The sequence below is a fragment of the Ylistrum balloti genome, unplaced genomic scaffold (genome assembly GCF_031769215.1).
Source record: "Ylistrum balloti isolate Yb309-2 unplaced genomic scaffold, AGI_CSIRO_Ybal_v1 Utg370042, whole genome shotgun sequence".
NCBI classification, from domain to species: Eukaryota; Metazoa; Mollusca; class Bivalvia; order Pectinida; family Pectinidae; genus Ylistrum; species Ylistrum balloti.
Genome location: NW_026782099.1, coordinates 2,048,588 through 2,120,676, shown reverse-complemented (window position 1 = coordinate 2,120,676; position 72,089 = coordinate 2,048,588). Strand labels below are relative to the sequence as shown.

General features: G+C 37.7%; 6 protein-coding genes and 1 pseudogene across 7 annotated transcripts in view; 3 read left to right on the top strand and 4 right to left on the bottom strand.

Annotated features, from left to right (window-relative positions):
* Nucleotides 1-8,918: 8,918 nt before the first annotated feature.
* Nucleotides 8,919-11,667, bottom strand: LOC132549053 (lysosomal proton-coupled steroid conjugate and bile acid symporter SLC46A3-like). The gene is made up of 4 exons (XM_060212952.1): nucleotides 10,506-11,667; nucleotides 10,249-10,332; nucleotides 9,969-10,125; nucleotides 8,919-9,013 (listed from the first exon to the last, which is right to left on the bottom strand). The coding sequence occupies exons 1-4, from the start codon at nucleotides 11,665-11,667 to the stop codon at nucleotides 8,959-8,961; spliced, it is 1,458 nt and encodes a 485-aa protein (XP_060068935.1). The 3' UTR covers nucleotides 8,919-8,958.
* Nucleotides 11,668-33,386: 21,719 nt separating this feature from the next.
* On the bottom strand, nucleotides 33,387-56,764 carry LOC132549054 (uncharacterized protein DDB_G0287625-like). 2 transcript variants are annotated; one of them, XM_060212953.1, is made up of 6 exons: nucleotides 56,708-56,764; nucleotides 47,002-47,041; nucleotides 41,247-41,497; nucleotides 40,150-40,745; nucleotides 38,805-38,838; nucleotides 33,387-35,179 (listed from the first exon to the last, which is right to left on the bottom strand). In XM_060212953.1, the coding sequence occupies exons 3-6, from the start codon at nucleotides 41,439-41,441 to the stop codon at nucleotides 33,485-33,487; spliced, it is 2,520 nt and encodes an 839-aa protein (XP_060068936.1). In that variant the 5' UTR covers nucleotides 41,442-41,497; nucleotides 47,002-47,041; nucleotides 56,708-56,764; the 3' UTR covers nucleotides 33,387-33,484. The 2 variants fall into 2 exon arrangements, with proteins under 2 accessions (XP_060068936.1, XP_060068937.1); XM_060212954.1 differs by lacking the exons at nucleotides 47,002-47,041; nucleotides 56,708-56,764 and adding an exon at nucleotides 43,336-43,454.
* On the top strand, nucleotides 43,413-44,837 carry LOC132549149 (craniofacial development protein 2-like). Its single transcript, XM_060213069.1, has one exon. It carries the CDS (start codon nucleotides 43,413-43,415, stop codon nucleotides 44,835-44,837), a length of 1,425 nt encoding a protein of 474 aa, XP_060069052.1.
* Nucleotides 44,881-46,270, top strand: LOC132549148 (uncharacterized). The gene is made up of 3 exons (XM_060213068.1): nucleotides 44,881-44,992; nucleotides 45,320-45,568; nucleotides 45,654-46,270. Exons 1-3 carry the CDS (start codon nucleotides 44,881-44,883, stop codon nucleotides 46,268-46,270), a joined length of 978 nt encoding a protein of 325 aa, XP_060069051.1.
* LOC132549147 (uncharacterized) lies at nucleotides 46,704-50,060 on the top strand (annotated as a pseudogene).
* Nucleotides 50,224-51,438, bottom strand: LOC132549145 (mucin-2-like). The gene has a single exon (XM_060213067.1). The coding sequence runs from the start codon at nucleotides 51,436-51,438 to the stop codon at nucleotides 50,224-50,226; it is 1,215 nt and encodes a 404-aa protein (XP_060069050.1).
* Nucleotides 56,765-68,585: 11,821 nt separating the features above from the next.
* Nucleotides 68,586-72,089, bottom strand: part of LOC132549144 (uncharacterized protein K02A2.6-like) — a 3,966-nt gene continuing 462 nt past the window's right edge. The window contains exon 1 of the mRNA XM_060213066.1: nucleotides 68,586-72,089. This exon is cut by the window's right edge and continues 462 nt beyond it. Coding sequence (XP_060069049.1) covers nucleotides 68,586-72,089 — 3,504 coding nt within the window.

The window sequence follows — 72,089 nt, the reverse complement described above, 5'->3', positions numbered from 1 at the left end:
GACTTATATCGTACTGTATATCGTACTGACGACTTGGTATATCGTACTGACGACTACTGACGACTTGGTATATCGTACTGACGACTTGGTATATCGTACTGACGACTTGGTATATCGTACTGACGACTTGGTATATCGTACTGACGACTTGGTATATCGTACTGACGACTTGGTATATCGTACTGACGACTTGGTATATCGTACTACCGACTTGGTATATCGTACTGACGACTTGGTATATCGTACTGACGACTATGTATATCGTACTGACGACTTGGTATATCGTACTGACGACTTGGTATATCGTACTGACGACTTAGTATATCGTGCTGACGACTTGGTATATCGTACTGACGTCTTGGTATATCGTACTGACGACCAAGTATATCGTACTGACGACTAAGTATATCGTACTGACGACTTGGTATATCGTACTGACGACTTGGTATATCGTACTGACGACTTGGTATATCGTACTGACGACTTGGTATATCGTACTGACGACTTGGTATATCGTACTGACGACTAAGTATATCGTACTGACGACTTGGTATATCGTACTGATGACTTGGTATATCGTACTGACGACTTGTATATCGTACTGACGACTTGGTATATCGTACTGACGACTTGGTATATCGTACTGACGACTTGGTATATCGTACTGACGACTTGGTATATCGTACTGACGACTTGGTATATCGTACTGACGACTATATCGTACTGACGACTTGTATATCGTACTGACTGAACTATATCGTACTGACGACTTGGTATATCGTACTGACGACTAAGTATATCGTACTGACGACTTGGTATATCGTACTGACGACTTGGTATATCGTACTGACGACTTGGTATATCGTACTGACGACTTGGTATATCGTACTGACGACTTGGTATATCGTACTGACGACTGGGTATATCGTACTGACGACTTGGTATATCGTACTGACGTCTTGGTATATCGTACTGACGACTTGGTATATCGTACTGACGACTTGGTATATCGTACTGACGACTTGGTATATCGTACTGACGACTTGGTATATCGTACTGACGACTAAGTATATCGTACTGACGACTTGGTATATCGTACTGACGACTTGGTATATCGTACTGACGACTAAGTATATCGTACTGACGACTTGGTATATCGTACTGACGACTTGGTATATCGTACTGACGACTGGGTATATCGTACTGACGACTTGGTATATCGTACTGACGACTTGGTATATCGTACTGACGACTTGGTATATCGTACTGACGACTTGGTATATCGTACTGACGTCTTGGTATATCGTACTGACGACTACTGACGACTTGGTATATCGTACTGATGACTTGGTATATCGTACTGACGACTAAGTATATCGTACTGACGACTTAGTATATCGTACTACTGACGACTTGGTATATCGTACTGACGACTGGGTATATCGTACTGACGACTTGGTATATCGTACTGACGACTTGGTATATCGTACTGACGACTTGGTATATCGTACTGACGACTTGGTATATCGTACTGACGACTTACTGACGACTTGGTATATCGTACTGACGACTTGGTATATCGTACTGACGACTTGGTATATCGTACTGACGACTTGGTATATCGTACTGACGACTAAGTATATCGTACTGACGACTTGGTATATCGTACTGACGACTAAGTATATCGTACTGACGACTAAGTATATCGTACTGACGACTTGGTATATCGTACTGACGACTTGGTATATCGTACTGACGACTTGGTATATCGTACTGACGACTAAGTATATCGTACTGACGACTAAGTATATCGTACTGACGACTTGGTATATCGTACTGACGACTTGGTATATCGTACTGACGACTAAGTATATCGTACTGACGACTTGGTATATCGTACTGACGACTTGGTATATCGTACTGACGACTTGGTATATCGTACTGACATCGTACTGACGGTATATCGTACTGACGACTGGGTATATCGTACTGACGACTTGGTATATCGTACTGACGACTTAGTATATCGTACTGATGACTAAGTATATCGTACTGATGACTAAGTATATCGTACTGACGACTAAGTATATCGTACTGACGACTGACGCCGACACTATCTCTGCAATCAATGGCAGACTATAAGGGGCACAGAGAACACAAGATGTGTCTATGAAACACTACGCCAACGGTTGCAACAAAATTCATAAGTTGGACATCAAAACTGTACTGTGTAAGGCATATGCTCATTGCATGTAAACCTTGTGAAACACTTATAATATCGTCATTGAGCAATAGTTAAGGCCAATATTTATTTATTTTTCAAATGTAGATCAAAGGTCATGTTAAAGGTACACGGCCAAAATAGTTGGTACCACCGGAAAGGTCTTGTTACAAGGAATACATATGCAGATATGAAAGCACTACCTCTTATAATGCAAAATTTATGACCCATGTTGAAAATTTCAAATGTAGGTCAAAGGTCAAGGTCAACACGATATACTTGGTCGTTGTTACGAGTTACCAAGTCTTCTCTATGACATAGATAAGTTAAGAAATGATTTCAGGTTTTAAAATAAAGAACCAGGGCAGTACCTGTATATAAGTTTACAGACATGTCGATGTTTCTAAACGCAATACACATATACAGACTGTAAGTCAGTAGTTGGTTACATCAACTGATGACGTCAGCATTCTTTCCCGGTATCGTTTACATGCAATACGTGTACTTATACTGTTGACATTACCTCAAGAAAATCAAAATGTTGGTTTTATAAAGACAGAAAACCATTTTGATGAGACATGGATAACATATATATTTATTTGAGTATCTACTTTTGCCTGTGTGAGCATAACATGTGATTTATAGAAATTAGAAAGACAGGCCTCACAAAGAACTGTAGACATGTTTGATGTAATTATTTTGTCAGCATAACGATGATGACGTGTTTGAAATTTGTTATCCTTGTTCTCATTTGTGAACGCGACATTTATTCCCGGATTGACGGGTGTCGTCGACGATGACGGGTGTCGTCGACGATGACGGGTGTCGTCGACGATGACGGGTGTCGTCGACGATGAAGTTTCTTTCCCTTCCAGAACATCAGGTCTTATTCTGCTAAATGTTTGTTTTCAAGAGTCTCGTGTTTTTCATCAATATTTCACCCCTTGTTTCATCGACTTGAGTCAATGTTCTTCTGACATGGCAATGTCTTCTGTGTTTTTGTGCGAAACGCTGCATTTTCTATTTTGTCGGGGTGTTGGGGTTAAGAGTACTTTGAGGGTAAAATTTAAGCAAACTTTGTCACTCGGCTTTGAATATTGAACTCATTTTAACGAATTTGTCTATGATAACTTTTCCCAATATGCCAGTAATACATATGTATGTATCACGCCAATTTGATACAAACTTGTGACTAACACGTCTCGATTTTTAACACTCACCAACTTTACAGATTAAGACTATCATAAAATGCCATGGAGTTTCTACTACCAGCAATGAGGTAGACATACGACAATCAATGCAAGGGAGTTCTGCCTAAATGTGACAGATTAGGAGGAAGATGTGATCATCTAATATTCATGTTATGTATATATGACATTTCCGTTAGTTATTGCTTAAACTTGTACATTATGGTTCTAGGTCGGAAACGACATAAATAACTCCAATTAAGGACAAGGACCATTCGTATGTTAAATGATAATGACAACATGCCTGATTTATTGCGATAGGTCAGTTGCGGACAAAAACACTAAAAAAAGAATATGTCAACTGCGTTGTAATTTCGATATAGAAAATTGTACATGATTATTTAAACTGTCATCACAGCAAAATGTAGCATCATCTAAAATACCTTGGAACAAGAAAGTGTCATTAGACCGATGATAGGGGTGAGGCCCTTGACCTTTTAGGTAACAATTGTTTAGAATTATCACTTTTTTGGCGTATATATTTATGGAAGGTACACACAAGCAGACAATACACGGTGGTTTAAGTTTAACAATATATCTCTTAATCAAGCAGACCCGTTATCTACAATTTTATATCTTTAGTCGAAAAAGAGCAGTAAAATACAACGTAAGTACCTCTAGAAAAAGTACAACAGTAAAATACAAGGTCAATTCCTCAAGGTCAAGCACAACAGTAAACTACAAGATCAATACCTCTAGGTCAAGCACAACAGTAAAATACAACGTAAGTACCTCTAGGTCAAGCACAACAGTAAAATACAACGTAAGTACCTCTAGGTCAAGCACAACAGTAAAATACAACGTAAGTACCTCTAGGTCAAGCACAACAGTAAAATACAAGGTCAATTCCTCTAGGTCAAGAACAACAGTAAAATACAAGGTCAATTCCTCTAGGTCAAGCACAACAGTAAAATACAAGGTCAATTCCTCTAGGTCAAGCACAACAGTAAAATACAAGGTCAATTCCTCTAGGTCAAGCACAACAGTAAACTACAAGATCAATACATCTAGGTCAAGCACAACAGTAAACTACAAAGTCAATACCTCTAGGTCAATCACAACAGTAAACTACAAAGTCAATACCTCTAGGTCAATCACAACAGTAAACTACGAGGTCAATACCTATAGGTCAAGCCCACCAGTAAACCACAGGGTCAATATCTCTAGGTCAAGCACAACAGTAAAATACAAGGTCAATACCTAGATACACTTTGATCATATCTTCCGTCTCACATCTTGGACATATATCTCGGAACATTTAATACTCTGCCACAAAAGTCGCGTGCCTCGACAAGGGACAGAAAACTAAAATATCATCAGCTATGTCGTAATTGTGATATTTTTCTTCTCTCATAGAAAGCTTTGATTTCTCTTTGTACTAAAATACTAAAGCTTAAGTTTTCTTTTCTTTCTAAAACATTGATACACTTTATGATGAATTTTATCTTCAAAGACATTGCATCCATCCAAGGACGTACCATACTTTGCTAATTCCTCTTTAATTAGTATGGGAAATATACCCTATAAACTGTCAGTATTATTTCTGTGTCTACCTGATGAGACAACAACCCTTATAAATATCAGATACACCAAGAGTATTGGTAAGAGAATGCGATCTGAAGAATGTCAAGTGGAGCACTCTGATAGCAATATGAAGGTTTCTTGCAAATATTTCTTCTTTTACATATTGTCTTAGTATTCTGACAAATCTGCCTCGCGCTACCTCGTCAAAAAGACACCCGCACATCATGCCAATAGTGTTCAGACACAATTTGTACAAGGTTAGCTGTATCTTCTGCGTCATATTCAATCAACATGGATCCAATCTGTGAGAGTGGATTGTATACCCAGGTCAGCGTTACCAGCCTTCTTTAGACTTCTATAGTATTACATTTCACCTGAATATAGATATTTCGATCATCAGCGACAACAAAAACGGAACAAATAGGCTGTTGGGGTAGGAAACAGCAACCTCTAAGGAATACGAGAGTACCTTTATGATATACAATACATAACGAAAAACCAACCAGAATCTGGCAGTATAACAGGTTAATATCAACTTCTGAATAAAAATGCCTTTCTGTCTTGATCAAGGTTATATCTTCGTTTTGGAGTATTGGCATATCCAAGTGAGAAAGAATCTCATTCCTTCCAGAGTTTATCTTCAACGTCTTGCAGGACCAACAAATTCACACAATGCTTCTTTGCACATTGACATACCATGATACGGAAGCTGTCTGCGCTTATTTTCTTTATTATACTTAAACGAAAATTTAGAATAATAACATCCTAACGCCGCTCCCGCCATGCAACAATACTTGTAATGATTCTGTGTAATAAGACTTTCCCGATTCATATGACTTCCTGTAATTGTCCTTTGTGTACACGGCATACTTAACCGATATACACTAGAGGAATGTAAACAAGTGTGCATTTGAAATTGAACACCACTAATCCTATTTCAGACCTCATTTATATAGAAACCTGGATATATTTTTTTGCATAACTATAAATTACGTATTGAGGCCAGTCCTCTCTCGGAACAGCCGACATTTGTTGGTAGAACACGAGATCTATCAGGTGTGATGTCACGCATATTTGAAGGGAAGTCACGTACTTGGAAAAATTTTCCGTCACGTTGTCGCGTCACAAGTGAATTCTAAGTATTTCTTTTTCTTAAAATCTGAATGAGGCCTAAATTAGGGGTTTATACGAAAATCTGTATTAGACAATACTAACCACATTTAACAGAACGGCATTATACTTCAAGCTTGGCAATGGTGCATTGTAGCAATGATGATTTGTTTAAAGCTAATAAATAAAATTCTTGTGTAGTACTTCACGGGGTTACATGACAGCAGCATCTTAATTAGTGCTGTCAAGTACTGTGTTACATTGTAGTTATAAACATTTTATGTATTATCTGACGAGTACTGTGTTACATTGTAGTTATAAGCATTACATTACGCGCTTTGCGAGTACTGGGATGCATTGCAGAGATAAATATTTAATGTAGAACTGTATGCGAAATCATGACAGATATTGGTCAATCCCCACCACGAAAGGTACTAACTAAACACAGCTGTTGGTCTGTCGCAACTAGGGACAGAGAAAATGTAGGTACTAACTAAACACAGCTGTTGGTCTGTCGCAACTAGGGACAGAGAAAATGTTGGTACTAACTAAACACAGCTGTTGGTCTATCGCAACTAGGGACAGAGAAAGTGTTGGTACTAACTAAACACAGCTGTTGGTCTGTCCCCATCAGGGACAGAGAAAGTGTTGGTACTAACTAAACACAGCTGTTGGTCTGTCCCCATCAGAGACAGAGAAAGTGTTGTTACCAATAAAAGAGATCTATTGGTCTGTCGCAACCAGAGACAGAGAAAGTGTTGGTACTAACTAAACACAGCTGTTGGTCTGTCGCAACTAGGGACAGAGAAATGTTGGTACTAACTAAACACAGCTGTTGGTCTGTCGCCATCAGAGACAGAGAAAGTGTTGTTACCAATAAAAGAGATCTATTGGTCTGTCGCAACCAGGGACAGAGAAAGTGTTGGCACTCACCTCGGACAGATTTTGGCCAGTCACTACTGCCAACACAGAAACTGTTTGCAAACATAAGTACCCAAGGTCAGCATAAGGTCATTGTTGAAGTTCTTTGTGAGTAGCTAAGCTGTTAACCTATTGTCTAGGTATTGTAATATGTCAACACGAGCACCTTTTTGTATTGTGATCCCAATATTATTATCATAATATCACAATCCATGGAGCGATGTCGGCCATTTCAGCTAGATGTTTACTTTGTGATTAAACGTAACAACACGTGTTATTTACATTCCAAGCATAGCTCCAGAAACAAAAATCATAATGATTACGTATAATTGTGCAACATTTTTATCAACGAGTGAACTTATTGTTGATTGGAAATTAATTCTTTGATGACAATTTGAGAAACATAACTCATATGATAAGGATGTGTAGTTTGGATTCCTTTCTCGTTAAAAAAAAATATATCAACATCTTGAATTACAGAAGTTTTGGCAGAAGTTTGGCATGAGTCCTCGGCAGCAGACCGTGATGTTTGTATGTCGGTCACTATCGTGATTACGGCGGATTTCCAGATCACTGGAATTCACCATTATAATGCGATATAGCGTGACTTTTGTGTCCACGACACTCTCTATATACCTAGAGAGTCACGTGAAACAACAGCTTCAAAACATTAAAACTTAGATCTAAAACAGTCTGTACCAAATTAAGATAAAATGGTGTAGTTTTTAATGAAACAAACTGTGATGATCAATAGGTCTGGAATTCACATCGGAACAGATCACCCCAAGGTGATGCCCCTCTGTTGAGTCTCGAAGTGATTCTAGCATTGAAATGTATATGGAAGATGAACGTAAATGAAATTTAGTGTGAAGAAATAAAGAAAGACATTCTCTCTTTCATTCCATTCATTTTTTTGTATTTAAACAAGCCGTTCTGTTAAAAACTTTCTGTAACTTGTAACTTTGTTGATTTTCTATTCCATTGGAAACACTAAGTACATGGATAGACAGGTATTTCTAATCTCGTGCAGAAGTCATAGTGACCATATTCTAGTCACGAAACGTCGCATGCTGGGGTGTCATATTCCTCGCTCTGTATAGTAAAGAAATATCAGGTTTTATTTACATCATTTTCTCACATAAGATGTTTTACATTAAAAGGTAGAATCTGCGCTGGTTATTTAATAGAGCGAGGCTACGTTTGTTTGCCTACGTCATGTATCATTCAGCGATCAAATGACAGACTTTTTAAATTCGTTATTCAGCTAAATTTTTTTCTTTGGTAATACATACCAGCAATAACAAACATCATTATCATTTCGTCGACAAAATGACATCATTTCCACTCCGTCACAAAACATAGTCATCTACCCTTCTCCAATATCTCCTCCTTTACAAACACAATGCCATGTCCCACAACTGCTAACGCGATGTCACGTCCCCTCAACCACAAACCCAAAGTCATATCCCTTCCTTCACAAAAACAAAGTACTTAACATGTATGCTTGGCCAGAACAGGATTTAACTACACAACAGTACAATCATGTGTGGCGCCTCGTCAATGAAAAAGGAAGTAGACACTTTTATCATAATTCGATCATTATAATAAATAGGGATTATATAACAGTTTCCTGAGTTTTGCAACCCGTTTTCACAAGGAAATAGACTCCATGATTAAAATTAGACACACCAGTCAACATAAACCAATCAGATGTTAGTACAGAAAGTACCTACTAACCCTAACATAATATTTATAACCGGATTGACATAATGACCTAAGTGATGCTCCTACAGCAAATATTGGTAAACACGTTTTCAGGAACCGGTTTCTGATTATTGATCTATCAAAAAAATAGCAAGTCACAGTTTGATACAGAGAACATAACATCCCTCCATCATCATACGCTCCTGTCACAACAACGGCGAAGAGGACGTATCACTCATTCAAAGTCATTTGCTTTCCCGACTTCCTTGACACCAATGCGAATATCCTGAAACAGAGAATGATGGATTTGATAGGATCAATTTCCATATAGTAGGTTTTTTCTGAGTAGCCTTTTACAACTTGACATTTATTTTAAACGATATGTATAGTGTAGCTTTGTTTCCTGTCGTCTATTCAGTTTGGTTGTCGGGATTCGTGTCGTTATACACGAATGTGGACCACAAAGTGAAGGTCCGATAGTACTTACCACACTAATCTACAGGCATATATATCGCGTATTTAGAAATAATGTAATGAGGCTTAGTTTGCTGTTATTTGATTTTTCACTCAATTTCTGATATCTTCTGAAATAAAGCAGAAATTTAAGAATCATGAGGTTCACTGTAGGTAAATTTTTATTAGATCCATACCATGGTATAACGACTGAATCCGTTGCAAATTTTATAATTATCTAATATTCGTTTGGTAGAAAATGGAGGGAAATTCATTCTGGTTCGAGGCCATTTCAACGTATAGTACTGATGATCAAAATGATAAGATAGCAGAACTGGGCATAGTGTAGAAGGCGAGATGGGCGTGGGAGATGGTGAAGGTTTGAAACATCGGGGAAAAGATTGGAGTAAGACTAAGTAGGCGTAGGTGACATTAAAGGTACGAAGAAATATGCGATGAAAAAGGCGAAGTAGGCGTCGGGGAGTATGGAAGTAATGAGACATAGGCCTTGGTAAAGGTTATGTTCGGGAAAATAGGCATGGGAAAAAGTAGAGGTAAGGAAGATTGGAGACATAAGACCTGGCAGAGAGGACGGGAGTAATAAATAGTACCTCGTGTTGTCGCACAAAAACATCGAAAGCAGTACGAGGTGATAGGTGGGTGATGTTAAAGGCCTGTATTGGAGGGATCAAAGAGCAACAGGAAAAAGAGGAAAATCGAAAAGGCGAGAAAGAATTATAGTCAGCTAAAGTGAAGAAAAGTTAGACTTGAGAATGTAACATCCTTACACAAAGAGGATTAGAACGAAGACGCAACATCCTGCGGACAAAAAGAAGACTGAACCTCGGGCAATGTCTACAGTAGCAAGGTACACAGACTTGGTCATCACATCCACCAGGATAGTACACGAAGTCTGTACCATAGCCAAGCCAGCAAACAGAGCTCCTGTAATACCAACAGTTGTACGATTTACGATGATGCAGCTAGCTGTTTAGAATTGTATAACTTTCTTACACAACATATATATACCGTTTTAATTTCAGTAAGTGCACGTACATATGAACGGACCTTGTCTATCGGAGGGTGTCATCCTAGACATAATGGATCTCAGGATTGGGTCGGTCACCATGGAGAATACACCAACCAAAGGCACTGAAACAGTCATTATCAAAAAAGTGATGTAGCGTAAAAGAGTTATTACTGGAATGATTCGTCGTATCTGATTTTAGCATGGTTATTCTTTCAATACAATAAAATAAATCAGTGCTTATATCCAAACTGATCGGTGACGACAAACATACGTTAAACCAGAAGTGTGAAGTTACCAGTAAACAGCATGGCATCATTGACAGCAAATGCTTCCAACAGATATGCAAAACACCCTGACACCGCGCTCACGACCACCATTAACTCGTCCGAGATGTAATTCTGAAGACCTCGGATGGCGGCTAAACCAACCACATTGCGCAACAAGTCACTTAGGCTTGAGTACCAGCCGATTTTAACAGCATTCCAACAGAATGGAGCATTGAGTTGGTATAACTGTTCTATTGTTTGACGACTGAGTGCGCTGAAGTTAAAGAAAATGAAGATAGCAATACACGTAATGTACTTCCAGCGTTTCGCTGTTGCGGATGTGTCACGGGTGTAGAAAGTAAAAGAACTCTTGAAGAGCCTGAGGGAACTGCCTTTTACACAATTCGTTTCATTTACCGTGTCCGGCAGACAAAACAACATTATTAATATATTGATTACATTTAGCAACATTAATACCATCATAGCATAGACGAAACCTACTCCGTCGATCAAATAACCGGAAGGGACACCAGCCATTACTAAACCTAGTCCAATTGATATTTCAATTAGGGCAATAGATGACGTTCTAGTTTTGCCTACTGACGTCACATCCGAAACGTAGGCGAATCCAAGCGAAATGACAGCACACCATCCACCAGCGAATCCCTCGACAGCAATAAATACTAAAAAGTAGTGGACATCCACTTTGTAATGCATTCCAACCATGGTCATTATTATCTTAACTAACGTTCCCACAAGGGAGATAATTACGAATAATTTTCTGCCATACCGGTCACTCAATACACCTATAATGACGTCCATGAAGAGAGCTGGGACACAACCCACTATAACAAAAGTGAGGGACGCTTTCGTCGTGTCTTTTTGTATCAACGTTCGCTGGTGGTACAACAAGGAATCTACTACGATAGTACATGGGGATCCATCAAGATTAATTTCCGTTGCTGTTACATTTGCTATCAGTTTTCTCGCAAAGAAATCGTACAAATACTGTGTAGTAACCAAATTATAAAACACGTAAGAGAAAAAGTGGACCAGGATACAAGGGACCATTAGGTAATATCTCCCTGTAATTGATGTCACGGTTTTTAATGTCACATTCGTTGTATAAAATTTGGTTGAATCCAAGTCGAGTGTTGACAGAAGAGGGGTGTTTTCTCTTTTACTGGTCATGTTTGGTAGTCCTTCTTCTTTACTTCAAAATCTGTAAAAAGTCCGGAAAAGTAATAAAGAATAAAACGATATTGATGTCGGACACTGTAACAAGTATTGTCTATATAATGCCGTAATACAGTTCTTGATAGAGGTTACTGTTTTACTGGTTGTGCCTCACCGTATTCCAGTGTAGACAACAGAAAAAGATAACCTCTAACTTCAAATGTAAAAAAACGTCGAATATTCGAATTCTAGAGAACATAGCAAATAAAAAGGAAAATGGTTAGAAAAATGCGAATATTTGAATTCTAGAGAACATAGCAAATAAAAAGGAAAATAGTTAGAAAAATGCACGAGTTAGGGTATACAACATATGTGATGGTGTATGTGTAGTGTAATTACAACATATGTGATGGTCTGTGTGAGATGTCATTACAACAGATGTGATGGTCTATGTGAGATGTCATTACAACATATGTGATGGTGTATGTGTGATGTAATTACAACATATGTGATGGTCTATGTGAGATGTTATTACAACATATGTGATGGTCTATGTGTGATGTAATTACAACATATGTGATGGTCTATGTGTGATGTAATTACAACATATGTGATGGTCTATGTGAGATGTCATTACAACATATGTGATGGTCTATGTGTGATGTAATTACAACATTTGTGATGTTCTATGTGTGGTGTAATTACAACATATGTGATGGTGTATGTGAGATGTAATTACAACAAATGTGATGGTCTGTGTGAGCTGTAATTACAACATATGTGATGGTGTATGTGTGATGTAATTACAACATATGTGATGGTCTATGTGAGATGTCATTACAACAGATGTGATGGTCTATGTGTGATGTAATTACAACATTTGTGATGGCGTATGAGTGATGTAATTACAACATATGTGATGGTCTATGTGAGGTGTAATTACAACATATGTGATGGTCTATGTGAGGTGTAATTACAACATGTGATGGTCTATGTGAGGTGTTATTACAACATATGTGATGGTCTATGTGTGATGTAATTACAACATATGTGATGGTCTATGTGTGATGTAATTACAACATATGTGATGGTCTATGTGTGATGTAATTACAACATTTGTGATGGTCATTGTTTGGTGTAATTACAACAGATGTGATGTTCTATGTGTGATGTAACTAACATAAATATACATACCATACCATAGGAATAATATTACCTGGAAAGTTTAAAAAGGAACCTTTTTTGTTTTAAGTTTTTACCGGTGATGGATACCTATATTATACCACGACAGTCTACAGAAACAACTACGATAGTTCTGACGTATCGACAGAATCTTAATGCAAGCTCAAATGCGGTGAAACTGGAGCAAAATAAGATCAAAAGAAAGATTTCCGCGGAAAATAACAATGGGATTAAAGCCGAGTGTTACAAAACGGTAAGCGTTTTTTTCTTCTACATCGACGACACCGCCATGTAAATCCCAGACAATCGAAGTCAAATACAACGGAACCACTACGTATACTTTATCGAACATCGGAAAAAATATATCAAAGGGGAACCCCCAATAAAATACAAGAAATACATGAGGAGATTGTTCATCGCCGTTAAAGTAATACGTTTTCAGTAACATTTATAGACACATTCAAACCTTATAATGGTTATTTTCTCTAATTCTGTTCCAGACAACTTTTCGTTCTCGCTAAATACCTTTACTACCGATATTTTTGTGTGTTTTATTGCCTATAATTTACCAATACTATTCTTCTGTCCAAAGTTAGAAGTCTGTGTAACGAGAATTGAATGGTGCCTGTGTGTTATTTGTCGGAGACGATACACATGGATGCTTGTCAATGACCATTTGTTCCTTTTTAAAACCGGAGGGTGCTTTCACTCGAGAACACCAACAGTGATAAGAATTTTGTCAACATCTTGATCGTCTAGTGATAGTCTGGCATAAATTTGATAAATCAACAACATGCTTCTGACAATTCCACAACACAACGTACCTGTAATCCTGTTATCTATCTAAACACACTATCTTACTGTAAAATTATCTTAATCCTCACAAGTCCAACATATAATCAACATAACGGACAGATACATGCAATCCCAATGAAAGAATTATCAGAAAGCAATGTACATTAGGTAGGAAAGGATTTCAGATGTTACAACAAAAAAGGTATTATGTAATCACACCGCCTTCGAGCCACTAACCACTAAATATAGTACGGCGGCTACGACTATAAACGGCGGGCAGATTAAGATCCTTCTGTAGTCTTTTCGAAAAAGAAAAGGCGTGATATTGCCGATCGAGATGTTTAGAGAATATAGTTAAGGTGAAAATACATTTATGAGAAGAATTAATGCAAAACTCAACAGATCCTACCCATCCCCCGCCAAGGCTGTCAATACAACTGGTACGACGTGACGGACATCATCAACGCCACTATGTTATGTTGTACATGTAGTTACTTCCCTTGTTTATTAAATGTGATTATAGATCATTTGGTGTGCGTCCGTCTTGATTTAACCAGAATGAAAACGTTTCCCTATGTATTTGCGATAATTGACACTTAGAAATTAGGTCCACCCTATCTCTTGTTATACTATGTTTCACTATGTTGATGATAAGTACGAAACAAAAGTAATGAATATCTACTAAAAATAATGAAGAAAGAAAAACAGTACTCGTTGAACTTGATTTTATGAACTTTGTATTGGTCTGTTCTTATCAGTAGAAGTTTGGTTACAAAGATGAATATCAAAAACGCGTGTAATACAAGCCTTGTATGTAACACATTAATTTTATACGAGAGTCATTCTTTCAAAACACGTGTCAATACGTGTGCAAGAGAGACTCTGATATGTACGACTCTTTGATGTCATCTTTTCAGCCGGAGTTCGTGAGATTCCTGAAATTTAATCTGATGAGATCTCAATAAATTAAACATCTGATCATATGCTTGTGTTCGAGTTTTGTTAAAAAGGTCTCCAACAAACAAAAACAATAGGTTGTTCCAAGATGGTTGTTCTTATGATGGCAAACTGAATATTTGCCTTATTTTTGTGTCTTGAATTTTTCAATTGATAAAAATGGTATGGTATTGACGAGAAATGAAATCTAAATATAGCAATGAACCCCATACTTCCTATTTCGTTTAGGTCACATGCGATAACCTGAACATAAAATAACGTTTGAACAGATGCAATAAAACAGTGACGGTGTCAATCTGAGATCAGACTAGGTTTATCAGATAGAATGTAACATGGGGTTTGTTTCGTAGACAGGAATATTTCAAATCTAGTGTAATACACGAGCTTTTCAGCACTCGGTTTAGACTATTTTCCCCACATAAATGGAACTTGCCGTGAAACCTATTCATGACGCCATCGTAAATGACCCGTGAAATGTGCGTCGAAATTGAATGCTTTATCGCTTTTCGACCTGGTTACGCTACAATATTGACATTTATTACTTGAGTAGTTAAAACTCGGATGGCTTCATTTACTGATAGAAGTGAGTCGCGTGCTTTTGTTCTGGGTATTTCAATGGTGCATTGTTCTGTAAAATTGCTGTTGCCTACATGTCTACTCTACACGTGTTCACACATAAAACGACTTTTTAATATGCCACTGAAAATACCAGTATGATGCAGCCTAATAACACATGATCCGACAAAACATTGGAATTCCCGAAAGTACAATCACCTCAACCAACATCATCCTACTCGATCCTGAATAAATATACCCAAATTGTGAGTAGCGCGTGCCAATGGTTTCTTCTTCCTCTTGAGAATTGTCCTAGCCCTCACTAAATGTAGAACCTTACAGCACACACGATTCGAATGTCTATACCTCTAGTTCCATATCAAAACGGCATTTTTATGTGATGTTTAAATATCATTGTCTAGGAAACGATTGATTATCCTACAATCCCACAGAAATGACGCCGAGGAATATATAGCAGAGAGCACAGCTATATTTGCAATAGTACTAGCCACCCCATATAAGTATATACAGGGAAATATATAGCAGAGAACACAGCTATATTTGTAAAAGTACTAGCCACCCCATGTAATCATACACCGGGGAATATATAGCAGATAACACAGCTATATTTGTAATAGTACTAGCCACCACATGTAATCATACACCGGGGAATATATAGCAGAGAACACAGCTATATTTGTAATAGCAGTGTATGTAATCATACACAGGGGAATATATAGCAGAGAACACAGCTATATCTGTAATTGTAGTAACCACCCCATATAAGTATATACAAGGGAATATATAGCAGAGAACACAGGTTTAATATTATATTACTATCAACCTTTGTAAACACAGATCTACAGATCGGTACGTCGATTATCGAAAGGTGTGAAATATTCTAATCAAATGGCACTATGGTACAAACATCAATATTCGTTTAGAATACATCAGTATGCTTTCTCATTGCAAGATCTTCCGTAAGAATAGAATGTACTCTTTCCTGTGTAATCCCAACTGTACTGGCTATATATATCTCTATAAGTCGCCTGTCAGCCATAACCATATCATGGACTTTATTGGTCATTTCTGCAATAGTGTCAAGCCTTCCAAGACGGGCGTCATCCCCAAGGCTCTGCCTGCCATGCTTAAATTCCGCCACCCACCTTTTACTGTAGCATATGAAGGGGCATCATTCCCCAGTAATGCTACCATATCCGTATGGATGTCCTTAGGTGCTAGGCCTTTCTTATGCAAATATTGAATCGCTGCTCTTTCATAGATTTTGTCAGATTTTTTTGAAAATTCACTTGCCTTGTTTACTGAAGAGTGCTACAGCCTTAAATACCCCGGGAATAAAAGAGCTGAAAAAGGACATCCCAGCTTAACTTCTTCAGTACAAGACTCACAACTTATCAATCAGTCCTGGTATGTGATGCTTCATAACAGTAGAAAAAATAATTCTTATCCGCCTACATCAGAATATCACTGCATTCCTCAAAGAGGACAAGATAATCTGAAAATACAATTTTTGTTTTCATTTTTTTTATTCTACCTTTTCATACTAAGGTATTAATATATGTGCATATCAACACACTAACTCCTGTACGTTCAAGGACGAGCAAAGCTTATCGGACATTGCTCTATAAGTACAGAACAGGTTATTATATATTTGATTTACTATCTTATCGTCAGTTACATAACCACTCTATTTTGCTGATCAGCATTATGTGTATCTCTGTTAAAATAACAGTGTTATCTAATGTCTGCCATTTATCCTACAAATATCGAAGTGAAAAATTAAACAGGTTTCCTATAGAATTGAGGTTGTGACACCTATATACGGAAATGACAACCTGTACGAAATCGATATATATTAATCTTGTTATGACGTTCTCTAGCATTGCCTTTTCGGCTTCACTTTGAAAGTGATTTGATCAAATAATGTCCATCCTTAACCTAGATAAATTAATTCCGAATATATATGCTATGATTTAATGTATCAACATATATGTTCTTTCTGTACATCAAGCACGAATTGATCCGAAAAGTAACCTGATTGGAGGCTAAAGAAATTATACATTTTACAAATATTTACCGTATATTTGTGACCATCAATGCCTTGTTGTTTCCTGGCTTGTAAGTGACATTTCCAACCATACGTGAGTAAAACAAGTGCCACCGCAAAATGTAGATATTTACCGTATACCCGGGATCATCAACGACAATGTGACAATGGTAGTCACCTGTGGGAAATCATGTTGCTTATTTGACACCAACCCAGAAAATACAGGTATACCTCCAACTCCTTTGGCCGAACTGGAACCAAAATCCAAGAGTTTCTACCTCAAATGCAGAGGTAGAATGAGTCCACACTGAAAGTCAAGATATGAATGTGTTAACACCCCATATCCCAATCGAATGGGACCATACTGATTGCCACCGTCGAATATTGATCACAGACGAATGTATCACCATTAAGCTATATTTTTGTTTTGTACCACACACACCGTGTTTCTACATCTTACAGAACACAACAGTTTAGACAGGGTGGTTAAAACACTTTGTAGGAAGGTCATCAAGTAGAAAATAACGCTTTGTTGATTTATGAATGGAGTGACAGTAACTGGATGAAGTGATATGAACATATTATTTCACAAACCTTGGTACATTGATGTCCTATTTATTTTATCTCAGCATACACTGCCGAATGTTCCTGCACTACTTCAGGACACGACGCCGAATGTTTCCATACTACGTCAGGACACGACGTCGAATATTTCCATACTACTTCAGGACACGACGTCGAATGTTTCCACACTACTTCAAGACACGATGTCGAATGTTCCCACACTACTTTAGGACACACCGTCGAATGTTTCCACACTACTTCAGGACACGACGTCGAATGTTCCCACACTACTTCAGGACACGACGTCGAATGTTTCCACACTACTTCAGGACACGACGTCGAATGTTCCCACACTACTTCAAGACACACCGTCGAATGTTTCCACACTACTTCAGGACACACCATCGAATGTTTCCACACTACTTCAGGACACGACGTCGAATGTTTCCACACTACTTCAAGACACGACGTCGAATGTTCCCACACTACTTCAGGACACACCGTCGAATGTTTCCACACTACTTCAGGACACGACGTCGAATGTTTCCAGGACACTCCGTCGAATGTTTCCACACTACTTCAGGACACGACATCTAATGTTCCCACACTACTTCAAGACACACCGTCGAATGTTTCCACACTACTTCAGGACACGACGTCGAATGTTTCCACACTACTTCAAGACACGACGTCGAATGTTCCCACACTACTTCACTAAATGCAATTCAGGACACTGATGTCGATTAATGATACAATGTTAACGTACGTGATGATGTCTGGTAATGATACAATGTTAACGTACGTGATGATGTCTGGTAATGATACAATGTTAACGTACGTGATGATGTCTGGTAATGATACAATGTTAACGTACGTGATGATGTATGATACAATGAAATTAACGTACGTGATGATGTCTGGCAATGTTAATGTACGTGATGATGTCTGGTAATGATACAGTGTTAATGTACGTGATGATGTCGATTAATGATACAATGTTAACGTACGTGATGATGTCTGGTAATGATACAATGTTAACGTAAGTGATGATGTCTAATGTACGTGATGATGTCTGGTAATGATACAATGTTAACGTACGTGATGATGTCTGGTAATGATACAATGTTAACGTACGTGATGATGTCTGGTAATGATACAATGTTAACGTACGTGATGATGTCGATTAATGATACAATGTTAACGTACGTGATGATGTCTGGTAATGATACAATGTTAACGTACGTGATGATGTCTGGTAATGATACAATGTTAACGTACGTGATGATGTCTGGTAATGATACAATGCTAAGGTACGTGATGATGTCGATTAATGGTAAAATGTTAAGGTATGTGATGATGTCGATAAATGATACATTGTTAATGTGCGTGTTGATGTCGATTAATGGTACAATGTTAACATACGTGATGATGTCGATTAATGATACAATGTTAACGTAAGTGATTATGTCTGGTAATGATACAATGCTAAGGTACGTGATGATGTCGATTAATGGTAAAATGTTAAGGTACGTGATGATGTTTGGTCATGATACATTGTTAAGGTACGTGCTGATGTCGATAAATGATACAATGTTAACGTACGTGATGATGTCTGGTAATGATACAATGTTAACGTACGTGATGATGTCTGGAAATGATATAATGTTAACGTACGTGATGATGTCTGGTAATGATATAATGTTAACGTACGTGATGATGTTTGGTAATGATACAATGTTAACGTACGTGATGATGTCGATTAATGATACAATGTTAACGTACGTGATGATGTCTGTAATGATGTTAACGTACGTGATGATGTCGAATGATACAATGTTAACGTACGTGATGATGTCTGGTAATGATACAATGTTAACGTACGTGATGATGTCTGGTAATGATACAATGTTAACGTACGTGATGATGTCTGGTAATGATACAATGTTAACGTACGTGATGATGTCAATGTTAACGTACGTGATGATGATAATGATACAATGTTAACGTACGTGATAATGTCGATTAATGATACAATGTTAACGTACGTGATGATATCTGGTAATGATACAATGTTAACGTACGTGATGATGTCGATTATTGATACAATGTTAACGTACGTGATGATGTCTGGTAATGATACAATGTTAACGTACGTGATGATGTCGATTAATGATACAATGTTAACGTACGTGATGATGTCTGGTAATGATACAATGTTAACGTACGTGATGATGTCTGGTAATGATACAATGTTAACGTACGTGATGATGTCTGGTAATGATACAATGTTAACGTACGTGATGACGTGCTGATGTCGATAAATGATACAATGTTTACGTACGTGATGATTTCGATTAATGATACAATGTTAACGTACGTGATGATGTCTGGTAATGATACAATGTTAACGTACGTGATGATGTCTGGTAATGATACAATGTTAACGTACGTGATGATGTCTGGTAATGATACAATGTTAACGTACGTGATGATGTCAATGTTAACGTACGTGATGATGTCTGGTAATGATACAATGTTAATGTACGTGATGATGTCTGGTAATGATACAATGTTAATGTACGTGATGATGTCTGGTAATGATACAATGTTAACGTACGTGATGATGTCGATTAATGATACAATGTTAACGTACGTGATGATGTCGATTAATGATACAATGTTAACGTACGTGATGATGTCTGGTAATGATACAATGTTAACGTACGTGATGATGTCGAGATGAACGTACGTCTGGTAATGATACAATGTTAACGTACATGATGATGTCGATTAATGATATAATGTTAACGTACGTGATGATGTTTGGTAATGATACAATGTTAACGTACGTGATGATGTCTGGTAATGATACAATGTTAACGTACGTGATGATGTCGATTAATGATACAATGTTAACGTACGTGATGATGTCTGGTAATGATACAATGTTAACGTACGTGATGATGTCGATTAATGATACAATGTTAACGTACGTGATGATGTCGATTAATGATACAATGTTAACGTACGTGATGATGTCGATTAATGATACAATGTTAACGTACGTGATGATGTCTGGTAATGATACAATGTTAATGTAATGATACAATGTTAACGTACGTGATGATGTCGATTAATGATACAATGTTAACGTACGTGATGATGTCGATTAATGATACAATGTTAACGTACGTGATGATGTCTGGCAATGACACAATGTTTACGTACGTGATGATGTCGATTAATGATACAATGTTAACGTACGTGATGATGTCGATTAGTGATACAATGTTAACGTACGTGATGATATCTGGTAATGATACAATGTTAACGTACGTGATGATGTTAACGTACGTGATGAAATGATACAATGTTAACGTACGTGATGATGTCTGGTAATGATACAATGTTAACGTATGTGATGATGTTAACGTACGTGATGATGTCGAATGATACAATGTTAACGTACGTGATGATGTCGATTAATGATACAATGTTAACGTACGTGATGATGTCTGGTAATGATACAATGTTAACGTACGTGATGATGTCTGGTAATGATACAATGTTAACGTACGTGATGATGTCTGGTAATGATACAATGTTAACGTACGTGATGATGTCTGGTAATGATACAATGTTAACGTAAGTGATGATGTCTGGTAATGATACAATGCTAAGGTACGTGATGATGTCGATTAATGATACAATGTTAACGTACGTGATGATGTCTGGTAATGATACAATGTTAACGTACGTGATGATGTCGATTAATGATACAATGTTAACGTACGTGATGATGTCTGGTAATGATACAATGTTAACGTACGTGATGATGTCGATTAATGATACAATGTTAACGTACGTGATGACAATGTTAACGTACGTGATGATGTCTGGTAATGATACAATGTTAACGTACGTGATGATGTCGAGTAATGATACAATGTTAACGTACGTGATGATGTCGATTAATGATACAATGTTAACGTACGTGATGATGTCTGTTAATGATACAATGTTAACGTACGTGATGATGTCTTGTACGTGATGATGTCGATTAATGATACAATGTTAACGTACGTGATGATGTCTGGTAATGATACAATGCTCAGGTACGTGATGATGTCGATTAGTGATACAATGTTAACGTACGTGATGATGTATGGTAATGATACAATGTTTACGTACGTGATGATGTCGATTAATGATACAATGTTAACGTACGTGATGATGTCTGGTAATGATACAATGTTAACGTACGTGATGATGTCTGGTAATGATGATGTCTGGTAATGATACAATGTTAACGTACGTGATGATGTCAATGTTAACGTACGTGATGATGTCGATTAATGATACAATGTTAACGTACGTGATGATGTCTGGTAATGATACAATGTTAACGTACGTGATGATGTCTGGTAATGATACAATGTTAACGTACGTGATGATGTCGATTAATGATACAATGTTTACGTACGTGATGATGTCTGGTAATGATACAATGTTAACGTACGTGATGATGTCGATTAATGATACAATGTTAACGTACGTGATGATGTCGATTAATGATACAATGTTAACGTACGTGATGATGTCTGGTAATGATACAATGTTAACGTACGTGATGATGTCTGGTAATGATACAATGTTAACGTACGTGATGATGTCTGGTAATGATACAATGTTATACGTGATGATGTCGATAATGATACAATGTTAACGATGATGATGTCTGGTAATGATACAATGTTAACGTACGTGATGATGTCTGGTAATGATACAATGTTAACGTACGTGATGATGTCTGGTAATGATACAATGTTAACGTACGTGATGATGTGATACAATGTTAACGTACGTGATGATAATGATACAATGTTAACGTACGTGATGATGTCAATGTTAACGTAATGATGATGTCTGGTAATGATACAATGTTAACGTACGTGATGATGTCGATTAATGATACAATGTTTACGTACGTGATGATGTCTGGTAATGATACAATATTAACGTATGTGATGATGTCTGGTAATGATACAATGTTTACGTACGTGATGATGTCGATTAATGATACAATGTTAACGTACGTGATGATGTCTGGTAATGATACAATGTTAACGTACGTGATGATGTCTGGTAATGATACAATGTTAACGTACGTGATGATGTCTGGTAATGATACAATGTTAACGTACGTGATGATGTCGATTAATGATACAATGTTAACGTACGTGATGATGTCGATTAATGATACAATGTTAACGTACGTGATGATGTCGATTAATGATACAATGTTAACGTACGTGATGATGTCTGGTTTAATGATTACAATGTTAACGTACGTGATGATGTCTGGTAATGATACAATGTTAACGTACGTGATGATGTCTGGTAATGATACAATGTTAACGTACGTGATGATGTCTGGTAATGATACAATGTTAACGTACGTGATGATGTCTGGTAATGATACAATGTTAACGTACGTGATGATGTCGATTAATGATACAATGTTAACGTACGTGATGATGTCTGGTAATGATACAATGTTAACGTACGTGATGATGTCTGGTAATGATACATGTTAACGTACGTGATGATGTCAATGTTAATGTTAACGTACGTGATGATGTCTGATGTCTGGTAATGTTAATACGTGATGATGTCAAATGTTGTTAACGTACGTGATGATGTCTTAATGATACAATGTTAACGTACTTGATGATGTCTTTTAATGATACAATGTTAACGTACGTGATGATGTCTGGTAATGATACAATGTTAACGTACGTGTTAACGTACGTGATGATGTCTGGTAATGATACAATGTTAACGTACGTGATGATGTCGATTAATGATACAATGTTAACGTACGTGATGATGTCTGGTAATGATACAATGTTAACGTACGTGATGATGTCGATTAATGATACAATGTTAACGTACGTGATGATGTCTGGTAATGATACAATGCTCAGGTACGTGATGATGTCGATTAGTGATACAATGTTAACGTACGTGATGACAATGTTAACGTACGTGATGATGTATGGTAATGATACAATGTTTACGTACGTGATGATGTCGATTAATGATACAATGTTAACGTACGTGATGATGTCGATTAATGATACAATGTTAACGTACGTGATGATGTCTGGTAATGATACAATGTTAACGTACGTGATGATGTCTGGTAATGATACAATGTTAACGTACGTGATGATGTCGGTAATGATACATGATACGTGATGATGTCTTAATGTACAATGATGATGTCTGGTAATGATACAATGTTAACGTACGTGATGATGTTAATGATACAATGTTAACGTACGTGATGATGTCTGGTAATGATACAATGTTAACGTACGTGATGATGTCGATTAATGATACAATGTTAACGTACGTGATGATGTCTGGTAATGATACAATGTTAACGTACGTGATGATGTCTGGTAATGTAATGATACAATGTTAACGTACGTGATGATGTCGATTAATTATACATGTTAACGTACGTGATGATGTCTGGTACGTGAATGATACAATGTTAACGTACGTGATGATGTCGATTAATGATACAATGTTAACGTACGTGATGATGTCTGGTAATGATACAATGTTAACGTACGTGATGATGTCTGGTAATGATACAATGTTAACGTACGTGATGATGTCTGGTAATGATATGATACAATGTTAACGTACGTGATGATGTCGATGATACAATGTAATGATACAATGTTAACGTACGTGATGATGTCGAATTAATGATACAATGTTAACGTACGTGATGATGTCTGGTAATGATACAATGTTAACGTGATTAACGTACGTGATGATGTCTTAATGATACAATGTTAACGTACGTGATGATGTCTGGTAATGATACAATGTTAATGTACGTGATGATGTCTGGTAATGATACAATGTTAACGTACGTGATGATGTCGATTAATGATACAATGTTAACGTACGTGATGATGTCTGGTAATGATACAATGTTAATGATATAACGTACGTGATGATGTCTGGTAATGATACAATGTTAACGTACGTGATGATGTCTGGTAATGATACAATGTTAACGTACGTGATGATGTCGATTAATGATACAATGTTAACGTACGTGATGATGTCGATTAATGATACAATGTTAACGTACGTGATGATGTCTGGTAATGATACAATGTTAATGTACGTGATGATGTCTGGTAATGATACAGTGTTAACGTACGTGATGATGTCTGGTAATGATACAATGTTAACGTACGTGATGATGTCTGGTAATGATACAATGTTAACGTACGTGATGATGTCGAGGTAATGATACAGTGTTAACGTACGTGATGATGTTATACAATGTTAACGTGATGATGTCTGGTAATGATACAATGTTAACGTACGTGATGATGTCTGTTAATGATACAATGTTAACGTACGTGATGATGTCGGTAATGATACAATGTTAACGTACGTGATGATGTCGATTAATGATACAATGTTAACGTACGTGATGATGTCTGGTAATGATACATGATGTTAACGTACGATGATGTCTGGTAATGATACAATGTTAACGTGATGATGTCGATAATGATACAATGTTAACGTACGTGATGATGTCTGGTAATGATACAATGTTAACGTACGTGATGATGTCGATTAATGATACAATGTTAACGTACGTGATGATGTCTGGTAATGATACAATGTTAACGTACGTGATGATGTCGATTAATGATACAATGTTAACGTACGTGATGATGTCTGGTAATGATACAATGTTAACGTACGATTAATGTACAATGTTAACGTACGTGATGATGTCTGTCAATGTTAACGTACGTGATGATGTCTGATACAATGTTAACGTACGTGATGATGTCGATTAGTGATACAATGTTAACGTACGTGATGATATCTGGTAATGATACAATGTTAACGTACGTGATGATGTCTGGTAATGATACAATGTTAACGTACGTGATGATGTCGATTAATGATACAATGTTAACGTACGTGATGAATGATACAATGTTAACGTACGTGATGATGTCTGTAATGATACAATGTTAACGTACGTGATGATGTCTGATAATGTTATACAATGTTAACGTACGTGATGATGTCTGGTAATGATACAATGTTAACGTACGTGATGATGTCTGGTAATGATACAATGTTAACGTACGTGATGATGTCTGGTAATGATACAATGTTAACGTACGTGATGATGTCGATTAATGATACAATGTTAACGTACGTGATGATGTCTGGTAATGATACAATGTTAATGTACGTGATGATGTCTGGTAATGATACAATGTTAACGTACGTGATGATGTCGATTAATGATACAATGTTAACGTAAGTGATTATGTCTGGTAATGATACAATGCTAACGTACGTGATAATGTCGATTAATGATACAATGTTAACGTACGTGATGATATCTGGTAATGATACAATGTTAACGTACGTGATGATGTCGATTATTGATACAATGTTAACACGATGTCTGGTAATGATACAATGTTAACGTACGTGATGATGTCGATTAATGATACAATGTTAACGTACGTGATGATGTCGATTAATGATACAATGTTAACGTACGTGATGATATCTGGTAATGATACAATGTTAACGTACGTGATGATGTCGATTAATGATACAATGTTAACGTACGTGATGATGTCTGGTAATGATACAATGTTAACGTACGTGATGATGTCTGGTAATGATACAATGTTAACGTACGTGATGATGTCGATTAATGATACAATGTTAACGTACGTGATGATGTCTGGTAATGATACAATGTTAACGTACGTGATGATGTCTGGTAATGATACAATGTTAACGTACGTGATGATGTCTGGTAATGATACAATGTTAACGTACGTGATGATGTCTGGTAATATACAATGTTAACGTACGATGATGTCTGGTAATGATACAATGACCGACCTCCTCACAATGACCTCCTCACAATGTGTGATAACGACCTCCATACAATGTGTGATAACGACCTCCTTACAATGTGTGATAACACCTCCTTACAATGTGTAATGATGACCTCCATACAATGTGTGATAACGACCTCCACACAATGTGTGATAACGACCTCCATGTGTGATAACGACCTCCTTACAATGTGTAATGATGACCTCCATACAATGTGTGATAACGACCTCCACACAATGTGTGATAACGACCTCCATACAATGTGTGATAACGACCTCCATACAATGTGTGATAACGACCTCCTTACAATGTGTAATGATGACCTCCATACAATGTGTGATAACGACCTCCACACAATGTGTGATAACGACCTCCATACAATGTGTGATAACGACCTCCTTACAATGTGTAATGATGACCTCCATACAATGTGTAAGTTAACATATGTCTGTTACTGACAAAGTCTTGTTTCCATTTTTACACCTGTTCGCTATTTCTATAAACTGTACGTTTCTTTAACAATCGACGTTGATGAGAGACTTTCTCAAACCCTTTCATGAAATCCATAGAAACAATTTTAGTGATTCTTGACTATCCGTCACCATTCGTCCAATACAGTAAGTAAATGTAGTTGTGGTATTCTTCCAGATATAAATCCAATCTGCCTGTTTCTTAATCAACTATATCTACCCAAATGTTTTACATTGCTGTCTCTCATTATTTTCCCAATCACACCAGTTAAGCTAACCGGTTTGTTATTTCCAGGTTCCGACTTTGACCCTTTCTTGAAGTCGTTAGATTTGCCTCCCTCCAAGCCTGTGATAGTATTCGCTTTCAAAAGTACTTTGTTGCCTATTTGAGTTAATTTAAGGTCCACGCGACTTATTGAGGTTGTGGCTTATCAGAATATTTCTATCTACCTCTTTATTGCATGCAACCTCATCGAAAGGGTGTTTGGATATCCTATTGCTAAATTCAGTTAATTCAGTTTAATATTTTCCGCAATAGATTTCTCAATCTCTCTTTTGCACTTCATCACCTTCTATTCTACTTGGTTTAGAAATGTGGCATATTCTTATGGATGCTTCAGTGAGGGGTGAATCTGTGTGGGTGAGAGGTGAGGTCGAGTGAGTGAGTGAGAGGTGAGGGTGTGTGGATGAGAGGTGAGGGTGTGTGGATGAGAGGGAACGATGTGTGGGTAAGATATGAGGGCGTGTGAGTGAGAGGTGAGGGTATGTGAGTGAGAGGGGAGGGTTTCGGATAAAAGGTGAGGGTGTGTGAGTGAGAGTGAGTGAGAGGTGAGGGTGTGAGTGGTTGGTGAGGGCGTGAGGATGTGAGGGAACGATGAGTGGGTGAGAGATGAGGGCGTGTGAGTGAGAGGTGAGGGTGTGTGAGTGATTGGTGAGGGTGTTTGAATGAGAGGTGAGGGGGTGTGAGTGAGAGGTGAGGGTGTGTGAGTGAGAAGTGAGGGTGTGTGAGTGAGAAGTGAGGGTGTGTGGGTGAGAGGTGAGGGTTTCGGATAAAAGGTGAGGGTGTGTGAGTGAGAGTGAGTGAGAGGTGAGGGTGTGAGTGGTTGGTGAGGGCGTGAGGATGTGAGGGAACGATGAGTGGGTGAGAGATGAGGGCGTGTGGGTGAGAGGTGAGGGAGTGTGGACGAGAAATGAAGGTGTGTGTGTGAGAGGTGAGGGTGTGTGAGTGAGAGGGGAGGGTGTGTGAGTGAGAGGTGAGGGTGTGTGAGTGAGAGGTGAGGGCGTGTGAGGGAGAGGTGAGGGTGTGTGAGTGAGAAGTGAGGGTGTGTGGGTGAGAAGTGAGGGTGTGTGAGTGAGAGGTGAGGGTGTGTGAGTGAGAGGTGAGGGTGTGTGGGTGAGAGGTGAGGGAGTGTGGACCAGAAGTGAAGGTGTGTGGGTGAGGTGTTTGATTTATTATTGTGGTGATGACTGAATATCATAATACTAGTTTATGATTGAATGTAATAGTTATGATAAGACGACTTTATGATATATGATTATAGGTGATGGTAAATGGAGAATAAATAACTATAATTAATGATTATGATGAGGATGTTTTAATGATGATGATGATGATGATGATGATGATGATGATGATGATGATGGCGAGTCTCGATGTTTTTTGTTGAATTGTGTTACGACAGTCTCTCCATGGTAAATTTTCCTTTACACCTGATCATTGGTTGTGGATTTTTGGAGTTTATTTTCTGCTTATTTATCTAGTACCTATGTATATTGATTGTTCAAAATTTCCATGCGGTCGTGCAGCACTCCAACCCAGCCCTAGTAAACATCTTCCTCCATGTTATTGTAGTAACCTTTATTGTGTTAAATACGTTACATTTTTCTGACAGTGGAAATGCAATGTTAAGACTATAAAGTAATGTCCCACTGGGGTCCGATAAAATAGATTTTATCACTTGGCCCTCACTCGTGACACCGTTTAGAACATCTGGGGTGCTTTGTAGACGGTCAGCATTTTCTTGATTCCTCCTTCGTCCTCTTCTTTTGGTTACCTATTCATGTGATTGTTCTTTAATTACCAAGACTGATATGAATTTTCCCCGTTTTTTCTGCCCTCAGTCATTTAGAAAAGACGAAAAATTTATGCAATTCACTGGAAGTTCAGAACGAAATCAGACACCGGCATACACCAATTATCAGTCCAACATGGCTTTTTCCGAGAAATTATAATGCGACAAGGGAGTTAACTCTAATGAACCTGCTCAACGTTGAATCATGTGTGGAATTCCTCTACTATCTGATGTCATGCATGCAGACGAGGAACATCAAAGATCATCTGTAGAAAAAAAATACTAAGATTAAATTAGAATTTATGGAAACCTTTCTTTATGAAGCCGTGGAGTAATTCATGAAATGATTTCTCGTTTGCACGTCGGGTTTAAATATTTATCCTGACGTCTATATCGTAAACAAAACTTAACTCCTTCAATGTAAATTTTATTTGCAACAATCATGACAAAAAGTATACGAATTTTTATAGTCCCTGATGGCAAGTCAATGATAGATAATGGTTACAAGCATGCACCTTGTAGGAGCCGAATATCGTATATCTGTAATTACTTTTTGAACTGCTCAACCTTTGAAAGGAAAATTCAAATAAATGTCGCTAGGTACATTATCATTATCAAAATGTCATATGTACAAATATGGCATTCCTAGTTTCCATTTCATATGAAATTTATAGGCAAGTCTGAAAAATGTTCTTTTATCGAACCTCAGACGTTGTTCTTTTCGCGACCTTAACATTTAGCGTTTATATGCACGAAACGAATCTTAATTCTGGTTGGATACAACGGAAATGGAGCTAATAACGGCTATATCTCATGCACAATATTTCCAGTAAAAAATGACGCATTTTTGTTAATCATCACTAATAACGCTTTTACAGATTCACACCAATGTAAAAAGAGAACACAAACCTGAAGGAGTTGTTTACCAATTAGATGAGCTTAAATTCCACAGTAAACTGTCATTTCCATGAAAGTCAGCAAACAATGCAACCCAAATTACCTTGTCAGAGATTAAACGCATTCCCCTGCCGAACGTCTTGAAGAAGATTTAGCCATTTCAAAAGGATTCGTGTCATCAACAGCCACAGTGAGGTTGCTGCTCTATTTTCAACCGTTTAGTAACTTTCACATGTTAAACTCTCTTCTAATATTTAGAAAAAAAACCATATATTTTTGGTCTCGTGTTTTTTACCATCTAGAACTTCAGGTGGTGGCCGAAAAACTGCAAATTATAAGCCTTTTTTTAGTATTGAATTCAAACAAAACATAAATAAATTGAACAATTTAGTGAATTTTTAAATGTTAAAATTGTGCTTATAGTTTTATCTTAAATGACTTCAGAGATAACATATTGTCACTTCTGAGATAACATATTGTCACTTCTGAGATAACATATTGTCACTTCTGAGATAACATATTGTCACTTCTGAGATAACATATTGTCACTTCTGAGATAACATATTGTCACTTCTGAGATAACATATTGTCACATTTGAAATAACATATATTTTGAATTCCGAGATAACAAACGGATTTAACATATTGCCACTTCTAAGATAACATTGAATTTTTATCACTTCTGAGATAACATATTGTCACTTCAGAGATAACATATTTTCACTGCTGAGATAACATACGAGAGTGACAAAGGTGCAGTGTTTTCAAAAGGGAACTTCGTGAAGACCACCTCAGCTTTCGTAACACCCATTTCATTCGAGCTTCTTTGTTGAAAAAAATTAGAAATTTTGCCATGTTTTTCTTCAATTAGTGACATTTCAGTACGTCTTTTTCTTTGTTACATGTTTTAGAAGTCGCCGATACCTCCATGAAATACTGGAATAGCGAGCGCTTTATGGTTTTGTGTGTGGTAATGCAACTCCAACAAACTGTCCAAATGATCAACTTTAGACGGAAGTGTGGCTGGAACTTCATTACCCACAATACACTAACTGCAGCACGCAGTGAAAACTTCTGACCCATTGAATGGATTAAAAATGATTTTGACAGACAAAATATGTTTTTAAGCTTTCATGTGGAAAAGAAATCATACTAAAAGTCTGAAATATTTCATATATTAAAAAAAACAAACATAATTTAATGATGATGATGATGATGATGATGATGGTGGTGTGTATGTGCCGATGTTTTGTTAACATCTTGCGAAAAAAAAAATAAAAAATACGCTTCACTGCAGACATGGATCAGGAATTTCGAAATGTGCATCTTGTTGACCAACTCTCAGACTGAAAATCGGAGCTGCTTCGCCAAAATTGGAGCATTTGGCATCTCTGTCAATATATGTAAAGGCCGATAACTGTAACCCCTTCATACGATCAATAGTCATAATGGTTATCAATTTATCACCATAAGCTGCCAATGTGATTACAAATACATGAAAGGTCGACCGTTGTAACCATTTATACCATCAGTTGTCACTGTGATTATCAAAATATGTAAAGATCGACAGCTGTAACCTTCTATACCGTCAGTTGTCACTGTGATTACCAATATATGTAAAGATCGACAGCTGTAACCATTTATACCATCAGTTGTCACTGTGATTACAAATATATGTAAAGATCGACAGCTGTAACCATTTATACCATCAGTTGTCACTGTGATTATCAATATATGTAAAGATCGACAGCTTAACCATTTATACCATCAGTTGTCACTGTGATTACCAATATATGTAAAGATCGACAGCTGTAACCATTTATACCATCAGTTGTCACTGTGATTACAAATATATGTAAAGATCGACAGCTGTAACCATTTATACCATCAGTTGTCACTGTGATTATCAATATATGTAAAGATCGACAGCTTAACCATTTATACCATCAGTTGTCACTGTGATTACAAATATATGTAAAGATCGACAGCTGTAACCATTTATACCATCAGTTGTCACTGTGATTACCAATATATGTAAAGATCGACAGCTTAACCATTTATACCATCAGTTGTCACTGTGATTACAAATATATGTAAAGATTGACAACCATAACCTTCTATACTGTCAGTTGGCACTGATTACCAACATATGTAAAGATCGACAGCTGTAACCATTTATACCATCAGTTGTCACTGTGATTACCAATATATGTAAAGATCGACAGCTGTAACCATTTATACCATCAGTTGTCACTGGGATTACCAATATATGTAAAGATCGACAGCTGTAACCATTTATACCATCAGTTGTCACTGTGATTACCAATATATGTAAAGATCGACAGCTGTAACCATTTATACCATCAGTTGTCACTGTGATTACCAATATATGTAAAGATCGACAGCTGTAACCATTTATACCATCAGTTGTCACTGGGATTACCAATATATGTAAAGATCGACAGCTGTAACCATTTATACCATCAGTTGTCACTGTGGTTACCAATATATGTAAAGATCGACAGCTGTAACCTTCTATACCGTCAGTTGTCACTGTGATTACCAATATATGTAAAGATCGACAGCTGTAACCATTTATACCATCAGTTGTCACTGTGATTATCAATATATGTAAAGATCGACAGCTGTAACTATTTATACCGTCAGTTGTCACTGTGGTTACAAATATATGTAAAGATCGACAGCTTAACCATTTATACCATCAGTTGTCACTGTGATTACAAATATATGTAAAGATTGACAACCATAACCTTCTATACCATCAGTTGTCACTGTGGTTACCAATATATGTACATATCGACAGTTGTAACCATTTATACCATCAGTTGTCACTGTGATTAACAATATATGTACAGATTGACAACTTTAATCTGTTTTACTATCGGTTGTCATTTTCTATATCAGCAATCCTCAATTTATGTAAAAGTCGACAACTGTGATCTTACAAACTATCAGTTGTCATTGTCAGATTGCGGATTTCTATAACTATAAATATGTGTAGTAAATAAACGTGTGTAATGAGGCCGAAGGCTAGTTTTCCATCTCTATATGGAGTTTTGACTGCCGATGTCTTCATCTGTAACTGTTGTAATCCATCACAATCAATGGTTTCCAACGCTTGTCGAGATCAGTATCGAATAAGGTGTCTTCCAAATCATTAATGTTTACAAGTTCAGATAAAGTGTTTAACACTGTACTCAACACAATATTTTCCACGTCTTACTATTAAATATTTGAGTACGGATGTCAATATCCGACATTCCGGTTGTTTAAAGATGGTCAACCGATTTTTGAGTATTATCTTGTAGAGTAGTAATTGGTTCGGATATATTATCAGTATTATCTACATGATCATCTGTGTTTGAGTTTGTTATCTCTGAAGACACGTTATTGTGATTTTCATGTATAGGGACTGTTTCCTTTTCTTGTGGAGCCTCAATTGATTCGGATACATTGCCAGTACGCGAGTCGACGGCCATCTCTTGTGTTTCTAATTTTGTATTCGCGGATCCATTTTCAAAAGACGGTGTCTCGTCTCTGTTATCTTCAATACCTGTAGTGTCAGTAGTTTTTTCACAACTATCTACGTCATTATCTGTGTTAGGGGATGTTTCCTTGTCGTCAAAAAGGCACGGAGTGTTTTCTTGTGGAGCCTCAATTGATTCGGATACATTGCCAGTACGCGAGTCGACGGCCATCTCTTGTGTTTCTAATTTTGTATTCGCGGATCCATTTTCAAAAGACGGTGTCTCGTCTCTGTTATCTTCAATACCTGTAGTGTCAGTAGTTGTTTCACAACTATCTACGTCATCATCTGTGTTAGGGGATGTTTCCTTGTCGTCAAAAAGGCACGGAGTGTTTTCTTGTGGAGCCTCAATTGATTCGGATACATTGCCAGTACGCGAGTCGACGGCCATCTCTTGTGTTTCTAATTTTGTATTCGCGGATCCATTTTCAAAAGACGGTGTCTCGTCTCTGTTATCTTCAATACCTGTAGTGTCAGTAGTTTTTTCACAACTATCTACGTCATTATCTGTGTTAGGGGATGTTTCCTTGTCGTCAAAAAGGCACGGAGTGTTTTCTTGTGGAGCCTCAATTGATTCGGATACATTGCCAGTACGCGAGTCGACGGCCATCTCTTGTGTTTCTAATTTTGTATTCGCGGATCCATTTTCAAAAGACGGTGTCTCGTCTCTGTTATCTTCAATACCTGTAGTGTCAGTAGTTGTTTCACAACTATCTACGTCATCATCTGTGTTAGGGGATGTTTCCTTGTCGTCAAAAAGGCACGGAGTGTTTTCTTGTGGAGCCTCAATTGATTCGGATACATTGCCAGTACGCGAGTCGACGGCCATCTCTTGTGTTTCTAATTTTGTATTCGCGGATCCATTTTCAAAAGACGGTGTCTCGTCTTTGTTATCTTCTAAAGAGTCAGTGTTTGCCTCATGTTTATCAATATCATTGTCCTCTATGTTTGAATTTGAAATTCCTGAAGACAATAACTTGGAACTTTCCGGATTTATTTGTGTTTCCTTGTCGTCGAAACGGTATGGATTTCTTTCCGGTGGTGCACCAGTTGATTCCGGCACGCTACCATCCCTCGAGACGCTGAATGTCTCAGGTCTCTCAAAGTTTATCTCAGAAACGACATCTGTATGCGAAAGGAGCGATCTGTCTCTATTTTCAATAGGCAGCGACCTGTCCGTCTCAACACTTCTAGTGTCAGGGATATCATTTGTCCAGTTTTCATACACGTGTGACAAATGAATTTCGCACGTCGGAATAATCTCAGCGTCATCAATGAATGGAATGTTCTCCATGGCGTCCTGATACGAAGTAGACTCCGGGTTTTCTGAGGGGCGGACGTATAAGAATGGTGAAGTTTCTGAGGGAACCTCTGTTATTACTGTTACACTCCCACTAACATGTTCATCACGATTTCTCCTATCACTCACCTGATACCTCTGAAAGAAGACGAGTAAAGTTATGTGTAAAATGTTGAATTGTTGAACAACATGAAATTATTAAATATGAAAATAATGATGGTTCATATAACACAAAGTTTAATTATGTAAACATACGAATTTAGCTTCATACAATTTACATGGTTCGTTATCAACAAGTGTACACAACAAAAATATATCGTTAAAAACCTGAATACATTCATTGGTTTATTTATCATCCTACGTATATTCAATGACATACAATGGCCTATGACACAAAACAAAACTTAACAGGGCGTATATTAGTATATAAATTATATACACAAGGAACAAATGAAAGTAATGAAAGAAGTACAACCATAAATAGGCCGGGAGGGAGATATTCACAATCAACAGGCCAATGAAAGAAGTACACATCACACACAGGTCGGGAGGGAGATATTCACAATCAACAGGCCAATGAAAGAAGTACACATCACACACAGGTCGGGAGGGAGATATTCACAATCAACAGGCCAATGAAAGAAGTACACATCACACACAGGCCGGGAGGGAGATATTCACAATCAACAGGCCAATGAAAGAAGTACACATCACACACAGGCCGGGAGGGAGATATTCACAATCAACAGGCCAATGAAAGAAGTACACATCACACACAGGTCGGGAGGGAGATATTCACAATCAACAGGCCAATGAAAGAAGTACACATCACACACAGGTCGGGAGGGAGATATTCACAATCAACAGGCCAATGAAAGAAGTACACATACACACAGGCCGGGAGGGAGATATCACACACAGGAAGTACACATCACACACAGGCCGAGGGAGAAGTACACATCACACACAGGCCGGGAGGGAGATATCAACAGGCCAATGAAAGAAGTACACATCACACACAGGTCGGGAGGGAGATATTCACAATCAACAGGCCAATGAAAGAAGTACACACACACAGGTCGGGAGGGAGATATTCACAATCAACAGGCCAATGAAAGAAGTACACATCACACACACAGGGAGATATTCACAATCAACAGGCCAATGAAAGAAGTACACATCACACACAGGTCGGGAGGGAGATATTCACAATCAACAGGCCAATGAAAGAAGTACACATCACACACAGGTCACACAATCAACAGGCCAATGAAAGAAGTACACATCACACACAGGCCGGGAGGGAGATATTCACAATCAACAGGCCAATGAAAGAAGTACACATCACACACAGGCCGGGAGGGAGATATTCACAATCAACAGGCCAATGAAAGAAGTACACATCACACACAGGCCGGGAGGGAGATATTCACAATCAACAGGCCAATGAAAGAAGTACACATCACACACAGGCCGGGAGGGAGATATTCACAATCAACAGGCCAATGAAAGAAGTACACATCACACACAGGCCAATGAAAGAAGTAGGGGGAGATATTCACAATCAACAGGCCAATGAAAGAAGTACATATCTTAAACAGGTCGGGAGGGAGATATTCACAATCAACATGCCAATGAAAGAAGTACATATCTTAAACAGGTCGGGAGGGAGATATTCACAATCAACAGGCCAATGAAAGAAGTACACATCACACACAGGTCGGGAGGGAGATATTCACAATCAACAGGCCAATGAAAGAAGTACACATCACACACAGGCCGGGAGGGAGATATTCACAATCAACAGGCCAATGAAAGAAGTACACATCACACACAGGTCGGGAGGGAGATATTCAACAGGCCAATGAAAGAAGTACACAACACACAGGCCAAATCAACAGGCCAATGAAAGAAGTACACATCACACACAGGTCGGGAGGGAGATATTCACAATCAACAGGCCAATGAAAGAAGTACACATCACACACAGGCCGGGAGGGAGATATTCACAATCAACAGGCCAATGAAAGAAGTACACATCACACACAGGCCGGGAGGAGATATTCACAATCAACAGGCCAATGAAAGAAGTACACATCACACACAGGCCGGGAGGGAGATATTCACAATCAACAGGCCAATGAAAGAAGTACACATCACACACAGGTCGGGAGGGAGATATTCACAATCAACAGGCCAATGAAAGAAGTACACATCACACACAGGTCGGGAGGGAGATATTTACAATCAACAGGCCAATGAAAGAAGTACATATCTTAAACAGGTCGGGAGGGAGATATTCACAATCAACAGGCCAATGAAAGAAGTACACATCACACACAGGTCGGGAGGGAGATATTCACAATCAACAGGCCAATGAAAGAAGTACACATCACACACAGGTCGGGAGGGAGATATTCACAATCAACAGGCCAATGAAAGAAGTACACATCACACACAGGTCGGGAGGGAGATATTCACAATCAACAGGCCAATGAAAGAAGTACACATCACACACAGGCCGGGAGGGAGATATTCACAATCAACAGGCCAATGAAAGAAGTACACATCTTACACACAGGTCGGGAGGGAGATATTCACAATCAACAGGCCAATGAAAGAAGTACACATCACACACAGGCCGGGAGGGAGATATTCACAATCAACAGGCCAATGAAAGAAGTACACATCACACACAGGTCGGGAGGGAGATATTCACAATCAACAGGCCAATGAAAGAAGTACACATCACACACATGCCGGGAGGGAGGGTCTGGAGGAGATATTCACAATCAACAGGCCAATGAAAGAAGTACACATCACACACAGGCCGGGAGGGAGATATTCACAATCAACAGGCCAATGAAAGAAGTACACATCACACACAGGCCGGGAGGGAGATATTCACAATCAACAGGCCAATGAAAGAAGTACATATCTTAAACAGGTCGGGAGGGAGATATTCACAATCAACAGGCCAATGAAAGAAGTACACATCACACACAGGTCGGGAGGGAGATATTCACAATCAACAGGCCAATGAAAGAAGTACACATCACACACAGGCCGGGAGGGAGGGTCGGGAGGGAGATATTCACAATCAACAGGCCAATGAAAGAAGTACACATCACACACAGGCCGGGAGGGAGATATTCACAATCAACAGGCCAATGAAAGAAGTACACATCACACACAGGTCGGGAGGGAGATATTCACAATCAACAGGCCAATGAAAGAAGTACACATCACACACAGGCCGGGAGGGAGATATTCACAATCAACAGGCCAATGAAAGAAGTACACATCACACACAGGCCGGGAGGAGGATATTCACAATCAACAGGCCAATGAAAGAAGTACACATCACACACAGGCCGGGAGGAAGACATTCACAATCAACAGGCCAATGAAAGAAGTACACATCACACACAGGTTGGGAGGGAGATATTCACAATCAACAGGCCAATGAAAGAAGTACACATCACACACAGGCCGGGAGGGAGATATTCACAATCAACAGGCCAATGAAAGAAGTACACATCACACACAGGTCTGGAGGGAGATATTCACAATCAACAGGCCAATGAAAGAAGTACAGAGCGTTGAACAGATAAAATAGTACTATATGGTAGAGGAATGAGGAAATGAAATTGTTATCAAAGTATAAATTTGTATAAGGGGTAGAATGGTGTTTCGCAATGACGTCCAACTATGCTTATTGGTGAGTTATTGTGCTAGGTAGTGATATATTGTGTACGCTTACCTTTCTTTTCTGTATTTTTCTACAAATGAGCACGCTGCAAATAAAAAATAAATAAAATATTAGTTACATTACACGGTGTCGACTTCTCGTTTTAACAGTAAACATATTACTATGCTCACAGCTGTCTTAGCAACCACAATAAGCTTCACTTATTGATCCAAAGGTTGAATGAGAACTACACATATCTCATTTCTCATGGCGACTGAAATGAGAACCACACATATCTCATTTCTCATGGCGACTGAAATGAGAACCACACACATCTCATTTCTCATGGCGACTGAAATGAGAACCACACATATCTCATTTCTCATGGCGACTGAAATGAGAACCGCACATCTCTTTTCTCATGGAGACTGAAATGAGAACCACATATAGCTCATTTTTCATGGAGACTGAAATGAGAACCACACATCTTATTTCTCATGGAGACTGAAATGAGAACAACACATATCTCATTTCTCAAGGAGACTAAAATGAGCTAAAAGTACTAAGTGAATTCTAACGAATTAATCATAACTAAACCAATGTATATTATAGGTAAGTGTCGTTACTTACTCCCCCTAAGATAAATAAGACCAAAGGAGGACTGGACCATACATGGATCATTCAGGGATACTTTCAGGTCAACTGCGCATTTTTGGTATACTGTTCCAAATACAGCTTTTGTCAAAGCTCTCAGAAAATTTGAAGGGCAAAGCGGGGTATGCAAGATGATTTGTTTTGTTACAGGTCTTAAAAACGGTTGAGTTAAAATAGATATTTTTGTGTCATTTTGGGTAAAACAGTATTAAGTATCAGGAATAAAAATGAAAACAATAGGCCAAATGTCCCTGAATCGCTCTAGATATTTCAATATCAAAACATTTCTACTCAAACTTATATTGGCAAATTTCCCCCTAAAAAGATGAGGAATTTTAAAGCTTACAATTATATTTCGTCAAAATATCCAAACCCAAGCAAATAAAAGACTTTACATCTGTATTTCCCCGAACATCATCCCTAAAGGGACCGGACAGCATATTCATATAAACTTAAGTGTCTTTGAGACAAAAATGGTAAAAAAATACCGTCATAAATATCGGTATATGCTCACCTGTAAGTGAAAAAGTCAACTGACTTACCTTCAAACCATCATCATTAACACACACCAGTCACGGCTGACTGATTTACCATCAAACAATTATCATTAACACACACCAATCACGGTTGACTGATTTACCATCAAGCCAACATCATTAACACACCAGTCACGGCTGACTGACTTCCCATCGAACCAGCAGTACTAACACAAACCAGTCAATAGCATAAACACTCTCCGGTCATGCATGGTTGATTGACTTACATTATAAACATCGATAACATAGGTGCCAGTATCCCAGCAGGTATCATGAAGTAGTTCCAGATGACTGATGAATCAATTTCATGATCGACCAATAAGGGGGTCTTGCGGACCACGTGGTAGGTGTCATTAGTTGTGTTGTCCACGATGCTATCGGTCACTTGAGGCATGCTTCTAGATAGAGTAATAATGGTTGTGTCGTCATAGTGAGTATTTGTGGTTCCAATCTCTGTTTCAGAACAGCTGACAAAAACATCACTTAGCCGGGAATATTCATCAGGGCATGTCTTTAACCAAACACCACATGCATTTTGTAGTTTACAACTTTCTTTCCGACTCGACAAATCATAAACTGTTTTATTGGGTGAACGAAAGCACTTCAAAAGGATCATGAACTTTTCCGTGCACTGCAACTTTGTCCCGACATCTGGCGAGCACACAAGTGCAGGGTTCCATACTGGCGGACAGGGTGCGATGCCTAACAGTCTGTCCACAGGGTCGGGCCGAACGCATGGATCCTCCACTATACAATCTACATCAACGATTCTGCATGGCGGGTCCACACTTGGGTCCAAAAGCACGGGCACACGTCTACATACCTAAAATGTGCGATTTAGTAGATGAAACATGGACAAAGTTTTTAGCTTGTACATGGAATCATTCCCTTACTTATGTATTTATATAAGTGCAACAAACAAGATATCCCGAAGGGATCCTTGCGCCCAACATTGTTTTTGCTCTGAATTATATGAAATTTGAAAATTCCTCCTTAGAAATAGCGATTAAAATCTTATACTGTCAAATCTAAGATGGTCGACTTAGACCGTTCTGTTCCTAATCAGTTCTAAAATAAAAAAATCAAACTGGTACAAGGAAACAATTGGGACCAAACATCCATCCAGCATTTATCAAGAGATAGCGATATCAAGAATTGTTAACGAGAGGCAGGGCTGACAACACATTTAGGCGTTTAAGGCCATCCCCCCTCAAAAAACTGCCTTTATGTTGTGAAAAATGCATGACATATGAAATTTAGATGGCAAAACTTTCCATTGTATATATATCCTACAAAAATCAATCTAAGGATATCTATGTCTTACCCGATCCACATAAAAATCGCTTGTGTTATAGCTGAACCGATAATCGACCGTTGATCCAGATGGTGCACTGGTCACCATGACAGACAGCAGTAAATGGAAAACCAGTAATGTGCATAGTCTGATCACAAACACCAATGTTTTGTTGGAGACACTGCAGCGTGTGCTCACGGGGACAACATGTGTGCCCGCCGTCATCTTCTCAGCAGTCAGCAAAGTGACACTTCAACGAGTCATGTGTTTATCTGCTCCATCTGTAACCAATGTCCTTCTTAATATAATCATATTTCATTATCGTATTTACATATAGCGTTACAAGAACAATAATTAGAATTGGATTCGGACACAAGTTTTCCAACTTGTGTAAATTAAGGTCATTCTTGCTATAATCCTTCCATCCATGTTAAATAATATGCGATTTGATAAAAAAAACCCCAAACAAACAAACCTGAGAAGTAACCAATGACATGCGGCTTTCTGTAGCATCTGTCTGCGTTGAAGGGGCAAGGCACTTTATCTTCAGATTAGTTTAGACGATAGTGCGGGTTACTGTTACAATTTTTGTTTAGGGTTTATCTACACCAGTCCTGTATCATTTCACCATCATTACTTCCGGTACAGGCATGCAGTACTCTATTACTAATATCCATGTGCTCGTTATATTTATTGGACTAACATTATAACCACGAGGATCATATACTGCGACACTAATTTTGTACACATAAGTAGTTATGAAGTGTTATCATTGAATCATAGATAATTGTGTCACGTGTTCTATAATCAACATATGTCGATAGAAACAAACAGAAAAACAAATCAAATGTATGGAGGCCGAGAATAGCAAGAGGCCCAATAAGGCCGTTGTTGGCAAATTCTAGCCGATAAAGTGAAATAAGTGCAGTATTCTTGTTCGGATTTTATCCTTTGAATTGTCAATCACCTTGATGAACATCGAAACATAATAGCATCTCCTACATGCAATGACGTAGTACACTAAAATTTGGTCACTGTCCTTCACCTCAAGGTCATAGGCAAATATAGTATTTTCGATAAGTTCTTATTCGGGCTATAACCTTTAAATTGTCAGTAACCTTGATGAATATCGGAACATGTTCGAGGTATAATTTTAAATTGAGAAAGATTAATAGATCTTCCCCTAGCTTGAGGAAAGGACGGAGAAACTATACCCGATGAATTTCATTACTGTCTAACCTGATGCTTTGCCGAGAGTTAGAGACTTTCGGGAATCTTCTCAAAGTCTAAAAAATCTCTGTCTTGTCCTTCTACTACCCCTTATCTCCTACATAATAGAAATAGAATAACGAGACAAATATGGCAACGCAATCAGGCAAATAACGACTTTTCTTTTTCTTTTGACCGATTTGTATTCTTCTTTATACATTTTACAAAGACAATCGTAATGAGAAATAATTGCAATGATGCATTGGAAATTATCACCGTTACCTCCACCCTACGGTAAAAAGAACAATAAACGGATATTCACGTCCTTGTGCGTGTTCCTACATCAGAGGTCAAGACCATCAATTTATTTACATCTTATGCGGTTGACAATGGATAAGGATATGATGAATGAAAGATGTGATATTTGAGTTCTCATATTATATTACCATAGGTCAAAATGACGAGTCAGATATCAAAGTCCAGTTGGTCATCTCTTTATTGGTAAATATTTTGTAATGAATAGGAAATACAAATTTATGTCGTTGGCAAATAATTGGAGATATAACAATGTTCTAGCCATGAAACCCACTCTTCAGGTTGAGTTTATATGTGCTAAAGCTCACCTGATGCACAATGACCAGATGTCACAAGAAATGTCGCCCACCATACATGTACTTCCGTGAGACTGCATTATTCCCCCTATAAACAGTGTTTATATAAACACTTCACAGTGCAGTTATCAATCAGGACTAGACAACATACAGCACACATCTTTCATAAAGATTAAATAGCTTATATAGTTTATCTATGTTACAACGAATCAAGTCTACAAGTATCTATAATAAACCAGAACCAGATCTCTTGGCGTTGTTGCAAAAAAATCAACAAGTTACCAGCATCATACTCTAACCTCCAATTCAGTAAAACCTTTGGCATCCATGAAATCCAGGGAATGCTACGGCCTTGCCTCCGATCAGAGGAGACTCCATGACGCAAGAGGGCGAAAGCCAAGAGGAAACCCTCGAGCAGACCAGGTCATTAGTACACCCCAAATCTACAACGAAGATCGGCAACTGGAACGTACGTACACTTTACCAAAGTGGCAATGTAGCACAGGTTGCAAGAGAAATGACAAGAAGAGATAAAGATATCATGGGTATTAGTGAAACTCATTGGACCGGACGAGGGAAAATCAAGATAGCAGAAAGAGAGACAATCATCTACCCCGGAAGGGACGATAACATCCATAGAGAAGGTGTTGCCATACTTTTGTCAAAGAAAGCATCAAGTGCGCTGATAGATTGGACACCAGTAAACGAAAGGATCATCATAGCAAGGTTTTTCTCAAAGCACATCAAGCTGACGGTTGTGCATATATACGCACCTACAGAAGATCAAGTGAAATATGAGCTTTATGCAAGATTACAGGAGGTACTGGAAAGAAGAAACCGGCATGACATGTTGATCATCACTAGTGATATGAATGCCAAAGTGGGAAGCGACAACGGGCACTACGAAAGAATAATGGGGAGACATGGGCTCGGGGTGAGGAATGACAATGGTGAAAGGCTGTGTGAAATGTGCGACCTCAACGAATTAGTTGTTACAGGAACGTTATTCCCACATAAAAACATCCACAAAGAAACACCAAATGGAACCATCAGGAATCAGATAGATCATGTATTAGTCAACAGGCGTTTTAGGAATTCAGTTAAGGATACCAGAGTATTCAGGTCGGCAGACATTGGAAGCGATCATCTGCTTGTGTGCACAACAGTCAAATTGAGGCTAAGGAAGCAGTGTAAAGAGAAAAGGTGTGAGAGGGTAAAGTACGACATAGAGAAGTTGAAGGATGCGGATACAGTGAGAAGGTTTAACATTGCAGTAAGAAATAGGTTTCAGGTATTGGATAACGAGGAGTTTGATAGAGAAGAGGACGAGGTAGAGAGAAAGTTCAGAGTAATCCAGAAGACATACACAGAGACAGCAAAAGAGATATTGGGTAGACCTAGGAAGAAGAAGAAACCATGGATCAGTGAAGCCTCATGGAAGCTAGTAGAGGAAAGAGGAGAAATAAACAAGAAAAATGTGTGTACAAACTCAGAGAGGGTTAAAGGACAGTTAAAAGAGGAGTACAAGGTTAAAGACAGAGAAGTCAAAAGAAGTCTGAAAGCACACAAGAAGAAATGGATAGACAACATCGCGAGTGACGCTGAAGAGGCAGCAAGGAGTCAGCACATGAAAACTTCGTATAGTCTTACAAAGACACTCTGCAATGAAAGACCTAGGAGTAGTACAGCGGTATTGGACAAGAACGGCAACCTCATTAGTGGCAAAGCAGAGGTTTTTATCAAGATGGACAGAACACTTCCAGGAAATCCTGGAACCACAGGATTCCATTACAGAAGATGATGAAGTAAAATTAGATGATATATTTGAAGAAATTTCAGTCGACATGCCATCAATAGAAGAAGTGCAGAGGGCTATCAAGAAGTTGAGGAATGGAAAGTCACCAGGAATAGATTCAATCACGGCAGAGTTGATAAAGGCAGATACAAACTTTTCAAGTACAAAAATCCATGAGCTCATGCAAGCAATATAGAGAGAAGAACAAATTCTAGATAGCTGGAAGAAAGGGCTCATCATCAAGTTACCAAAAAATGGAAACCTAAATGAATGCAAGAACTCAAGTGGAATCACTTTGCTGTCAGTAGTAGGAAAATTGCTCGGAACGATCATCATCGATCGCATAAGAGAAGGAATCGATAGCAAGCTAAGGAAAAATCAGGCAGGATATAGAAAGGGAAGGCGCACGACGGAGCAGGTCTTTATACTTAGGAACACCATAGAGCAAGTGAACGAGTGGCAGGCTACATTGTATTTGAACTTTATAGATTTTGAAAAAGCTTTCGACTCCATCCACCGTGAAAGCCAGTGGACCATCATGAGGAAATATGGGGTACCAGACAAGATCGTAAGAATAGTACAGTTATTTTATGAAGATTTCCAGTGTGCAGTAGAAGACCAAGGAGAGAAAGGAGAATGGTTTAACATCAAGACAGGAGTAAAACAAGGGTGCAATATGTCCGGATTTATCTTCCTGGTAATTATGGACTGGGTGATGAGGAAAGCAGTTGGAAACGGTGAGAACGGCATTAGATGGAGCTTGACAACAAAAATGGAGGATTTAGATTTCGCAGATGATATCTCATTATTCTCCTCAACTAGACAACAGATACAAGACAAAACCACAAGATGAAGAAACAAGCAGAGTCGGACTTAAGACCAACAAAGATAAAACTAAAGTAATGAGGATCAATGCATGGAACGAGAATACCATCAAACTAAGAGGTCTGGACATCGAGGATGCAGAGCAGTTTACATACCTAGGAGCAACAGTGTGCAAAGAAGGTGGTGGAATGAAAGGCATTAAAAGCAGACTTTCAAAAGCCAGGGGAGCATTTATCCGGCTCAAGCATATATGGAACTCAAGCAGCATCCCGAGGAAAACAAAATTGAAACTGTACAAGGCATTAGTAATACCTGTCCTACTCTATGGATGTGAAATGAATAAGGGTGATGATCGGATGGTAGATGTTTTCCACAACAAGTGCCTCAGGAGAATTCTCAACATACAATGGCAAGAACATATAAAGACGGACGAAATATTGGAAAGAGCGAGCATGAGACCAATTAGCCAGGAGATAAAATGCCGCAAATGGGAAATGATTGGACACATATTGAGACAGGACAGAAACAACGACTGCAACGTTGCCTTAACCTGGGCCCCCAGAAGGGAAGCGGAGAAGAGGAAGACCGAAGATGACGTGGAGAAGATCAGTTGAAAGAGAGAGAGAAGAAGCAGGCTGGAAGTCTTGGAACGAGGTGCGGACAATAGCAACAGACCGGCAGAGATGGAAGCGTTCTGTGAAGGCCTTATGTGCCACGAGGCACGAAGTGGATAGGTAACAGGTTTGGCAAATATGAAAAAAAGCAAGATGATTTAAACGGAGACTCCCGAAAAAGTACTCGGATAATTACAAGGTGTTCCGGAAGAGTCTACAACACACAGCGAAGTCCACAACGCACAGAGTGTGGTCTACAACGCACAGAACAAAATTAACCACAAAGCCACGTCTACAACGCGCAGAGCCAGGCATACAACAGACAGAGCTATGTCTACAACACAATGAGCCTTGTCTGCAACACACAGCCAGGTCTACAACAGGCAGAGCTAGGCCCACAACACACAGAATCAGGTTCACAACACACAGAGCCATGTCTAAAACACATGAGGCCAGGCCTATAACAGGCAGAGAAACAGGTCTACAACAGGCAAAGCCAGGTTTACAACATGCAGAGAGCCAGGTCTACAACAGGTACATCTATGTTAACGACAGACAGATCACGGTCTACAGTTGACAACCTTCACAACAACACCACGCATCCTCTTAACACCTTATTGGCAGGTATCACATCACAATTTAGCCAAGGCACTGCAAATTATAAAGTTAGATAACATAAATTTAATTCTATGATGCATAAAACCAAAGCCATGTGAAGTAAATGAACTTACCAACAAAAGTAAAATCTACGATGTTTCTGTCCAGCTGTCTCTGAAGTAAAAATAAAACATACCACACAATGTACACAACGTGGCAGGTAAAGATGAATCTTACATTAAATTAATCAACAGAAATTCCCGCTTATGTGCAACTTCCGTATTGATAAATTAACTCCACGGGCGCAATACACTATTATCGTAGGCTCTAAACAGGGAAGGAAATTGGATAAACCGTGCACGTGTTTGTGAGTACTTATCCCGACATATTAAAATACTACTTCCGCTCTCTTACACGTGTAATAAGTGAAAGTGTCATATCCACCTTGTCGTGAAAACTGTTACGTCACTAAAACCCTTACAACCGTTACAATCGTATGAATATTTTAAGTGGCGACTTAAAGTAATATACTGTTATGGTCCTCCTTCCATGCCTCTCCATCCCCCTTACACTGACAAACATCTATTTACACATCTACACTGTATGATTTTCAGGTTTTCCTTGTTGTTCTACTCGCACCGACAAAACTATACAATCACTAAAACCTTGCACCTATACGATGATATGATGATTTAGAATCAGGACCACGCCAGAACACCATACCGATTAGGATAGTGATTCAGGACTTTCTATATTTTAGTTTGTGTCGAGCGACTCCGGAATTACTCGCTCTTAGCGATTAGCTACAAGTGGTTGGGCCTTCCCAAACAACTGAACATGATCAGTATACATGTGCAGTACACATACACCACGCAGACGAGGAAACTGTCAGATATAGCAGTTATTATTCGAGCAGACGATCACAGCGCCACTCAACATATGTATGTTATAGTAATGCCACATGTGAGTTTATTCTTTGAGTATACGTTCTACAATTTTCCAATATTTTTTTCAAACTTAGGAATGTTTATGCATTTTCAAAACATGAACAAATACAACGAATGATTGTCTAGCTTATCAGCAGCAGCTATTGCAAAATGCTAAGTTATTATTTAGGACAAATAGAGAAGGATGTGGGATGTATAAATATGTAAAAAGACTTGCACAAACTTACCGTAAACTACACCGTACGTTTTGATGAAAAAAAAAATCAGACATTCACACCCCACCCCCACCCCAACACACACATTACCGCAACATCGATTTAGGACCTGTTATATATACAAAAACTACGACCAAAATCACGCCGACTCCGAAGCGCCGAAAGAACAGCAATGGCAATCACGGTCGTTCTATTCTCATAAAGACTACATGTAAACGAATGGAATATAATGATATAACAATACATAGTTGAAGAAGATGGTCTTTCGTAATTGCGTATTAATTATCACAATCAGTAATGAATCAATAGTAATTCATGTTATGCTACTTAAATGTTGTTTTTGTAAATTTCCTTATTTAGGACTATCCCTGGTTATTAAACTTGATATATTCATAGCTTGCAAAGATTATATACGTGTCGTTTATCTTAAAATAGTGAAGTAATAAATGTTCGGTCGAAATCGCATTCGAAACCGCTGTGACATCATAAGTGACACTCCGATTGTAGCGACATTGACGATATCCCAGAGGTGTCATTCACGCTAGATATCCATCCATATATGTATGAACCTGAGACAATTGAACAATGACGATCATATCGACTCAGATTCGTCAGATAGTTCCGAGGAACTGCATACAAGACGCGACGAGGATGACGAAGATAGCATGGCTTCCGATCAACCTGTCGGAGAATGGTTAGTTTACATTGCAACTACACGGCTTTATTGTTGTTCAGATTTCGATAATTGTATGTCATCTGTAAACTGTGTTTTTTTCTGTATTCCAATTTATTTTATTTTTCTATCGTCAAAATAGAAGCGGATAAAATACGTATTTGTTTACCACTTTATACGCCGATAAGCAAGGCATTCTTCCGTTTATTGTTCATATACCAACTGGTCTACTGATCATTAACATTGTCATGAAATCAATATGTTTATGAAATTATTCGTTTTTCTTCATTAGTTTGTATTGATATCATTTTTCAAACAGTTTACGTTCTCCTGTTGTGTACATTTTCATTCACTTTGACTCTTCTGTTTGTACATTTTACCTCTTTCCTGTATTTTAGTACGTGAACGATGTATTTTCCAGCAGAAACAACATGACACAAGCTCATTACTTTACGATTATATTTATTAATCGGAACATTATAGTACCTCAAATGCAAAATGCAAAGAGGATAACATTATGATAAATATGTTCCACCAGACCTGAAATTTCCGTTCATTTAATTAATCTAACTAACGTTAATGGATGGATGCATAATAACTTATCTTATTCTCTGTACAATTTGTTCTTTAATAACATTTTCAAGATATTTTCTTCCGTCGTATGTCTGCAAGTCTGAGAGAACAGTGTTATTACAATATTAATCTATACATTTTGTTCCAGGTGTTCCTGTAACATGTGTTCCCATATGTCCACTGAGGAGGAAAGAAAATGCTGTCAGTACATGAGCATATTAGAAGAAAAGTTGACCGACATAGGCTGTATCACCCAACATGTAGGTTTTATTGGAATTGTCTATACATGCATGTCCTGGAAACATCCTACTATGAATATGCTGAAACACACGGCCCAGGAGGACAAGAAGACATTCAAAGGTATATAATGTAAAAGGCAATTTAAATGAATATCTTTGTCTAACAGATTAAATGCAACATTGATACCCTCTATTACTAATTAAACCCCTACATTGCATACATAACTAGATAATTAATTCCTATATTTCACTACTAAGTAATGGATTAGCAATAACTTTTGACCACAGTCCATTTTGTAGCACTTAAATTACACTGCAAATACTTGTATATATGCATACATGTACCAGTGTCTTCAAACTTAAGAAATTTCATATTTTTTTTTTTCACTTCAGGAAGTATCGGCTTGTAGCATATCGTCGCTTCATCAGGTGGACATGGAAAGTTCTTGGGGAAAAAAATCGACGGGTCATACCATCATGTGCTGTGCTATACGGAAACAATTTCCATCACAACAATACACTGGTTTCAAGTACCCTCGTTTCTGACAGCTGGTAAATCTGTGACAATGGTTATGGATGATTACGTCTCTGTCGAAATTCCCCATGGCACCGCGGAGTTGACTTGCAATGGAAGGAGGGGGAGAAGCAATTTCCTCAAAAAGTGCTGCTTCAGCCTGTTGTTATCTGTTGACAAGGTGACATTAACAGTTTAAGGCAGAACAAGAACAATAAAAACTATAACTTGAATGGTCACAGTCATAATGGGGTGTCTTTTGAATAATGTATGAATTTCAAACGTGTTTGGTATCTTGTTTACAGCAGTTGGTGGAGACGAGTGAGATGCCACCTGACTTACTGTGGTTGAGCTGACAGTAGTTAGTGGAGACGAGTGAGATGCCACCGGATTTACAGTGGTTGAGCTGACAGTAGTTGGTGGAGGCGAGTGAGATGCCACCGGACTTACCGTGGATGAACTGACAGTAGTTGGTGGAGACGAGTGAGATGCCACCGGATTTACAGTGGTTGAGCTGACAGTAGTTAGTGGAGACGAGTGAGATGCCACCGGACTCACCGTAGTTGAGCTGACAGTAGTTGGGGTGATGTGTGACATGCCACCGGACTTACCGCGGTTGAGCTGACAGTAGTTGGTGGAGACGAGTGAGATGCCACCGGACTTACAGTGGTTGAGCTGACAGTAGTTGGTGGAGACGAGTGAGATGCCACCAGACTTACAGTGGTTGAGCTGACAGTAGTTGGTGGAGATGAGTGAGATGCCATCGGACTTAGTGGTTGAGCTGACAGTAGTTGGTGGAGACGTGTGAGATGCCACCGGACTTACCGCGGTTGAGCTGACAGTAGTTGGTGGAGACGTGGGAGATGCCACCGGACTTACCGTGGATGAACTGACAGTAGTTAGTGGAGACGAGTGAGATGCCACCGGATTTACAGTGGTTGAGCTGACAGTAGTTGGTGGAGAAGTGTGAGATGCCACCGGATTTACAGTGGTTGAGCTGACAGTAGTTGGTGGAGAAGTGTGAGATGCCACCGGACTTACCATGGTTGAGCTGACAGCAGTTGGTGGAGACAAGCGAGATGCCATCGGACTCACCGTAGTTGAGCTGACAGTAGTTGGGGGAGATGTGTGAGATGCCACCGGACTTACCGCGGGTGAGCTGACAGTAGTTGGTGGAGACGAGTGAGATGCCACCGGACTTACAGTGGTTGAGCTGACAGTAGTTAGTGGAGACAAGTGAGATGCCACCGGACTTACCATGGTTGAGCTGACAGCAGTTGGTGGAGACGTGTGAGATGCCACCGGACTTACCATGGTTGAGCTGACAGCAGTTGGTGGAGACGTGTGAGATGCCACCGGACTTACCATGGTTGAGCTGACAGCAGTTGGTGGAGACAAGCGAGATGCCATCAGACTTACGGCGGTTTAGCTGACAGTAGTTAGTGGAGACGTGTGATATGCCACCGGACTTACCACGGTTGAGCTGACAGAAGTTAGTGGAGGCAAGTCAGATGCCCCCAGATTTACAGTGGTTGAGCTGACAGTAGTTGGTGGAGACGAGTGAGATGCCATCGGATTTACAGTGGTTGAGCTGGCAGATAGTACGGACTACGAGATGGATTGAGAACTTGCTGATGGTGAGGACAATGGAGAAGTTCAGCAGGAATCAGAGTCTGTAGAAAAGTAGGAGATGACCACTCATTCATAGGAGTCGAGTCCAGTCCTAAAACTATCTGGTCATGTTACTCGGAAGCTGATAAAAGTTTTATTCAAGGAAACTGCCTGATTAGTCATAGACAGATGATTATCTGAGGTCTACTGACAAAGCCGCAAGCCCTTGACAAACGTTTAAATTCTTCTTACTGTGCTTATAAAAAGACTGAATCCATTGGTTGACTACCGATCGGTGTTCGATACCATTTGACTCATATAATTAATTAGTATTGAATCATAGGGCTGAGTAATATCTGGCCACTGGACCCATGTATAAGACATGCGTTTAACAGTTATTTCATTTATCTGTCTTTCACTCCCTGTGTTGAGAATTCATTGTAACAACAACTGTAGTGAACCTATCGTGAGATTTGCCCCAATAGTAGGTTTTCTAGGACATGTGTAGAGGAATTCTGTGAGAGTTAGCAGAAAAATGTTTATCTTTCCATCAACGTATGATTTGATGATGGCGACTTTTTGTTAATTACATATAAAACTTAACAGAAATGTCAACAATGCAAAATTTGGCGATCTGGAGAAATTATCATGGAGAAATTCTGACCGCGAACAAGACAAAAATTAAATCGCCGATAGTCAGAACACTTAGGAATTCCAATGATATTTTCGGTTTAAAAAAAAATACGCATTGACATGTTTTTATTCACTATTGTTATAAATTGCGCCTGTAAAGCTGATATTTTGCCTGATTTCTTACATATACTTAAACCAAAAGTTGTCGAGGCTGGATAAAATGAAAAAAGTTTAAAACTTGTTTCATCAAACTATGGCGGAAACTCCAGTAAGAACCTTTATCCATTTGATACACAATATTACCTTTGCCTTCATTATATTACTCTTAACAGCATTCCTAGCAACCCTCACAACATCCATAATTTCCTTACTTCCTGTATTTAATAACACGAACATCCATAACAACTGTCATTGAGTCCAAACCAACAACAAAATCTCACATTATCAATAACTCTCACTGTACCCCTAACAATTAACAAAACACCAATAACAACAAGCATTGTATCCCTAACAATTATAACAGTATCCCTAACAATTCTATCAGTATCACTAACAATTCTATCAGTATCCCTAACAATTCTATCAGTATCACTAACAATTCTATCAGTATCACTAACAATTCTATCAGTATCCCTAACAATTCTATCAGTATCCCTAACAATTCTATCAGTATCACTAACAATTCTATCAGTATCCCTAACAATTCTATCAGTATCCCTAACAATTCTAACAATTCTATCGTATCCCCAGTTCTCTCTCGCACACAGCATCCATAACAAAACACATAGCATCCCTAACAACTATCGCAGTAACCCTAACAACCATCACAGTATCCCTAACGGCTCTCACAATATTCCTAACAACTGTCTAAGTTTCACTAAAAAACTCAGAATATCCCTAACAACACTCTCAGTATCCCTATCAATTATCAAAGTATCCTTAACAACTTTCACAGTATCCCTAACAACTGTCACAGTATCCCTAACAACTGTCACAGTATCCCTAACAACTCTCACAGTATCCCCCCTAATAACTCTCACAGTATCCCTAACAACTCTCACAGTATCCCTAACAACTATCACAGTATCCCTAATAACTCTCACAGTATCCCTAACAACTCTCTCAATATCCCTAAAAACTCTCACAGTATCCCTAAGCACTCTCACAGTATCCCTTACAACTATCATAGCATCACTAATAACTCTCACAGTATCCCTTACAACTCTCACAATATCCCTAACAATTCTCACAGTATCCCTAATAACTCTCGCCCATAGTATCCCTAACAACTCTGGCAGTATCCCTAACAACTCTCACAGTATCCCTAACAACTATCACAGTATCCCTTACAATTATCACAGTATCCCTAACAACTATCACAGTATCCCTAGCACAAGTTAATTATCTTTAACAATTATAAAAGTATCACTAACAATTATAACAGTGTAACTAAGAATTCTCACAGTATCCCTAAATACAACTCTCACAGTATCCCTAACAATTCACAAATCATCCCTAATAACTAACAATTATATAGTATCCCTAACAATTATCACAGTATCCCTAACAACTATCACAGTATCCCAAACAACTCTCATAGTATCCCTTACGACTATCACAGTATCCCTAACAACTATCACAGTAACCTTAACTTACAACTCTCACAGTATCCCTAACAATTATCACAGTATCAGTGTAACCTAACAATTCTCTCATTCACAGTATCTCTAACAATTATAACAGTATCACTAACAATTCTATCAGTATCCCTTACAACTCTAACAGTATCCCTAACAATTCTATCAGTATCACTAACAATTCTATCAGTATTCCTAACAATTCTATCAGTATCCCTAACAATTCTCACCGTATCCCCAGTGTCTCTCGCACACAGCATCCATAACAAAACACATAGCATCCCTAACAACTATCACAGTAACCCTAACAACCATCACAGTATCCCTAACGGCTCTCACAATATTCCTAACAATTGTCTAAGTTTCACTAAAAAACTCAGAATATCCCTAACAACACTCTCAGTATCCCTATCAATTATCAAAGTATCCTTAACAACTTTCACAGTATCCCTAACAACTGTCACAGTATCCCTTACAACTATCACAGTATCCCTAACAACTTTCACAGTATCCCTTACAACTCTCACAGTATCCCTAACAATTATCACAGTATCCCTAACAACTATCACAGTATCCCTAACAACTCTCACAGTATCCCTAACAACTCTCATAGTATCCCTTACGACTATCACAGTATCCCTAACAACTATCACAGTATCCCTAACAATTCTCACAGTATCCCTTACAATTATCACAGTATCCCTTACAACTCTCACAGTACCTCCAAGTTAATTATCTTTAACAATTATAACAGTATCACTAACAATTATAACAGTGTAACTAAGAATTCTCACAGTATCCCTAAATACTCTCACAGTATCCCTAACAACTCTCACAGTATCCCTAACAACTATCACAGTATCCCTTACAATTATCACAGTATCCCTAACAACTATCACAGTATCCCTAGCACAAGTTAATTATCTTTAACAATTATAACAGTATCACTAACAATTATAACAGTGTAACTAAGAATTCTCACAGTATCCCTAAATACTCTCACAGTACCCCTAACAATTCACAAAGTATCCCTAATAACTATCATAGTATCCCTAGCAACGCTCACAGTATCCTTTACAATTCTCACAGTATCCCTAACAACTCTCACAGTATCCCTAACAACTCTCACAGTATCACTAGCAACTATCACAGTATCCCTAGCAACTCTCATTCACAGTATCTCTAACAATTATAACAGTATCACTAACAATTATAACAGTGTAACTAAGAATTCTCACAGCATCCGTAACAACTCTCACAGTATCCCTAACAACTCTCACAGTATCCCTAACAATTCTCACAGTATCCCTAAATACTCTCACAGAATCATTAACACACTAACAACTCTCATACCGGACAAATGGATTAATTATTTCTCTGGTAAATTAGTAATTTAATAATACCAAATACACACTCATTCCCTCACCACATATTGATATTTAAAGACATATAAGACAAAAGGAATGAGTCTCATTCTGCCAACTGAACAGCAATGCTAGCTGGAGCATTGCTGGTATTCATGCTACATAAATGTTGTGTACAAGCTGTTATTACCTAACATTATGGAATTTTAACTTACATAAAAACAATTAACTATCCATATACAAATGCAAAATTGATCATAAACTTCAAACACCAGCTCATTATTGAAAACAGAAGATCTTGTACTTGATGACTTTGTCACTTCCGGTATATACTTCCCTACAAGGTAATTATTAATATTCACACCAAATTCGTAATTTGATAAATAGTACAAGCACAATGCCCTGTTTAATCCCGGCCATTCAGGTTTATTAAGTTAAATATTGTTTACAGACTAGGATCATATACTTTCTTACTTCATTCAGATTACGAACAAAATGTGTGACTGTGTATGTGAAAGTGGGGCCAGATTGAGGGAAAATCATTAACTTGAGATTGATACATTTTCTGAAAGCCTTCATTGTGAAATATATAGATCCAAAATATAAGTGGTCTCTGTATTACCATCACAGAGAAAATCCACATTAGATACTATGTTGTTGATCTTGGATCTAGAATTTAACATGCACAAAACAAACCCAGAGTCAAATAATGACCTAACAGGTAACTGTATTCAACACCCCATTCAAATATAACATATCTAAATCCCTAAAAGTCAAACAATCATATGAAATAACAAGAAACAGTATATTTTAAAGTATGAATCATAAGTCCTCATAACAGCACACATTTACCATATAACAAAAAGCATGCAGCAAAGGGAGACATTCCATGTACAATTTAAAAAAAATAGTTTCAACAACTGAGATTACACCTATTTGGTCAAACTGTCTTGATGTGCTGTCTGTCATTCCTGGACAGTCTATTATGTGGAGCTTTCCCAGAATTTCCATTTTTTTCTTGGAATTAAGCGACCTGTCTCCAGTGATTTACTAATTGCCTGCAGTTTGGTTTTGTTGATATCATGTACATGGGTATGACAGAGACATATTATGTGTCATATATGTCTCTGGGTATGAACACTGGGTCTTCGATGAGTAAACAGCTCGGCCTTAATTGTTATATCAAATTCATCATATGTTAATTGGTGACAATGTTCTCTGAATTCAAAAGCAGATTCTAAGTCAATATATACACTGCACATTACACTAGTATGTAATTTACAGATAGATGTGTCATTGTGCTATGTATTCAGTAGTATCATATTCAATGGGATCTGTTAAAACAAACATATCATTCCGTTCTGGAGATTTATCTATGAAATATCCATTCCAATTGAACGTTCATACATCTTTACAGCCACAAGTCTCACCTACCTGTCATATTTTCCACTGATTAAGCTATCATCATTAGTAAAACTTATAGGTTAAAATACCTCAGAGGCTGGGCTCATGTTGACTTCGTTAGTAGAGTGATCTCCCGTACAAGTCGGGTGCATTCGATAAGATACCAGCTACAGAAACTAATAAAGACTTCTTGTACAGTATGCTGGAATCATCCAAGAAATTGGATTATTAGGTACGAATTTTTATTTTAAAAAAACCAACCAAACAAACAAAACAAAAAACCACTGATTTAGTTCCATTCTTGCTTACGGCCGCTACCTCCAGCTGAATGTCACCTTGACTTAATTTAAGTATAATGCTCATAGCGTTTCAGCACATCTAAACTCCTTCAACAGTTAGAGGACTGAGGTTAGAATATATAATATGTATTATATAGCTATTTGATTTTCACCTTTAAGTAAAGGGCACGGTACACTGCACAGATTTACTTATGGAAAACTGAGGGTACAAAACACCCCAAATTAGTGAAATTCAAGACACGCGCCCCTCCTGGTTTTCTCATTTATATAAATACATTGTTAGGGGTACACTGTGTCCCGAGTTTCAACTGGCAAGGGGGAATCTGTCTCTACAGTTAGTTGGAGTTATAGCCCTTCTCGTTAATTACAACTCAACCTATTTTTCTGCTTGCTGAATTTATTCTAATCGGCATACATATCCATGACAGACAGGTGGTGGTCAATCCTAGCATTCCCCATACTCGAGTGACAGGTAAATTATTTGTTCGTTTATTTATGTACAATACAGTGCTCCAGATAACTTTTTGACATGTGACAGGTATAAATTGAGGGTTTTTTTCATTATTTGTGAATTTGTAAACATTTTTGACAGCGCCATATTTGCTATTGGTTTATAATCACGATCAAGAAAGCGCTTGTTAATATATTATTGAGTTTTCTAACTACGTAATATTGGAGCCGGACATTGAAAAGCGCACGGGTTAATAGCAAATCTTATTTTTTTCATAGCCCACCACACACACTCACTATACACACCACACACTTCACACACCTTCACACACACACACACACACCCCACACAATCGGGGTGGGGTGGGGGTGATATCTTGGTCTTTTATGGAAAGTGAAAGTAAATCTGACTTTAGAAAAGATAACCTTATCGAATCACCATCTGTCGGTGTACTACATAGAAGTAACAATGGTTACACTGGTGGGTAGAGAAAACATACATCAGTCGGTAGTACAAACAAGTAACCGTTGCTAAAAGGGAACATGGCGGGAAAACCCCGATTACATCGTCACACGTACAAATAAACGAGTCCCACTGGCGGGTTTAAAACAGGGCTACGCATTCATTATGTCGTCTATGAGGAAGGTGCACTGACTTATTCAGGATTATTCAGGAAGGTGTAACATTATCTCATTATTATGTGACTTTCCTAATAAAGGGAATTAACGTATTTTTTTCAAAAAACGGAAGCTACTGACTCGCGTAGGCCTAATATTACAATCACAATAAAGCCATAGCTTATCGACTAAGCATGCCTCTAGAATTATAATCAAGTATTGTACGACAGTATGAAGTCGATATATAATGGGTGTATTCCATAGAATACATACCTTATATGTGCTGCTAACATTAGGTATATGTCCGTGTCCATGCTTTGTGTTAGTCCCCTAACGAAATGCACCGTAGAGCGTGTTATTCAATACTACTGATATCACAAAGCCAATTGTCTCTAATTACATGACGCATACATTTAGGTTAAACTCCTATACACATTACATTTGTGTCTCTACCATTCAAATCAGTTGTAAACTAAAGCAACAAAAACAACAACCTGAAAATATTAAACAAAATATGTAAGACAGCCATTGATGATCTTTACGGTTGTAGTACGTATTACTCAGTGATGTTGAGTGAAGTGACGACCTTATAAATAGTGTCTATTGAATAACTCGAAGAGTTGTCGAACCTGGGTACAGATGTTTTCATAATTCACCTGTATGATGATCTGAAATCGTTATTGAAATGTAATAAATCTGTAGGTGAAAGTCTACTATGTAACGAATAGATTAAATCTACAGTAGACATAGCGATATTCTTCAAAATATTTTGTAATATATTTGATGTTGGTAATATACGAGATGTTTATCATTTTTTTTTTAAATTTGAGGAGAGGTGGTGTATGTCTGACGCAAAGAATTTTTGACTAATCACATCAATTAGTATTAATGAACACTCAATAATAACACAGACAATGTTGAACTTTTACTCGAGAACAGAGCGGGTTTTAAAGGCAAAAATCTGCTATTGATTACATATTTTGATATAGTCCAGTATAATTGTATAGTGCTTTCGTTGATTGGAGAAAGCGTTCGACAGTGTCTAAAGAATATTACTAATCACTTTTATTAATAATATGTGACATAAGTCATGGTTTAAAGTTATAATCAACACGTACAATGGAATTAAGGCTGAAGTCATTTAACGTGTCGCGTTGTAGCATACTTGTATTGTAGTTCCAGGGTTAAACATGGGGAAGATTTATCTCCATTTCCGGTCTCCATCTTAATTAAGAGACCCCTCCCCCTTCCCCACCTCACCCCATCCTCAATCTTTTTTTAATCACATGATTATAGAGGCCTATCTATTTTGGTTGGATAATTGCATTTGAAGTTCTGTAAACAAATTATTATGCTGAAAATATCTGCATCGTACGTTTTAATGTATGGAATCCATTCTTAACAAACTGAGTTACAAACGTGTTTGAAAAAAATGAAATACACAACTGTATGAAAACTATCTTTGATGAATATTATTTATCATTTTTTTTGAAAATAAAGAATCTATTAGAATACGATGATTGAAAAGTGTTCTTTTTTTCATACTTTCAAAGATATGTTCATATATATTTGGAAAAAGCGATCTTTTCGATTCCCCTAAAAGGACATACTATATAATTATCTGCTAGATGTCCACCAAGCTAATGTTTATCGTAAATTTCGAAGATGCAATGTTAACTTTCCAATATGATATGGCAGATGAACAGCATTCCAATAGAAAATAGAACGAAATATTCCGGTGGGGTATTTGTCTGAGATATAAAATATAGTCATATCAAAAAGGAACTCATATAAACCCAAAGCTTGTTTTCATATCCCAAATGCAAAATAAACATGTTTACTTCGTTGTTATATTGAATAAATATTGTTTGAACAAAAAGATTTCAGATAGAAACTACTGTCACAGGGGAGGCAACTCTAGGTGACTTTTCTTACATAGTGTCGTATATACAAAATGTTAATTGCTGAATGGGCTGTAAATAGGGCGTAAGAATCGACCCGATTATATCTAGGATCTGAACTTTTCTCTCCTTTGTTCCTGTTGCACCATTACATAATCATAAGAAGCAGCGACAATTCAGGGTCTGATCTTTTCTACAACTTTTCCCGACTTTTCCCCACTGCTCACCCACTTTTGACCTTTAGTTAAACATTCGGCAATGTAAGGAAGGAACTGGATTTTGTCCCCTGGCCGAGAAACACCAGAGTTGTGGCAAGCTACCTCATCATTTATTCAAAATTCAATGTCATTCTTGTGTTTCACAAAATTATATGAGATATCTTATCTATTATATGAAATATCTTATATAATTTAGAATATTTGAGATATCTCTTATAACATATTAGACATATTATATATAGTATATAACATATTATCTTATATGTCTAGATAAAATATCTTATGTCGTGAAACTGAAATCTTGTTTCTATATGAAATGTCATGTAGAGAATGAGACTTCGTGGCAAGGAAAAGAAAAAGTAAGTCTCCCCGAGAATGATTTGGACTACATCGGATGACACTGTTCCTTTCCCGTGGTACTGGTTCTGTAGACGTTTCATTGGTCTTAAAGATCAATAAAGGTAAACTCTCATTATGTTGAAAGATCACCTTGAATAGTTCAAAGTCACCTTCAACTTTCTTTTAACGAGATATGAAAGTTTATAAATCATATGTGATGCCTTATATATAATATGAGATATGTTATACAGAAATTTGATGGAAATATATTATCTAGAATATGAGATATACGGAAATTTAATTGAGATATATTATCTAGAATATGAGATATACAGAAATTTGATATATATTATTTAGATATATATTATTTAATTGAGATCTATTATTTAGAATATGAGATACCTTATACAGAAATTTAATTGAGATCTATTATTTAGAATATGAGATACCTTATACAGAAATTTAATTGAGATCTATTATTTAGAATATGTGATACCTTATACAGAAATTTAATTGAGATCTATTATTTAGAATATGGGATACCTTATACAGAAATTTAATTGAGATCTATTATTTAGAATATGAGATATACAGAAATTTAATTGAGATCTATTATTTAGAATATGTGATATACAGAAATTTAATTGAGATCTATTATTTAGAATATGTGATACCTTATACAGAAATTTAATTGAGATCTATTATTTAGAATATGTGATACCTTATACAGAAATTTAATTGAGATCTATTATTTAGAATATGAGATACCTTATACAGAAATTTAATTGAGATCTATTATTTAGAATATGAGATATACAGAAATTTAATTGAGATCTATTATTTAGAATATGAGATACCTTATACAGAAATTTAATTGAGATCTATTATTTAGAATATGAGATATACAGAAATTTAATTGAGATCTATTATTTAGAATATGAGATATACAGAAATTTAATTGAGATCTATTATTTAGAATATGTGATACCTTATACAGAAATTTAATTGAGATCTATTATTTAGAATATGGGATACCTTATACAGAAATTTAATTGAGATCTATTATTTAGAATATGAGATATACAGAAATTTAATTGAGATCTATTATTTAGAATATGAGATATACAGAAATTTAATTGAGATCTATTATTTAGAATATGTGATACCTTATACAGAAATTTAATTGAGATCTATTATTTAGAATATGTGATACCTTATACAGAAATTTAATTGAGATCTATTATTTAGAATATGGGATACCTTATACAAAAATTTAATTGAGATCTATTATTTAGAATATGAGATATACAGAAATTTAATTGAGATCTATTATTTAGAATATGAGATATACAGAAATTTAATTGAGATCTATTATTTAGAATATGTGATACCTTATACAGAAATTTAATTGAGATCTATTATTTAGAATATGGGATACCTTATACAGAAATTTAATTGAGATCTATTATTTAGAATATGAGATATACAGAAATTTAATTGAGATCTATTATTTAGAATATGTGATATACAGAAATTTAATTGAGATCTATTATTTAGAATATGTGATACCTTATACAGAAATTTAATTGAGATCTATTATTTAGAATATGTGATACCTTATACAGAAATTTAATTGAGATCTATTATTTAGAATATGAGATACTTTATACAGAAATTTAATTGAGATCTATTATTTAGAATATGAGATACCTTATACAGAAATTTAATTGAGATCTATTATTTAGAATATGAGATACCTTATACAGAAATTTAATTGATATATATTATCTAGAATATGTGATATACAGAAATTCAATTGATATAAATTATTTAGAATTTGGGATATATGATACAACAAATTAATTCAATTTCTAAGTAAGACATTTCATACAATATAAAATATATCTTATATACTATACACGTTACGTCAGATATCTGATTTATCCAAATAAGGCACATCCTATACTGTATACAAAAATGTATATAAAATTGAAATGAAATATAGAGCGACATTGCTCCTCTAATAAATGATAAATTGGCTTGTCATACAGAGTTTTTATAAACGATAGTTACTAGCAAGGACTTAGAGTCTATATTTTTGTACGTCCCTTGGTAGTGTACATGTGACGGGTTGGTATGTCCTGCTGGTGGTCATCGGTAGTATACTTAGTGTGATTATCTATCTGCAATTTTAGTTTTTGTCTTTATTGCGTCGGATGGTCAGAATTCGTCCTGTTAAAAATAATGAAATGGAAATAAAAAATAGAAGATGAAATTTTACCGTCCCGTGCATGGGTCGACATTAAGGCATATATAATAAATACCGTAGAACAGCACGATACCTATAAATAATACATCAATGTAAGATAAACGATTTCTCCACGATCTGAAGTAGGTGTCAAAACCATTCATGGTCTATATTTGTCGTTATAAACCTAATAAAATGTAAACTCTCAGGAGATTTGCGGTCATTTCCAAAACTGTTTGATGTTGTGGTTGATAAGTCGATGTATTTAGCCACCGACCGTCAACAGCTCCAATATTTACATAGGTTAGCGGGAAATATTTTATCTTCCCATCAATGTAATAGTTTTTGGCATCACGCTGGTGTGCATTACATCAAACTTTGCCTGAAAGCCGACCCATACTCGGGTCGCTAAAATTACATATTTTTTTTTATAAAGGGAGAAACTGTGACTAATGGACCACGACCAAGACAAGAAATCAAACCGCGGTAAATCTGGGAAATACTAAGCAAAAACATGGTACACAGATAGCATCAAAGACTCTAAGATAAAACTTCAGTCTTAGTGGACACCAAAAATACACGGAAGCTTAAGAAAGCTGGGAATTTCCTAGATTGGAATAGAAACAATCCGAGTTCCAGATCAATAAATAGAAAACCGAAGCATTGACTCCAAGGAAGTGGATAAAGAAAAGATGCATTTTTACAGTGGTCTCCAGCTGGATGTTTATAGATCTAGGAAATCTAACCATTGTGTTTTTTTGTGAAAAAATTTAAAAACTTTATGTCAAATCCTCAAACATTATTTGCTTAACGACCGTTTTCCTGTAATTTCTAGTAGTAGTGATTCTAATGTAAATTTACCGTTTTTTTAATGTGCGAATTCTTTAAGTGATATAATATCACTAAAGTAATTTTTTTGATATTTTGTCTACTCTTTTTATTGAGAAAGCTGTTAGACCAGACAAAATTAATCATCGGATGCTGAAAGCTACAACAGAGCACTATCATTTCCTTTATCCTGGTTATTTAATCTTTCCGTCTTTTTATTTTTATAAAACCAGCCTGGGCTTCTCCCAGGTCATTTGACAGTGTATCAGCTGATCGGACGTTTTCATTATGTTGCTTCTGCAATTGACAAGAAAGAAAAATTGTTGTGTTTTGTGACCATTTAAAGGCGTTTGACAAAGTTTGGTCAAATAAGTGCTATTCAAACTTTTCAGTATGGTATTGAGGGAAACCTACTGTCATGACTATCCAATTCTCTGGCTATCTTTCAATGTTACTGCCTGTAACACGACAGTCTGATATGTTACTACATGTACCACGTCAATCTGATATGTTACTACATGTAACACGCGAGTCTAATCTGTTACTACATGTACCTAGCCAGTCTGATCTGTTACTACATGTACCTGGTCAGTATTACCTGTTACTACCTGTAACACGCAAGTATAACCTGTTACTACATGTACCTCCCCAGTATAACCTGATACTACATATACCTCGCCACTATAACCTGATACTACATGTACCTCGCCAGTATAACCTGTTACTACATGTACCACGCCAGTATAACCTGTTACTACATGTACCACGCCAGTATAACCTGTTACTACATGTACCACGCCAGTATAACCTGTTACTACATGTACCACGACAGTATAACCTGTTACTACATGTACCACGCCAGTATAACCTATTACTACATGTACCTTGGCAGTATAACCTGATACTACTTGTACCTAGCCACTATAACCTGATACTACATGTACCTCGCCAGTATAACCTGTTACTACATGTACCTCGCCAGTATAACCTGTTACTACATGTACCACGCCAGTATAACCTGTTACAACATGTACCACGCCAGTATAACCTGATACTACATGTACCTAGCCACAATAACCTGCTACTACATGTACCACGCCAGTATAACCTGTTACTACATGTACCACGCCAGTATAACCTGTTACAACATGTACCACGCCAGTATAACTTGTTACTACATGTACCACGCCAGTATAACCTGTTACAACATGTACCACGCCAGTATAACCTGATACTACATGTACCACGCCAGTATAACCTGCTACTACATGTACCTCGCCAGTATAACCTGCTACTACATGTACCACGCCAGTATAACCTGTTACAACATGTACCACGCCAGTATAACCTGATACTACATGTACCTCGCCAGTATAACCTGATACTACATGTACCTCGCCAGTATAACCTGATACTATATGTACCTAGCCACTATAACCTGATACTACATGTACCTAGCCTCCATAACCTGTTATAACATGTACCACGCCAGTATAACCTGATACTACATGTACCACGCCAGTATAACCTGATACTACATATGCCTCGCCACTATAACCTGATACTACATGTACCTAGCCACTATAACCTGATACTACATGTACCTCGCCAGTATAACCTGATAGTACATGTACCTCGCCAGTATAACCTGTAACTACATGTACCACGCCAGTATAACCTGATACTACATATGCCTCGCCACTATAACCTGATACTACATGTACCTAGCCACTATAACCTGATACTACATGTACCTCGCCAGTATAACCTGATACTACATGTACCACGCCAGTATAACTTGATACTACATGTACCACGCCAGTATAACCTGATACTACATGTACCTAGCCACTATAACCTGATACTACATGTACCACGCCAGTATAACCTGTTACTACATGTACCTCGCCAGTATAACCTGATAGTACATGTACCTCGCCAGTATAACCTGTTACTACATGTACCTCGCCAGTATAACCTGATAGTACATGTACCTCGCCAGTATAACCTGTAACTACATGTACCACGCCAGTATAACCTGTTACTACATGTACCACGCCAGTATAACCTGTTACTACATGTACCACACCAGTATAACCTGTTACAACATGTACCACGCCAGTATAACATGATACTACATGTACTTAGCCACTATAACTTGCTACTACATGTACCTCGCCAGTATAACCTGATACTACATGTACCTCGCCAGTACAACTTGATACTACATGTACCTCGCCAGTATAACCTGTTACTACATGTACCTCGCCAGTATAACCTGTTACTACATGTACCACGCCAGTATAACCTGATACTACATGTACCACGCCAGTATAACCTGATACTACATGTACCATGCCAGTATAACCTGCTACTACATGTACCTCGCTAGCTTGATCTGTTACTATCTGGGTGGTAACGGACCTAGCCGTCCAGGGTTCGATTCAAATAATGGACGTGAAAAGGTGTGGTATCACCTGCCCGATAACGTGCCGCGCTTTCCTCCGGCCAATAAGATTGATTTATAATAGCTTAAAGTTTTTTTTTCGCAATTGGTGTAATATAAATAAATGTATAACCTGTGTCTACTTGTAACATCCCAATATAACCTGTAGCTGGTGGCATAGGACAGGGAAACAGTGCTCGTCGACAATAAATTTTCATGTGTCGGTACTTGACATTGCAATATTTACGATTTGTCAAATGTTGCCGTGAGAAAACAAACAAACCCTTCTGTAGAAAGGAAATGACAGATTTACTGAGATAATACTCAAGGCCATTTCATCAACTAAATAAAGTCAGTCGAAATGGTTAGCTCTAACAGGAAAACAGGCTGTAATGTCCCCGAGTATATTCTTATAAACCAACAACACCCGCTGTTCCCTCACTTAACCACCACAGAAAAAAGTTGTAGAGTAACAACAACACTCGCACTTCTCACACCTAACCACTACAGAAAAAAGTTGTAGAGTAACAACAACACCCGCACTTCTCACACCTAACCACTACAGAAAAAAGTTGTAGAGTAACAACAACACCCGCTGTTCTCACTCCTAAACGCATACCTTGTTAACATGTAACATCTTAAATCTTGTTAGCATATGACATCACCTACCTTGTTAACATGTGACATCAAAACTTTTGTAACAAAGTTTGTACTTAAAAATATCAGTGACTACACTGATAATACCGCGTCCATCATAGAAGCCTCGGGAACAAAACTTCAGAAATAACCGATAACCCATCTCCCCTTTCCTTCAGTTTCAGACACGATAACCAAAACTGGCAAAACTCCATCAACGGAAGCCAACAAGATGTACACTTAATGAAAGTATTTACGGAGGAGGGGCTACATATGAGTAAAAAGAAAAGAGAACTGACCGCATTCCAGGTTATACAGACCAATTTATCAACTTGGCATAGAAAACTTCAAAGATCAACAATGACAGTCCAGTAAGTCCAGAATAACCTTTACTAGAACGTCAATTGCTCCGACAAATGTTTGGCTACTTGCAGTGATAAATTGTAAGATATCAAGTTGTCAATGTGATCGCCAACTTGATACAGCGGTCCATGACAGGGATTCAATCAATTAGATCAGCTGTATATGGTGCGAGAGGAAAAAGACATTAAAAAGGGAGCAAAGAACAATGAAATCATGAGTACCGAAATGACCGCAGTCTTCCTTTACAATATTTGTAGGCAATCCAAACACGAGTTGGACTGTATCAGGGCGAATGAGATGAACAAAGATGGAGAAAATAATTAAATGAAAATGGCAATGATATCCGATACAGAAATATCATATCATCACAAGGAAATACCGACAAGCTTGGAAACTCAACATCAGAATCTATAGAACCGAAGTAAACTATGATCAAAAGAAATAAATAAAACGGAAAAGGAAAATAAGACCATGTGTTCCGAAGTGTTAAGCGACATCTGCTTCATCGACCGACGACACCCGCCATGTAAATCATGGTTAATTCAAGAAAGTGTTGTAGTACAACGGAACCACAAGGAATGCTTTCAAACTTCATATCACACATGGAATGTTTTCTAATATGATCAGGACAGCGATTATAAAACATTCCTTGTATCTATCAACTTGCATCTCTCGAAGGATGTATTATCACCTCGGTATTGAAAAGAATTGAAATCATCACACTTATCATACAGCTTGGTTGAAAACTATCTGTGTTGGTTTCTCTGTTGATCGAGGTAAGCAGCTGTGTAACAAATACTAAGAACGTGGTCAGTTCGTATTCCAAAAGTGTAAATGAAATATTTGATAAGCTCTGAATTGATAAATTCGGACTCGCATGAAAACAAACAAGTGAGGCAAGAGGGGAGCACAGCTTGCTATTTCGAATAAGTCAAAAGTATAAACAATACGATCATTGGTAATATTTTTTAGGAATATTTACCGCTGTTTTGAATAATTCAGAAGAAAAAGTCAGTTTGGATCAATTTTATATCACTCTATATCAAACGAGAAATAAACAAACTAAAAGCACACGAAAAAAAAGAGTTCGATATCCAAATGGCGGTTGCAATAACTCAACAAGTCCGTTTTAAAGACTGATATGACTGTATTCTGTCTGATGGTCATTTACATGTGTGGTAGCCATGCTGACTATGGCGGAAGCGGAAGTTGTTGGGGAGCATCCCTTACTTAGATATTATATATGGAGCAGTTATTATAATAGTTCATGTCATTACATCTCCCTTTTTTCAAGTTAAGATCTATGTTATTAACAATATCAAACATGGCCACCAATCAGTCAATAGATGTACAATAACTAACATGGTTTAACTACTTTAACAATAACTCAATATAAACTGACTAGTTAAGCTCACATATGACTAGATGATGAATATTTTAAATGATTCAAATTGAATTAAAATTGTTCATTTTACACCATTGTATTCTGTGTTATTTATCTTATCTAGTCAACTACTAAAACATTAACATATATACAGTCTTATAACACAAGGCAAGTTCCTTTAGGCCTCAATCAGCCTTTTGGGGGCTTTAATGACACGACCGCTGCGTGTTTTGTACATGTTACTCGTCTCAATGTCACTATTGCCGAGTTCTGGCTCTGGGTTAAGTTCTGGTTTGCAGTCAACTTCAAATTCTGGTTCGCGTTCAACATCAGGTTCACGTTCCATATCAAGTTCGCGTTCAAGGTTAGGATCTGTTACACGTAGATCCTTTCTATTTCGTCTCACTGTTCTGTCATTCAACTTAACCTTGTAGGACCTTGGTCCTACCGGACCAATCACAGTTCCATATTTTCTCCAGTTCTTTTCTCCTAGTTCACAAAGTCGAACCTTTGTATTTTCTGTGAGTGGTTCAAGCGTTTTAACTGCAACCCGATCGTGATAATACTTCTGTGTTTTTCTCTGTCTTTCTTTCCACGACATGACATAGTGGTCTTCGGGTTTGTTTAGTTTTCCAGTTGCAATGGGCAAATTACAGCGGAGTTGTCTACCCATTAACATCTCAGCAGGAGATAATCCATTCTCCATAGGTGTTGTTCTGTATGCCAATAATCCTAGGTGTGGATCTTGGTTGGTTTGTTTACATTTGCGAATAATGGATTTCATAGTTTGGACTGCTCGTTCAGCCATACCATTGGATTTCGGATATCCTGGACTGCTAGTCACGTGCTGAAAATCCCATTCCTCCGCAAATTTAAGAAACTCCTTGCTACTATAGCAAGGGCCATTATCACTCATTACCTGTTCAGGTATGCCGTATCTAGCAAAAGTAGTCTTCATGACTTGGATCACCGCTGTTGAGGTTTGATTGGTTAGTTGTACCACCTCAGGGTAGCCAGAAAAGGCATCTACGACAACAATATATGGGGTTCTATCCAGTTCAAACAAGTCTGTTGAGACTTTCTGCCATGGTCTTGACGGTATTGGGTGTGACAACAATGGTTCAGCCATCTGTTGTTTCTGGTGAACTTGACATGGTTCACAAATTTTCACCAAATTCTCTATGTCCTCAGTCATGCTAGGCCAAAATAACACTTCGCGTGCTCTTTGTTTACATTTGCTCATGCCTAAATGTCCAGCATGTATTTTCTGTAACATGTCTTTCCTGAGATTTTTAGGAATTACCACTCTGGATCCCTTGAATACTATCCCTTTAATCACTGACAGTTCATCTCTATAGTTCCAAAATGGTCGTATCTCATAAGAACAGTCACTGCGACTCTCTGGCCATCCATCCATAATGGTGTTTTTTAAGCTAATGAGCACTGTATCTTTTTGTGTTTTTACACGTATCTCTTCAAGTTTACGATCTGCGACTTGAATATTTGCCATGACTCCATCAACATATACCTCAACGTCATTCTCGGTTGTGGACTGTTCACCATGAACTGGAGCTCGCGACAACGTGTCCGCAGTGTACATATACTTTCCTGGTGTATGTAATAAGGTTACGTCATATTTTTGTACCCGTAGTCGGAATCGTTGTATCCTGGGCGGACAATCATTTAAACCTTTTGTAAAAATCGCTAATAGTGGTTTGTGGTCTGTTTCAACCTCAAACTTTGCTCCGTACACATACTGGTGGAACCTTTCACATGCATAGACAACCGCCAATGCTTCCCGCTCGATCGATGCATATCGTGATTCTGTGTCCGTCAATGCCCGTGATGCATACGCAACAGGGAGCCACTCGGTGTTGTGCTTTTGTAGAAGTACTGCGCCAAGTCCTTTCTGACTTGCGTCTGCAGAAATCCTGATCAACTTTGTGGGGTCGTAGTACTGAAGTACTGGACTGTTTGAGACAATTTCTTTCAAATTCTCAAACGATTTCTGGTGAACATCTGTCCATTCCCAACAGTTTTTCTTATCTAGCAAACCTCTCAAGAGTGCTGTATGCGTTGACAAGTCTCTTATAAAACGCGCTAAGTAGTTGATCATCCCTAGGAAACGTTGAATATCGTTTTTGCACTTGGGGTTTTCCATGTCTTGAATAGCTTTGACCTTTTCGAGGTCAGGCTTAACACCGTTCTTTGTAACTCTATCTCCAAGAAATGTTAGCTCGGGCACAGAAATTTCACATTTCTCACGCTGTAGTTTTAACCCAGCTTCTCGCGTTTTATCTAACACGTTTCGCAAGTTTCTGTCATGGTCTGCCTGATCAACTCCCCATACTATGATATCGTCCATGGATGTATCCACGCCCCTCATGTTCTCATACAAAAGGTGTATAGTTCTATGGAAGATCTCTGGTGCACTGGAGATTCCGAATGGTAAACGAAGAAACCGATATCGACCATATGGAGTATTAAAGGCACATAATTTGGAACTTTTTTCCTCCAGTTGTAGTTGCCAAAATCCGCTTGATGCATCAAGCTTTGAAAAGACTGTTGCACCAGCAAACTTCGCCATAATTTCTTCACGAGTGGGTAACTTGAAATGTTCTCTACATATAGCCCTATTCAAGTTTCTGGGGTCCAGGCAAACACGCAACTTTCCATTGCTTTTATGTACAATTACCATGGAATTTACAAATTCAGTTGGCTCCTCAATAGGCTTTATAACCTGTAGTTCCTCCATCCTGTCTAACTCCTGTTTCAACTGGTCGTGGAGTGCAAATGGTACCTTTCTGCAGGGTTCCACTACTGGTTCTGCATCAGGTTTTAACTTAATCTTTACTTTGTCGGCAAGACATCCTAGCCCTTCAAATAAATCTTTGTACTCTGTGAAAATATCTGGTGATTTTACACTGTCCTCCTTTTCCACCATCAGTACCCGTTTGACAAGTCCCATACTGTCACACTGCTTTCTACCTAGGATAGGTTTAACAACACTGCTAGCAATGACAAACAGCGCTTTCTTTGTAAAACCTTTGTATTTTATGTCCAGTACACATTGTCCCTTGGTTGGGACAGATCCTCCATTGTAGGCTGTCAATTTAACTGTTGACTGGTGAAGTCTAATTTTATGACATTGCTTGTTGATCCTATTAAAATCTGCAATACCCATAATGTTGACATCTGAGCCTGTGTCGAGCTTCATCGGTATAGCACATCCATTGACATCAATGTTAACTATCCATGAATCATCAGTTTTGTTGCTGTCATGTACTGCATCTACAAAGAATTGTTGATCTGTCTCGACTGAGTGTACTTTCTGTTGGTGTTTTGGTTTCGTTTTCAAATTGTTGTTGTTAAAATTGGTTCTTGTCCTACACAGTTTCTGGTAATGTCCTGTTTTACCACATTTATAACAAGTTTTTTCCTTAGCTGGACATGGACTTCCTTTATGATCCATTCCACATTTCTGACATCGAGATGTATTATGTTGCGGGACTCGTGGGCCTTTTCCTTTGTATGAACTCTGGTTGGGATTCTTTTGAGACTGTTTCTTTATCAAATCTACGGATTTCTTTTCAGTAGTGTTTTCCGACACGATACCTTTCATTTGTACGTCAGTTCTTTCCGCGGCTCTACATAAATCAATGCATTTATCCAGATTCAGCTC

What these genes read in the sequence shown, in the direction of transcription:
- LOC132549053 (XM_060212952.1), bottom strand. Translation starts at nt 11,667, where the DNA reads ATGACCAGTAAAAGAGAAAACACCCCTCTTCTGTCAACACTCGACTTG. An exon ending in GACACCCTCCGATAGACAAG is followed by an intron (nt 10,126 to 10,248) that starts GTCCGTTCATAT and finishes TTGGTATTACAG; the next exon opens with GAGCTCTGTTTGCTGGCTTG. An exon ending in TTCGTTCTAATCCTCTTTGT is followed by an intron (nt 9,014 to 9,968) that starts GTAAGGATGTTA and finishes TCTCTGTTTCAG; the next exon opens with GATATTCGCATTGGTGTCAA.
- LOC132549054 (XM_060212953.1), bottom strand. Translation starts at nt 41,441, where the DNA reads ATGACGGCGGGCACACATGTTGTCCCCGTGAGCACACGCTGCAGTGTC. An exon ending in GCGATTTTTATGTGGATCGG is followed by an intron (nt 40,746 to 41,246) that starts GTAAGACATAGA and finishes CGCACATTTTAG; the next exon opens with GTATGTAGACGTGTGCCCGT. An exon ending in ATGTTATCGATGTTTATAAT is followed by an intron (nt 38,839 to 40,149) that starts GTAAGTCAATCA and finishes TTTTATTTGCAG; the next exon opens with CGTGCTCATTTGTAGAAAAA.
- LOC132549149 (XM_060213069.1), top strand. Translation starts at nt 43,413, where the DNA reads ATGACGCAAGAGGGCGAAAGCCAAGAGGAAACCCTCGAGCAGACCAGG.
- LOC132549148 (XM_060213068.1), top strand. Translation starts at nt 44,881, where the DNA reads ATGCCATCAATAGAAGAAGTGCAGAGGGCTATCAAGAAGTTGAGGAAT. An exon ending in GGCAGATACAAACTTTTCAA is followed by an intron (nt 44,993 to 45,319) that starts GTACAAAAATCC and finishes TGAACTTTATAG; the next exon opens with ATTTTGAAAAAGCTTTCGAC. An exon ending in GAGGAAAGCAGTTGGAAACG is followed by an intron (nt 45,569 to 45,653) that starts GTGAGAACGGCA and finishes CTCCTCAACTAG; the next exon opens with ACAACAGATACAAGACAAAA.
- LOC132549145 (XM_060213067.1), bottom strand. Translation starts at nt 51,438, where the DNA reads ATGGCATCTCGCTTGTCTCCACCAACTGCTGTCAGCTCAACCATGGTA.